The sequence below is a fragment of the Talaromyces amestolkiae genome (assembly GCF_001896365.1).
Source record: "Talaromyces amestolkiae strain CIB chromosome Unknown scaffold7.1, whole genome shotgun sequence".
Classification (NCBI taxonomy): domain Eukaryota; kingdom Fungi; phylum Ascomycota; class Eurotiomycetes; order Eurotiales; family Trichocomaceae; genus Talaromyces; species Talaromyces amestolkiae.
The window spans coordinates 242-61,680 of NW_024468043.1; the positions used below are offsets into that span (position 1 = coordinate 242).

At 39.5% G+C, this 61,439-nt stretch overlaps 9 protein-coding genes across 9 annotated transcripts; 4 read left to right on the forward strand and 5 right to left on the reverse strand.

The window, feature by feature from the left end:
* Positions 1-12,240: 12,240 nt before the first annotated feature.
* On the forward strand, positions 12,241-12,807 carry BHQ10_004087 (uncharacterized protein; the record flags this gene model as incomplete). Its single annotated transcript, XM_040876415.1, has 1 exon — positions 12,241-12,807. The coding sequence occupies one exon, from the start codon at positions 12,241-12,243 to the stop codon at positions 12,805-12,807; it is 567 nt and encodes a 188-aa protein (XP_040732591.1).
* Positions 12,808-21,019: 8,212 nt separating this feature from the next.
* Positions 21,020-22,420, reverse strand: BHQ10_004088 (uncharacterized protein; the record flags this gene model as incomplete). Its single annotated transcript, XM_040876416.1, has 2 exons — positions 21,020-22,089; positions 22,234-22,420. The coding sequence occupies 2 exons, from the start codon at positions 22,418-22,420 to the stop codon at positions 21,020-21,022; spliced, it is 1,257 nt and encodes a 418-aa protein (XP_040732592.1).
* A 2,812-nt stretch (positions 22,421-25,232) lies between these two features.
* BHQ10_004089 (uncharacterized protein) lies at positions 25,233-26,201 on the forward strand (the record flags this gene model as incomplete). The annotated part of the gene is made up of 1 exon (XM_040876417.1): positions 25,233-26,201. The coding sequence occupies one exon, from the start codon at positions 25,233-25,235 to the stop codon at positions 26,199-26,201; it is 969 nt and encodes a 322-aa protein (XP_040732593.1).
* Positions 26,202-26,616: 415 nt separating this feature from the next.
* Positions 26,617-27,390, reverse strand: BHQ10_004090 (uncharacterized protein; the record flags this gene model as incomplete). The annotated part of the gene is made up of 1 exon (XM_040876419.1): positions 26,617-27,390. One exon carries the CDS (start codon positions 27,388-27,390, stop codon positions 26,617-26,619), a length of 774 nt encoding a protein of 257 aa, XP_040732594.1.
* Positions 27,391-28,282: 892 nt separating this feature from the next.
* Positions 28,283-30,019, forward strand: BHQ10_004091 (uncharacterized protein; the record flags this gene model as incomplete). The annotated part of the gene is made up of 1 exon (XM_040876420.1): positions 28,283-30,019. One exon carries the CDS (start codon positions 28,283-28,285, stop codon positions 30,017-30,019), a length of 1,737 nt encoding a protein of 578 aa, XP_040732595.1.
* Positions 30,020-38,600: 8,581 nt separating this feature from the next.
* On the reverse strand, positions 38,601-39,841 carry BHQ10_004092 (uncharacterized protein; the record flags this gene model as incomplete). The annotated part of the gene is made up of 4 exons (XM_040876421.1): positions 38,601-39,164; positions 39,237-39,271; positions 39,318-39,599; positions 39,658-39,841. The coding sequence occupies 4 exons, from the start codon at positions 39,839-39,841 to the stop codon at positions 38,601-38,603; spliced, it is 1,065 nt and encodes a 354-aa protein (XP_040732596.1).
* Positions 39,842-43,285: 3,444 nt separating this feature from the next.
* BHQ10_004093 (uncharacterized protein) lies at positions 43,286-45,166 on the forward strand (the record flags this gene model as incomplete). Its single annotated transcript, XM_040876422.1, has 4 exons — positions 43,286-43,338; positions 43,579-44,436; positions 44,505-44,582; positions 44,668-45,166. 4 exons carry the CDS (start codon positions 43,286-43,288, stop codon positions 45,164-45,166), a joined length of 1,488 nt encoding a protein of 495 aa, XP_040732597.1.
* Positions 45,167-45,967: 801 nt separating this feature from the next.
* Positions 45,968-47,196, reverse strand: BHQ10_004094 (uncharacterized protein; the record flags this gene model as incomplete). Its single annotated transcript, XM_040876423.1, has 5 exons — positions 45,968-46,012; positions 46,067-46,294; positions 46,356-46,511; positions 46,574-46,963; positions 47,113-47,196. The coding sequence occupies 5 exons, from the start codon at positions 47,194-47,196 to the stop codon at positions 45,968-45,970; spliced, it is 903 nt and encodes a 300-aa protein (XP_040732598.1).
* A 2,873-nt stretch (positions 47,197-50,069) lies between these two features.
* On the reverse strand, positions 50,070-53,226 carry BHQ10_004095 (uncharacterized protein; the record flags this gene model as incomplete). Its single annotated transcript, XM_040876424.1, has 11 exons — positions 50,070-50,293; positions 50,397-50,535; positions 50,600-50,951; positions 51,018-51,374; positions 51,491-51,599; positions 51,654-51,911; positions 51,996-52,156; positions 52,216-52,574; positions 52,628-52,779; positions 52,839-52,963; positions 53,090-53,226. 11 exons carry the CDS (start codon positions 53,224-53,226, stop codon positions 50,070-50,072), a joined length of 2,373 nt encoding a protein of 790 aa, XP_040732599.1.
* Positions 53,227-61,439: the final 8,213 nt, after the last annotated feature.

Consider the following 61,439-nt stretch of genomic DNA (forward strand, 5'->3'; position numbering starts at 1 on the left):
GACCCTTCCCTTTACACGCAAGTTGGGTTGGACCCTTCCCTTTACGTGCAAGTGGGGTTGGGGTTGCCCTTTATATGCAAGTTGGGTTGGGGGGTACTTTTTACTAATTTGATCCCTAGTCATGATCGGAATCCAATCCCTAACCATAATCGGAATCCAATCCCTAACCATAATCGGAATCCAATCCCTAACCACAATCGGAATCCGATCCCTAACCCTGCTGATCCCTATTATATTGCTTTCCCATTCCGCCTTAAAGAACTGCTCAGTGGGCTGAAGATCACCCCTTGATATGGAATCCTAACCCTGCTGATCCCTATTATATTGCTTTCCCATTCCGCCTTAAAGAACTGCTCAGTGGGCTGAAGATCACCCCTTGATATGGAATCGGAATCTCTATGCTGTCGTTGCATCCCATATAAATCCCCTAGCTGTGTGTTGAAAGTTATACTGGCTTCTTCTGTTGGATCCTGCTGGGCCAGTGGGTGCATATAATATATACCTGCGGAATGGGAGTTGCTGGTAATGGGGAATATATATCTCGCTGAATTGGGAAATGGAATATCACTGTTGATTCTGCATGACACATGCCCCTGGCGCCTGGATATATATCTTTCCCAATCTGATCGGTGATCGTGGCTGCATCCCACTGGAATCTCTAGCTATATAAATCAAGTTGGATCTAGATATGGGATTTGGGGATGATATATTATAAGTTGTAATATAAAATACAACTGTTGTGGATAATCAACCCCAAAATAAGCTATATAACTAACACCAGCATGATACTATATAACCTTATCCTCCTAGTTCCTGCTCAACAAACTGACATATCTAATTTATTTCTATTACTAATTCACTGTACTCTTCACCACGTTGTTTAAATTGCTGCTGGAAATGCTAGATCAACTGCGCCTCATTATGGATGTCTATCCTGGGGGACTGCTCCTGCATTCTTTGCTGCCATGCTATATGGATATTACTGTGCTGGTGTCTATATAATAACTGCTTAATGATCTGAATGGCAATATGGGGATATTGATATATCTGTCCTGTCTTCTGGTAACTACTGTATCTATTACTCTCCTACCTATGGCATATCTACTGTGGGGAATGGTATCTAAAACATGCTGCATATAGCTCATACCTGCTCCATTCACCATCTTAAGACTAGTTTACGATCTGCTGGATGATCTGATCGATCTATATCTAGGTTATAGGGGCCTGGGGATGGAGATAATCCTGTATCTTATAGTTGGTTGATTGCTGTATCATCTTATATAATCAACATTGCCTGGCCCACCGGTCGAACTGTTCCTAGATTGACTCGATTTCCTGGCTATCCGCCTCCGCGTGCTACGTCTGTCGTTAGCTGGGAGCCTGGTAATATACTGTGGGTGGAAACTAGGAATAGGCTGGGCGTTTGGTTACTGGGGCATTGGAATGCTTAGAAATGGCTTGTTTATGTGGAGTGAAATGGCGCTCATACTGGTTGGTGTTTTGACTGGCGTTTGGCCTGGCTTTCTGGCTATTATCCTGGCTGTTGGTTTTACTACCTAGATTACCATTCAGCCTATTATTTGGGCTGGCTATGGGACTGGTATTGGCATTGGGATATATAATACTCTGACACCAATCATATATCGTTTTACCCGCCTTACACTGCTGTCAGATATATCCATCCACTATTCTATCTAGATATATATCTAATGCCTGCTATCGACAACTACCCCCAACATACTCCTGCACCCGGGAATCAATTGTAGGCAGATCGCCCTAACCCTATCCATGGCCATCAATCAACATGATTGTCTGGCTGGCATCCCTATTATGTCCAGCTCGTCCATTTTCCTGTCCATAATCTAACAATGACTGTGTCTAGCCCACATAGATCACCAGCTAGATATTAGGGATATCAATTCCTATGCCTAATGCACTCATAGCCACTATCACCCCAGCGCTCTGCTTCTAGAATAATGCTAATATCTCTGGTTTATCCACTGCCTTGCTATAATATATGGGATATTATAATTCATATGCAATCTGCTATATAATAGTAATTATATTAGTATATATCACTGTTTTCTCCTTATAGATCTGGCGAACTTGCTGCTAAATCCATTAAATTATTTGCTCTCTTAGATTATGGAATAGCCTACTAACGCTAATCTCAATAACTTAATATGCCACATTGGTCTAGCTGGTCCAGCTATAGAACCACTAGATAGTGTGAGAATCTAAATACATTCACTAGCATAATAATGATTCATTTTCCTAGGGCAATGTGGCGGTTAATAATATGATTTATGTCTTAGCTTGGATTAATACATCTAGCTATGTCATCTACTTCTAGAACTTATATTTTTCTTACAATATGATGTGGTATTCATTAATCATGATTCAGTCTAGCTCCTTGGTTCACTACTTTTAATTAATAAAGGTCTAGAATGTCTCACTGACCGCAGACTTAGAGATCACCAATATAATAGCCACCCCACCCACAGAACATCACAAATCCTATTCCACACATAATATTCCCAATATCTAGTATTATTATTGAATATTAGCTTATAATACTACTAATAGAACTATTATAATAGTGGTGCCCCTATAGCTTATCCATGCGGATAATATAAATAATAAGCTCTTCCTAGCTCTAATAGATATAATAGCAATAATAGGACTTTAACACTGAATAATAGACTAGATAATGATCTTTTGACTATTATAGAATACCATAATTGGTCCTATCATCTATTATAATAACTAGTCTATATCTATAGCTTACATACAGCTCTATTGCTCGATCTAGCTAGCCTATGCGGTATCCTAGAATAAGATAATTATGCTAGTAGTAATAAAACTAATAATAGATATAAATCCTAAAAACTAATACTATTCCTAGCTACTTTGCTAGAATTATTATTATTGATCTGTCACTTCACTAGCTTATTTAGTAGTTTCCCGCGTATATATAGCTCCTACTATATAGAAGCTGTGTCCAGCCTGCTTATCTATAATTCTAGCTATAATCTAGATCTTATTCTTATAGATATCATCCTTAGTGGTGGAATAGGGACCATAGCGAATAAATACCTATCTAGCTTATATATATTAGTGGCTAATAATAATAGTAATATTATAGTACAACGCAATATTCAATATGACTCTAGATAATCTAATGGTGCTCTTCTATTATAAAATCTGCTAGAACTATTTAGACGTCTATACAGGCTCTTATGGTATAGATACCTAGATATAGAGATTAATGTCTTTCTACTAGTGTATTTATATATTAATACACTGTTGAAATAGTAGTATAAGCTATAAATACTATACTAGTAGTTTGCCCACTTCCTATAGTAAATATTAATAAATAATTTTAATATCTCTATTTATCTAATAATCCTTATAATACTAGGCTACTAATACTATTATGCTATCTTTAATAAACATATTCTAGATCTTACTAATATAGCTGTTCTTATATTAAATACTTAATAACTTAGAGATATAAGTGGGTTAGCCCTATATAAACTGTATTATAGCCAGCAGCTTTTCTAAAAATATAGAGATCTATTGATAGAATACTTACTATTATATCTATTAGATTCCTTATTTATTAGCTTATATAAATTAATTATGTAGCTATAAGTTATTCTAAATATACTACTATAACTAGCTAGTACTATTAACTGGCTATAGGGTTTGTAGATCTTATATAAAACTCTACTAGGGATCCTTATTAAATAGATTATTATATAGCTGATCCTATGGAATAGCTAGTATCTAATTAAGAGTGTATTATAGCAAATCCTCTATTAATATCTGCTATGTATCCCGCACTGTGTGATCAACTATACTATAGAACTGCTATATTATGAATTTGACATCTTTATATAATAGTTTATTATTATTCTACTATGTAATATATCCCTTAAATATAATATTATAATAGATCTTTAATCTATATATTTATAAATCTAATATCTATTATATTGAGCTCTGGGATCCTTATACTATAAATTAGTCTATTATCTACGTTATTTACTACAAATATTCTTTCTAGGATATAGTAGGATTAGAGGATGGGGATCCTTTATATATGCTATTCTAGTCATTTTTCTACATAGAACTGGTTGGTTCGGCTTCATTCTTAATATTAACTAGTTCTATGGCTTTCTGAACTACTATAAACCGCACAAGTTTAATAACCTTGAATAAAATAAGGGAATAATCCTCTGGGATATACTATCCGCCTTAATCTTAAATATCTAATATAGCTATAGCACATACTAATATATAGTCATATTCCTAATATATTACCTACTAGTTCAACAGCTTAATGTAAAAATCTAAACATACCCACTAGATAAAGATTAATAATAGAGTAAAGCTCTTTAGTATAAGATCTAGCTTAGGATCTAGATAGATATCCTTATCCATCTCATTATTATTAGTGAATAATTCATCTTCTAAGCTAGACAACTCGCTAGATATAGGCGATAGACTGAGTTCTTATAGATAGTGCTATCCAGGTTATAATATAATAGACTATCTAAGATTCTAAGACTAAATAACGGGACAAGCAATCTACACTAATTGATTCTATACCACTTGCTATTATAGAATAAATTAATATAAGGAATACCTCTTATTAGATATATTATTCTAGATCTACTAAAAAAATATCAATATCTGCTGCTATAGATGAATATATTTAATAATAGTCTCTAGATCCTAATATACCTTTAGTGGCTAATATTAGATTTAATATTATTTTATCTAGATAGCTTCTATATATATAAATATATTAATATAGATAATAAACTGCTAGCTAATCTATCTAATCTAGTCTATAGCTATTTATATAGCCTGAATAGCACGTTTATTAGATTTAATAATAAGAGATTGATCTATTAAGTTATTTATAATAGATATATTAATATATTTTAATAACTAGATATTAGAAAATAAATCTAAATATAACACTTAGCCTATTTAATAAAGCTATAGATTAGCCTTATCTATATAACCCTACTAGATCCTTTAGATGGTTTATTTCTTATACTCAATATATTGCTAGCTAGCTTATTTTTAAATTATAGATCTAAATATAGTGGGAATAAGATAAGAATCCTCCTTTTTATTAATAATAACAAAATATTAGGAATTTAACTATTTAGAAAATAGTTGCTAGTATAATATAGATTAATATACCTATTCCTTATGCTTCTGAATAGTAGGTTATTAAAATTAGATAGAATAATCTTTTTAGATTATCTAGCTCTATTAATGCTTTTTCTACTAATAGTAATATATAGTGTTTTTATGCCAATAAATATACTAATATAATTTAGGTATTAATATATACTGCTATCTAGATATAGGATTTATTAATTATAGGATAGCCTGGATTTAGATTAAGAGAATCTCTAGTTTAATAGGATTAATGATAATATTAGGCCAATTATAGATTTTATTATCTAGCTGGGTTTAGACTATAGATGATATATAACTATAAATATATTTTAAATAATCCTTAATCTAGCTTAGCTAAATACTATAATAGCATTTATAATATACTATAATAGGAAAACCAGTAAGTTGCTTAAAATATATATTCTATAATAGATTAATATTTATTATACTATTAATAGTAGTGAGTTATATATAGTAGATATCTAGCCTATTTTATAGAAATAAAATAATAAAAATAAATAGGAATAAATTCAAAAATCTATAGACTGGATAGATAAATACTACTTTTATTAATAATTAGTGAAATGACTGATTAAGTGGCTAGTGAAATAACTAACTAAATAACTAGCTAATTAGTAGTAGGCTTATATCTAATATATATACTATAATATAGCTCCAGCTATATTCTAATAAAAATATATTATTAAACTTATTTACTTTACAATACTAGTGCTAATTATTAGCTTAATATATTCTACTAAAATAGTAAGCGTATATAAATAAATAATAGAAAAATATATGGTGTAACTTTGAGCAAAATTACTTATAAAATACTAAATAGGCGATGCAGATTTCTGTAAATAGGCGACACAGTCTTTACTCTAGATTTTTATTAGTAAAATTTTAACCCTAACCCGAACCCGAAATGGGCGACGTCGACGCCCATATACATATTTTGGATAGAATTATAGATTTTTATAATTTTCTTTAAATAGTATTAGCTTATTAATTTTAAGTTAAGATTTTAAAGCTTAAGCAGCTTTTAATTTAGTAATTCTAGCTTTTATTACTATTATTTTTTAAGCTATTAGGGCTTTATTATTTATAATACTTTTAATTAATATTTCTTTTATTATATTAGATTATTTTTTTTTAGATAGTACTTATTTAACTTAGTAATATTTTCTTATTAAATAGTATTTTATTTCTAGTATATCTTAGAGTTAAGATAATAGCTCTTTTATTATAGATTTAGATCTATCTTAGTTAAATAGTATTATATTAAGGTATATTAGGTTTTGCTAAACTATATAAAGATTTAATATTATTATTAATAAAATAGGCTAAGTAAATAGAGTAATAATAGTTAATTAATAGTAGAAATCTTAATATAATTAAGATAGAAGAGATCTTCTATATAGCTTAGTGTTTATATAAGTATATATATCTTATTGACTCTTATTATTGTATTTAAGTGATTTATATTAAAAAGCTATAAAGAATAATTAAATATATAGTAAATAAATATATTTATATAGATTATATCTTTTATATTTTTTTCTATATTCTAGTATAGATATTAGTATATATTTAATAATTGCTTTTTCTACTTATATATAATTTTTCTATATTCTTATATTACTCTGAGTATATATTATTATATAATTCCTATTTATATTAACTATAAATCTATATTTTTAGTTAACTATTTATATACTTAGTTATAGAAATGACTAGTTGTGGTATTAGCTGCTTTAGTGAATACCTTCCTTTAATAGTACTAGATTCTGCCTAGTATAATGTAAGTTGGTTTTGTAATACCAACAGGTGTGGGTTCAGGTTGGGTCGGGTTTCCCAGGTCGGGTTAAGCCATGTCTAATTTCTATTCTAGAAATCTTTTATTAATTAATATATAGAAGTGGTGATAGCTAACTAGATCTATTCTTTATAACTATMTCTAATAAAACTTAAAAACTAGAAATATATTAATAAATAAATGATATATATTTTATATAGAATATATATATAATGTATATATACTTAAATAAGTATCTAACTTAATTTTAAGTAGTAAACTAATTACTTTATATAGATTTAGTAAGTAAATACAGAAATAAATTATATAATTTATAAGTAAGGATCTAAGTTAACTAACTAAAATAGATTTAATAAATAAATATAAAGATTATATATAATACATCTACAAAATAAGTGCTATATAAAATAATATTAAGAACTAACTTTATAGCGTATAAACAAGTTTCTTCCCATCTTCTCCTTGCTATTTTTGATACTAATGCAAGTGCTGGTCATGCAAGAATCACTAATATACCTTCTCAACATATAATCAAGTATATCATGAATGGATATGTTAGGGAATTTGAATGAAATTTCTATTTGCCCTTTAATTCTATAGATCCAGTCTCAACATTCGTTCGAAGGATAAGGGAAACCACCATGTGGGCAAAACCTTATCGAGACTCAGCCATGTCGTGGCCAACCTTCGTTCCGGCATAGGTGCCGTCGATCGTTCGATGGTGGTATATCGTCGCCTTGAGATTAGCAAACGGATAAAAGCGGCACTCATATACACACCTAAAGCCTATATGTATGACTTCTGCCGGACCTATGATTGCTAAATCGCCGCAGCTCTTTGTTAGCCTTCGAGCTCACCATTCGCTATTGAGAGATGATACTCACACACTGAATCCCATTGATAATTATCAATGACCAGGTTGCACTTATAAGTAGCTCGACAATCATGCTGTCTTGGCACGTACAAGCTAGAACCCGCAGCATCGATTCGTCAGATAAATCAATTGACAGAGTACAGCTAACACATACAATCTGGAATGATGAACAGGATTGTCAGCTTTATTATTATGTACAACATTCATACGTCAATGGATAAATGTCCAGACTTACGTTCTAGACCAGCGTGAGAGCTGAATTAGCAATCACATAAGCCATACAGCGGTGAGTTAGGCTAAATACACACCAACTAAACAGGTAGAGATTTGTTAGTTCCAATACTTCAGAAAAGAATGTTGAATGTTTACTGGGTGGAGGGGATACGTACACACTATGTCGCTGCGGTTATTCATCCGTGATACCATGTCAAATATCAGAATAGTCCGAGGCGCTGAGAACGTACATACTAAATACCGAGCATGAATCATTAGCCACAATCGATAAGAAAGTAAGACATTAAGATAGATTTCAGACATACACCCTATTTCATTGTCATTACTCATCAGCGGTCATATCATTTATATCGGCTCGACAGAGATTGTCACATACGCACTAAAGTTCAACAAATTTATGTCAGCTATCGCATGAGCAATTGTAGAACCATCCACAGCTAGAAGCCGATAATGCATAGATACATACGTCCTAAACCACAGCAGAGGTTTGTTAGCTCTATTGATAGCTACTTCCTCATCAGGCATAGCGAACGTACAACCTATGACCCAATTTTTCATCAGTATCAAACAGTTGTATCTCATTTGAGGGAGATACATACACACTATGTCAGTAGTCACTTGTCAACTACCTATATCCCACAATTCATCCGTCAATTACTCAATAGGGGGAAGGACATACGCCCTAAATCACCAAGGTTGTGTTTGTCAGTTATCATAGTCATTAGAGACCCGTTGATAATTCAGGATCGAAAAACATACTCCCTAAATTGTCAAAAATTAGTTTCATTAAAACCGGCTGATCCCAGTAGCATTGATACATACAGCCTAAATTGCCACAAATTAGCAATCACCTCATAGTAATCAGATGCTCGCAAACAGTACGTACGGACTATATTATCGCAGAAATTCATCAGTCGTGGAAGTTCCACATATCAGCTGTTGGATTGAGCAGGATCGAGATAGGACATACGGTCTAGAATTTTCAAATTTCCATTAGTTGCGATTCCCATCAGCCACCCCCTGGTTCAGTAAATCAACACTTACAGCCTAGTAATATCAACATATACATGTTAGCCATCACATGTATTTCAAGGCGTATCGAGAAACTGGAATAGACCATACTTTCTAAATGATCGAATTATGTATTAGCCATGTTGCCTCTGATTAGCCTTTTGATGATTGAGCGAGATCAACACATACACACTGCATAGCCACACAGTACTTGTCAGTGATATCATAAAAGGTATCAGCCATTTTCTGGCCAATTGAAATCACCACATACAACCTGGATCGCGAGATCTAGTTGTCAGCTTTTACATATTATAGCCAATGGACAGTCAATAGCCAATGGACAGTCAATACATACTCCCTAGTTCACGCCAGCCTTCGTAAGTAATTTTATTTCAATGTCAGCCTTCCATCAGAATCAAAACCTACTCCCTAATCCGCCGCGATGATATATCAGCGATAACTCCCTTTAACCTGATGATATTCATCCAGAATATCAGGCAAACACTTACAGGCTAAAGATGATATTTGCTCATTAGCTGTCTTGTATCACATATAAGCGATCTAGAGTCGAGTGTTGCCAGGACATACCGCCTAGAATGCAAAGAGTGCTCAATTATATTATCCAAAAGAAACCATCTCCTGGTATATGAAGTTGTCACATACAATCTAGATCGCCGTAATTATTTTGTCAGTCACAGAAAACTCAACCAGCACGGTAGTAACATACATCCTATGTACCATCATGAATGGTTGTTCATTAGCAACATGTATATTGAGCCTTGTAGTAGGTAAAGTAGTCCCAAGACATACACACTGTAATATTTGATAGCATTGTTAGTGATTTTCACAGCTATGCGTGTATCAGATCAGGCCAACTCATACAAACTAAAAGCCCAGATACATTAGGTATCATGCCAATGTCAATCATCTTCGTGTGGTTTGACTCATAAAGCTTACAGCCTAAATCGCCATATCCGTATATTAGTAACATGCTCTCATGCAACCCATTAAACGAAAACTCGACGTACACACTAGATTGAGATTATCAGTTTTAGAGGATTCCTAAGAGGTCAGGTAAGTTTACTTACAGGCTTTCCAGCACAAGCATTTGTCAGCAATAACATTCACATATCAGCTATCCACTCATCAAATAAGTTCAATACATACGACCTAGTGATTGCAAGAGTATATTAGCGATAATATAATTGAATACATAGTACGTAAGGCAAGTACAAACCTCCTAAATCGTTGCACATATTAATTAGGCATCAAGTACCATATGCAGCATTCATGATCAGTTATAGAATCGTACATTCTATATCAACCACATATTGTCAGCCATTGCATTTCATACATGCAATTACCATGAACTGATCTATCAAGGTGAAGACATACCGGCTATATTACCAAATAACTCATCAGTTACCACGCATGACAAATCAGCCATCAATAGAGGTCTAACTGAGTTCTTACAGCCTAAATCGCCATATTTTAGCTCTTCAGCAATTTCATAATTGATTGAATTCGATACATACACACTAAATCACAAGATAAATTTATCAGTTCGCTGCACGGCAGATTACCTGTTGTTGTAATGCGCGGCTTTGGCACATACACCCTAGATAATGAGTTGTAATTAGCCGCGATATCCCATGTCTTAGCCCGGTATTGGTTTGCTGGATGAAGTCTCACATTCTAAATCGTTTCAAAACACTCGTAAGTGACTTTATAAATCATCTCTTGATCAAGTTGTCTGAGACTAAGACCGTACTTCCTATTTCATCAGACATATGTGTTAGCTATCAGACTTGCCCCCAACTACGCACAAGCTTTGCAGAGTCGACACTTACACCCTAACCAACCCCGATCATCCGTCAATCACTGGTCTTCAGAGTAGACAAGCGCTTCTGCGAGATATTACGTACTTGCTAAATAATCGTATATGTTAGTTCCAACATTAAAGCATGGACTTACAAGGGAATCCTAAATGCGGATCTTGGCATATCTTTGACTTTCACTTACTTGCTGAAAAACTAAGTTAGCATTGACATCTCCAATTAAAAACATCAAGACGTTTTCTAAGCTGACTTACTCGAGTTTCCAACAGAGCTGCTGCATTGGCTCCTGCTAGAAGCATGCCAAGAAATAATATCTTCATTTGCATTTTGAGGGAGTTGGATTCAAAACAATAGTGAAAAAAAATGTCGACAATGATACTTCAAAAGACAACGACAAGTAATGTTATTTAAAAAAACACAAAAAATCTCGATATGCAGTAGTATATACCCATGGATTTAAAGACAGTATCTGCCTTTAAAGTTTAACTAGTAGCCATACAGCGCTTTACGTACAAAGCTTGGTTAAAGATTATTCCCATCACTATACATCTACACTAAAATGGGTACGTGTTACATGTTAGGGTGGGCCTAATAGTAACACGGCGGGTAGATCCGATGTGGATGTCGGGGTGGGTCCGATCTTCTAGCGGGCGGGTCTCCGTTCAGCCTCACTATGAACAGCGATAAGATAAGGAATATAAACATTTTAATGTCTTTTGTCTCAAATTTCCTGGACACTTGACAAGAAGGTAGTATAATGAGGTAGGATTGATTGAAATTGAATATTGCACAGTTAGGAAATGCGGTTGGGCCTCGTGGTCGTGTAGATCTTTAATATCCCAGGGCGCCTATTCGAGGACATTTATGTTCGGTTAAGGGGCTTATATTGTAGTCTAGGTCTCTCAAAAATGAGTCAGCATATTGCAAGATCCTCTTTTGTACGTGAAAGCTGATTGCAATCTAACACGTGGTCTGATTGAAAAACGTCGTCGAATTTAACTGACAAAGGATTAGGATCATAATTTTCATTTATCATATGATCTTACGTAATACAACTTGATATCAGCAATAGCCTGGTGTACTAGCCTATAGATGACAAGACTCGGAGACGTACGTCGTATTTCACAACAATACGAAACGGTACTCCCCAGCATTAGCCTAGTCTAGACTAGAAAGAGAGTCAATTCCGCCGGCCTATATCAATCTGCTCTAGGCCCTCGCATGAATGAGCCATCATCTTCCACTTATCTCTTCACAACAGCAAAATGATTGTCTCTACTCTTATTACTCTTGCTGCTATTCTTCAGCTGGGCTCTTGCGTGAATCTTTGCTCTTTCCCAGTCGGAGTGTCGCCGGGATGCGATCTAAGCAAAACTTACATTTGTTGCAACAATATCAGCGAAGATTCATGCTGCGGTTTCGACAATTCGGACGGTCAAAACACAGGACTCGGCGGATCAGTGCTCACTGAGAGTTTGCCTACTAGCGGCTCCTCGGTACCAGCCGCTGAGGCAAATATTTACAGTGATACTTGCAATAATGCTATTGGCCGGATCACTTACAATGGTTGCATAACCTTCTCTGGTGGGAATCGAGCTGCCAGTGCAGGATGGTTCTATCTAAACAATCGTCGAAGGTCATTAAGCGACGCCCGCGACACCAACGATACGTTGCAGACCAATTGCCAGGCACCAAACATGGCATCCTATACGACCAAAGATGGAATCCAACGGAGGATTGCTATTCCCGACGGACATGATGACGATGTTTTGGAAGGTGTTTTGAGCAACAACTATACCATTTTAGACACCTACCCCAAATATGCCGACTAGCGCCTCTTATTAGGCGTTCAACCACAACTATAAACTCCAGCTTAGGGCTCAATGCAGAGTTTACTGGATTCAGCGCAGCTTCGGTATCTATATCAGGATACCGCGTGCCTGTCAACAAAGGATATAGTTTGTATGTTGTTTCATCTTGTACGGGGTCCTCAATTACTTTTATATGGTATCACGTGCGAAGGATTATAAAAGATTGAGAATCCCCCCAGCTAGTTGTCTCTTTCCTTATGCTTAGTTATCTCGTTATACGCTACCCAATTCAATATTATAATATTGGCCTGAGTCATTCACCTCCTCAGTTTCGATTAACTTGCGTACTTGGCTGCTGTTATGGAAGAAAGTCGCTTAGTCAGAGTTTGTGAGGATCAAGTCATGTAACGCTGTCCCAAAATAATCATGAGAAACAGGTAGACAGGTTCAGCACGCATACTGTATGTAGTCACTAGTTTCAGAGAAATAATGATCATGTTTGACAGTACGCACATTACGAGACCCAGGCTTGGAGATCGTAACGACTTTGTTAGCCTAGTTGCCAATACACATGACAGTTTCGAATAATGGCTTATGAATGAGACCATCGAAAGTCACAGATACATGGCAGCTATGGTACCAGCCTACTCTTCTTTAGGTATATTTTATACGTGCTATAAGGTATTTTTTCCTGTTGTTTTTTTTTTCTTGGTAAGAAAAATAATTTGTTGAGATGTTACAACCAATGGAGAAGTCGGCAATTAGCTTGAAAAGAATGAAGACAAGGCTTTGTAGCTATAGTCGTCTGAGGCTAGCAACCAGAAGAATGACTCAAAATACAGCAGTTGAAAAGCCATTTTGCCAAGAGCGTAAAACTAATATATTGATATTATTGCTATTTATATGGAATATAATCGGAGGCCCCCAACGTTTACCATCCGGTCTACCCGACATACAAGTCATTTCTGAGATCATTAGTACAGCTGTTTCTATATCCAGTGGGAAACACCATGTTATTAAAACTGTAAACCTGATATATTAATATTATTGCTATCATTTATCTACGTAATGGTAAAAATAAGTGGAGGCCTGCCAACATTTAAGAATTTAAGATTAGGCCCACCCCAACATACAAGCTAATTTATTAGTACAGTTGTTCTATATCTGTTGGGAAACATCATCAATGAGAAAGTGATAGACATCGTATCAAGGTTTATTAAGCAAGTATAGTTCCCCCCTCAAGCACTATTACTAAGATGAAAAGTCTATTTGAATATACTAATGCATGAATCATTGGCTTTTCAGCGTAGCATTGTCGGCCTCCATCCGACACGAGATCATTACCAGAGGATGTTGCTTTCATTCCACGAAAATTTCATTCTCGCTTGATGGTTGAGACGAGACTATCATTAGTGCTAGGAGATAGCGGACATACTGCTGATTACTCTGGACGGGACGACGAAAGCCATAACACCTACTCGTAGATGATTGCTATAAAGCATATTTGAAAGAGCCTTTGGTCAACTTTCGTAAACTGTCCGTCTAAGAATTTTGTTTTATTATCTCTCTACCTACCTAGTGCCTATAGAAATTATGATTCTCAAAAACTTCATCAATTTTCTTGCCTTCGTCGGGGTTTCTCACGCCTCTTCCTCTATATGCGGTTTCGCAAGCTCAAGTCCCTGTGATGTCTCTGCTGCGCATCTCTGCTGCAACAATTATGGATCCAATACATGTTGTACCTTTGATGCCGGTTTCGGAACATCCATTCTGTGTGAGGGTATCGCCGATAATGATGAATGTGCGGGTTACTCAGCATTCTACTGTGATGCCGCCGAACCAGCTTTCACCATAGTAGGACCGGGTTGCGTTCATGGGCAGTATGCTTGTCCATCCGCATCCTTTTTCCTTGAAGGAAGCCAGCGAGTGAAACGAGATGGGGATTGTAAGAGTCCCAATGTCGGGGTTTACTACAAGGGAGGTGTTGAACGAAAGATCGTAATTCCACCAGGGAATTCCTCACTCGTCGCCAAATATTTGCTGGCGGATAATTATTCTCAGTTGGATCTATTTGAAGAATACGGTAAGGGTTCTCTTATAGTCATGAAATTATTATCATTCGCAGCTAAATTGTTGAAATTAGTGGAAGAGTGAAGGAGACGCTTAACGATACGGAGCATTGGAACTGCCTCTGCAACATAATCGCCTTCCAGAAAAGTGGTGGATTGATCAGGAAGGGTTCCAATGAAGTATGACAGTGGAGGATTCAACTCGCCAACCGAAACTCTAGAGGGACATGTACAAAGATCAACTGTTGAGACTGGAATAATACAGAATGCTTGAAATTAATTGTGATTCAAATATATTTAGTCTCGTCAACTTTTAGAAGCCGTGACTGGCTTGTATAATTCTCGTCCCAATCAAACAGCGTGCATGCCTGTTTCTAGGGAACTACTATTAACTTCAGGGGGTTAGATTTGGGATCATATCTATAGTTCTGAATATTTTACGCACATTTGGCTCAGTTATGGAATTGAGAATCTGTTTTTTTGTGACGCCATACCAACATTTATCGTGAAAGAGTTCTCGTCTAAGATCTAGGGATATTAAATACGAAGGGCAGCGGTAGAGATATGGCTTAATAAAATGAATGCTAAACCACTTAATATCCTTATATAGCCACTATGGACAACTCTCAACCGTTTCACGACCTTACATTCGACAATTCACAGAATTCTGTCATCCGAGACGAAAACCAGATAATCACCTCAAATGTTGCCCTCCCTTATCTATCACCGTTCACCAAATAATTGTCGAACTTGTCCTCATTCCGTTGAAGAACTGATGATCCAGCGAACCCCAATCAAACACGGAGTTAAACGCGCAATTATTCTTCAAAGGTTAGAATTTCGGAACAAATGTACAACCGGATATAGTTTCTCACCAAAGTCTTCAAACCGAGATAGTGTTTCATAATCATTTTCCTTCAGCGCTTTTGCAATCATGGAGTAATTCCCTGTGGGTATAGCAATGTGCCTAGTCAAACCAGATTCGTTGACATAGGTTGCTTTGTCTGGGAAAACACACTCCATGGCCGCTATGTCGCTACGCTTGCGTGGGGAATAAAAATAATTAGCACTGCCAGCTCGATTGTTGCCAAATGTAAGACAGCCATCGTAACGTAGTGATCCTAAGAAAGCAGAACATGATCCCTGGCCTCCAGGAATAGCGGGACCATAGGCTTGAGCTTGATATTCATCTGGCAGGTTTTCAACCAAGACAGACCCTCCTAGATGGGTATTGGTTCCATCTTGGCCATCAAATGAGCAGCAGGTATCATCATCCAAGTTCGAACAGCAGACATTACTTTGCGAAACATCGCAACTGGATCCTCCGGCTGGGAAAGGGAAGGAGCACAAGTTGGCGCCGCAGCGAACATGAGCAACCAAAGAGGTAATAACAACCAAGGTAGAGATAAACATTTTGTTCACAGAATATACGCAAAGAGTATAGAATCCACGATATTTTGGGAGAAATTTCAAATGAAGAACGGGAGGTCTTGGAGTGCGGGCATGCCATATATCCCAGAAAACTGAGGTATTATGGTTTTTTTCTAATGTCAAGATGTACGATACGATTCACAGAGTACACCACAATCTAACAGACCCTAAAAATCTGAATACGCCTTTTGTATTACCTCGTATTGTTTCTAAAGACGGTGTAAAGTGATTGTATAAGAGGATACAACCTTAAACCGTATCTGACCTCCGGCCGGCCTCCTAAATGATACTATATCGTCTAATAGCCTTGACACATGTGTACAATTTACGTAAAACCACGCATTACTGTAGCTGGCCCCGAGACAGTTTACGTAAATGTCAACCGGAAAGTTGATTATCCTCCTTGCTGGCATTGCATTGATGTCGGGAATGTCCGATGCTTCTATCATACTTTTGTCGGCTAAACTTTACAGTGAGACTGTTTGTGTCTGATATTAATTAATACTTCTCAATTTATCTTGTTACAATACTAGATCTTATGCGTGAAGCTGAATACATGTAAAACATCGCCATTAAAAGGGTGCTATTTCTGCCACTGCGTATCAGCCTTTAGTCAGCGTAGCGCTTAACTAGGTTAACGTTAAGTTATAGTTAAAGTTAGTATAAACTATATTAAATGATAACTCTCTCGCCGGTAAAATCTGCTAGCTTTATCAATCCGGAGCCGGGGGGCAGGATCTTCAAAACATCGTCATGACTCATGTTTTATGATCGTATTGCACTTGTTTCTTACACCTTCGTAGTACAGTAATAATAGGAGGTAGGAACCTGCCAAAACCGGCGGACACTGCCCGACACCAAAATATTGTTCCTCTGAGAAGAATTACTTAATTTGAGTATTGAATTAACCTGCCATAGCTGGCCCGCGGTCTACATAGTACATATACAATATCGGAAAGTTGGTATATAAACTGCTGCAGTTCCCCTCCCATTCCATATAGCCGTAGCAGTACGAAATTTTCTAAGGTATACCGACTCAATCTCTTTCGATCGAACCACAATCAATCGAGATGCAAATCAAGATCTTTGTTCTGAGCTTCTTGTTAGGAGGAGTGGCAATGGCTTCATGTCCTGTGGTATGATGCTACCTTGTTGGCAGATGCCGAAATGTGTCATGCAGTCACTGATGATCCATTCGGAGAATTAGACGCAAGTTCCTTGTTCTGAATGCCAAGTCCCACCTGGTGCTACTTGTACCGCGGAAGTAAGGCCTGGATTTATGTGATCAAACTGTTCCATATATCAGTTTGAAAATATGTGATGCCACTGCTAACAAGTCTGCGCCGTTATCTAGTGTGTTGACTGCGGTGTATGCTTGAACTGGCAATGTGAAGGACCCGGGAAACGGTCGGTATTCAACCCTACCGACTAGGAGGGTATATTGCAGACACGATGCCTCTGTCTTTGCCGAAAATGTAAGTCCTTTGAGAAATCATACCATTTTTGGGTAACTAAACTGGAGGTGACAGTTCAATCCTGAGATTGACGGTAATCGGTATGGCAGACTGTTGCTATATGTGACTCGAGCTTAATGTATGGTTATTTATTCAATCCTCGAACAAATGTTAGGTCTAAACAAATTGTTGGTTTATCCTGTTCCAACCACCAAAGTTTGCATTAGGCAAAAGCTAGGACAACGAGCCTGTAGGGTGAGCTGACCAATATAACAACTTAATTCCTAAGTCAATTGATAACCGTAAGAAAGATTCACAAGACCGTAGGTGTATGATAGAGGAGCCAGGGAGGTCTAAAAGTAGGTGTGTGTATCCCTCGCAGCTATTCGCCCAACGTTACGGTGAAATCTTTAATGGAGAATAGGAAATCAAAGTGCCTCGGAGCCCCTCAAACCAACAAATACATCAAAGTTCCACGGTTCTCACCGTGCCAATGGGTGATCCAACCATACGATTCGACCACATACATTTACCTACGGTGTTTATGAGGACTTGGCGGAGGATTATGGTACTATTGTCAGGTAAATCATGATGCTCACTCCAACAGAAAATTACAGCAGTAGTGCATATTCGGGGGCTGCATCTCCATCTGCCGACCTGAAAATCAACTGTACTGCTTTGCCTCTAAGAATACAATAATAAGCTAGTAAGTCGTCAATTTGGCTATCCTTTGTTTCATACCTTGAGAAGTTTAGTTAGCAAATGAAATCCAATTTACACTTGATGCAGGACAAGAACACTGCGGCAGATACAATAGAATAAAATATGAAACTCCTCACGAAACAAGTAGAATCTTGCCTTGAAAAGATGGCGATACTGGCAGATGCATGATGATCCGGTTTTTTGTATAACCTGATATACGATGGAAGGTCTCATGTCAGCCTTGACAGAAAGGCTCTTGGTCTGAGTCGGTGAATATCATTCTCAACTCATTGACGAATTGGATGCATTGTTCTAGTGTGAGTGATTTTCGACACATAGTAGAGTTTGATTGACGAATACCCCGCTCGAGAAATTTATTCACTCAAATATAGCCCGATATAATGATGCACCTTCCGAGATTTTTCTTTGTAAAGACAGAGCCTATCACCTGTTTTTGTTTTTCTTTCTTTCTTAAACGCTCTCTCGGACTCAGATGCAAACAAAGAAGCTCTTCTCAATCTTGATTCTCGTCCTTACTCAATTTGAGACAAAAACGGAGCCACATTGGACTTTACTTTAAATCGGATTTCTCAATTCAGTATGAAACTACCGGGTTCATCAGGGCGCTCAAGGGTTGCATCTACGAGAAGGTTTAAGGCACTCAAGGCTCACGTATATGATGAACAACGATTGGATATTGGAGGTATATAAAATATGAGAGCATTCCATCTGTATATAAGGAGCCAGAAAACGGCATCTTCGCCGTACTTCCTTGATCACGGATCCCTTATGCTGAGTTAATAAGATTGGATCAACTATAGGGCCTTTATGCCTTTTATTAGCATTACCTAATTGGTATAAGCTTTACAGCCTATACTACTTCTATGGTACTAAATATCTCTTTTTTATTGACTGTAACTGTTTATCTATCTTTCTAGATAGTTGTACTATGCGGTATTATGCGTATTTAGAATAACATCTTTAACTAGGACTTTGATCAATAGGTAAAAAGTATATGATTCTACTCTTTTACGTAATATATAGTTTCTATCATATAGGTAATTCTTTTTAGCTTATTCCTGATAGGCCTTCTAAATATTTTATATATTCTATTTCCTAGCGTATTTCGCAATTATAGAGGCCTGACTATCCTGATCTTCTATATCTATCTTCTAGCTAAAATTATTACACATATCCTATAGGGTTATTCCCGTTTTTAGGTTTTCTCTATCCCTCTTCGTATGTGTTATAATATTTAGCGCAGATCCTCTGTTACAAGTAAGCCAGCCCTGAGACGACAGTTCTCCTTTGTCGCCGTCGCTCCTATCTGTTTTGTGCTGACATTTTGCTTGCACACTCTGGACCATCATCCTCGAGCTTGCAAAGGTTGACTTAAAGCAGTCAGCGAGCTGTGCATGGTGGTTCGGTCCTGGGGGGTGGTTTGTTGGTGGTTGCCTTGTCTGGGGTCTTTTAAGAAATATGGATATTATAGAATAGGATGGCCAGTGTTTCAGGCCACCTCGTCCTTTTATACCGAGAGATGTTTCTTATGAATCGAGACATATATAGAGCAGGTGAGTCGCTTCCTTAATTGCTTTTAACGTCGTCTTGCCATAAATCTTATCTTACAATTTGTTTCTAGGCAGGAGCCATTTCATATACTTATTTATTATAATCCTTTTTTTTCCCTTCCTTTTTTTATCTATAGGGCCTTTCATCCCTCTATTATTGCCTACTACTACTACTACTACTACTACTACTACTAGAGAGATATATAAAGAATAAGAAAATAAATATATTGTCGGTTTACTCCGGTCCAGGATCAGCTCAACTGGATTGGGAGAAGGGTAGTCTGACGGCCCTATGAATCGAAGCAAAGAGGAATATACGTGCAAGGCAGTAGGCCCAGCAATATGACTGGCAATATGCCGGTCGAAGTGCCGCTCAAATATGCCAGAACGAAACGGGTGCGAATTGATGTTCCGACTTATATAATATATTATTATGATTGATTGTCGTATATATAGATATAGCTAATTAACATAGTTAGGGTCCAATAATGGTGTAATGGCTGGTTCTACTACTATAGTTAGATATAAGGAAGTATATATATATACCGTAGTAGTTTTGGAAAAGATAGATCCGTATACAGTGAAGGCGTGCTGAGACTATCTTATGCACTTTTTAAGGTTCTAATTTCAATATCATCTTCTTTCAGAGGTAACTATCTTGATCTATCTCTAATTGTCTTTCGGAATGGACATGCGGGGAAAACTGTAGAAGTTTTCGGTGGGATTTTTGTAGCTATGCCGCAAATAAATAACAAAATAGGGGAACCTAGAAAATTTAACGAGGAGAAAGAGATTGTTTTGGATATGATTAATCCTTGAGATGCAAGTGATATAGGGAACGATTGGGAAATTGATCTAGTAAGCATAAGTTGAGACAAAAAAAGCACTGCAAGGAAAGACAAGAAATGTGGGCAGAACAATGAGTAGCTTTATATGAAAAGGGATATCTCGTCCGAAAATGATGTCCGCGTGTTTTATTGTCCAGTTGCTTCCATGACTGCGTCAATCACTCTTTATTCTTAGCCCCTCTAGACCATTTTGCAGCAGCAAACGATGCTGCCGCTGCCAGTATCAGGGAGCCAGAAAATACAAAACCGCCGGTGAACCTGTTCTCAGGCACGTTGATGATGGTCCCAGCAATCGGATTCCCAATCAGGATGCCAGTAGCTGCAAAGCAGAAGCTCATTCCCATCCATGTTCCCATCAACGCCATATTGGGTGTCAGCGAGGCGACAACGACATTGGGAAGCGATACCAGTGCCCCGGAAACGAAACCGTATAATATAGCAAATATAACCACACCGCTCAAGTTATCGATGATAATGGCGACAAAGGCAAGGATTCCAGCGATGGTACAGGTTACGATCATGAGTTCCATTCCACCAAATCTATCGGCCAAGATACCTGGAATAATTCGGCCAAAAACAGAAGCGCCGTTAAGCGTGGCGAGCATGTAGAAAGACTGGGTAGCTTCAATTTGTGCGTGCTCTTGGGCCCAGCTGACAATGTAGAAAATTGGAACATAAAGCCCAGCGAATGATAAGAAGAGTCCTATGCTAAATAGGGTAAAGGGTGGACTCTTGAATGCCGGAAGATCCAGCAAGGTACGTGCCTTTTTCGGAGGGGGTAGACGTGCTCTTAACGTTGCAATGCTGATGGTGAGAGTTGCCAAGGAGATGAAGCCAATAACTCTCGTCGCCCATGGAAATCCTACTCGAGGTTGTAATCGCTCAAAGACAATTGGATATATCACGCTTCCGATACTACCACCTGAAGCCACCACACCAATGGCGAGAGCACGTTTTTTTGTAAAATATGTGGCGACGATGGCTACGCTCGGGAGGAAAAGAAAGCTCGTGCCCAATCCTGTGCACAATGCTTGTGCTAGGAAAACTTCCCAATATTGTTCCGCGAGACTAAGCATCATCATTCCTAACACGGTCAAGAATGAGCCAAGCACGATCATTTGTCGGAAATAGCCTTGGTCGAAAAGCGGTCCGACAATGAGACAAAGAGAAACCAGAAGAAAGCCTTGCACGGTGCCGATCCATGAGATGGCGGACACGCCTTTGGAAGCTAAAAGTGAACTTTCATAGTATGTCTGAAAGACGCCGAATGAATTTACGAGGCCCCTTGAACATCCATTGTTAGAACATGGTAATTCTGGTGAATGCTGTAGGGTTTTTATTCACCAGGAGTTGAAAAATAGAAAGTGTGCACCTAGCACTTGAATCCACGCCTTTAGACCGCCATCAGGTGGTGGTGCTACTACTGGAACCGCCGCTGCCGATCGTGTCTCAGAGGTTTTCATGCTGCTTGATATACAAGCATCATGGTCACTCGGACGTGCTGATTCTGAATCATCTAGCACCATATTTGTCTCCAAGACTCCACTGCCGTCTGCCATATTGAAATTTGTAGGGCCTTTTTTTTATGGCGTATACATGGACATGGTGTCTATGGGATATAAATAATAGATCTGTTCAGCAACATTGATAGACCTATTTGTCAAAAAAAGAAGTTTGTCATTATGGCTGTACTTTGACTGCGGATAAAATAACTGGGTACTGTTGCCAGAACGGAAACATGATTACTTACCACGCGTATCCTAATATGAACTTTATGTTTCGAATCAAACTACGGTTTTCGGCTAGTCTAACCCTCGATCCGTTATCAGTGCCTTTATCAATGGCACCTCCTAGAAATACTTCGTAATAGAATCCCAAGATGACAAACCATGTCTGAGAATTATAGTTGAATTACAAATATGGAGATTCCTAATCCGACGTATTCCAAGTAAAAAGGCCCACCATAGCATTCAACATGATTTCCATTTCAATGTCCAAAAAAAAAAAAAAAAAAAAAAAACCTTGCTTCTAAACATATGGCATACAGCGATAATTATAAGACTATTTATTATGCATACGCTTGGTTGCTATATCTGAAGAAATTGATTGACTGCCGTTTCCGTAAAAAGATTGAAAAACACAATTCACAATTTTATTATATAAAAACATGATATAACAGCAGCCCAGCATTAAAATAAATTAACCAAGGCCTACTACTGTGAAGTTTAGATAAGGACTTTAAACAAATGATAGCTTTTAGCCTCTTTTATATCTAATGCTAGTATTATTAGTTGTTGAACATTATTATCATCCTCTTCTTGCTTGATTATACGGCGTAGGTAACGACTTCCAAGTAATTAAGTCCGCGGCAAAATACTAGATTCCAAAATAGTAGATATTATCATATATCTATTTAGAAATTATCTCGATGCTTAGCCTAGAGTGGTAAACATATTAGCATTGAGCGCTGACCCCGCTAATACTAACGGGAGTTAAAATCTCGTACGGGTGATTACGCGTTTTATGCCTCTAGATGATGGATTGTTCTTTTGTGGATGCGGAAGACTATCTAGGCCTCCATGCGGGTATGTGGAGAAAAAGGATTTCAGATTAAATCCCTTGAGATGCGGCTACTTCAAGTATTCATAATTCAAGACTAGGCACACTCAACGAGACCCTCGTTCATAAGTGAAATATCTGTGAACGTCTTCTCGCCGCCATTAGTTTCTATTTATTCAGCGTTCCTGTCCTTGAAAAGTAAGCGTGTGGCCTCCAGATCCGTCTTGATATCCAGGTTTTCTAACTTATTAAAAAGGAATGCTTCAGATGGACTGGATCGGAGAGAGCCGTTCGCTGTGGACATGGAGTGCATAATGCCTTAGCCGCGAGTGTTCCCCGAAATGAGTTCTTTGTTCTGCAAGAAACTGGCTGCTTCAGGTGCCAGAAGCAGCTTGATATCCCTGGCTGTGGGATAGGCAATGTATCTCAAAGTAAAGGGTGCCTTTGCCTTTTTCTAAATATCGACCACGAATTTCATCAGAGGAGCATCAGTCATAGCGTGCAAAGGTTGCCAGGCAAGCTCCTTGATGGTATGGTTTTCATACTTCACCAAACTATCAATCAGTCGCTGAGAGTGTTCACAACGTGAGGAACTATTCCCACAGTCTCTGGTCTACCATTCGGCAATATAATCTTTGGTTGGCAGTTTCCAGCACAGATACTTAAGGTTCGAACTTCATCCCAAGCTTGTACCCCGGCTGACATCTATCGAGCAGCCATCAAGTTCTGACTCATGAGTCGATAAATAAGCCCAGATGAGATCGGGCTAAGACGTATCTGAGAACCAACGGTGGGCGAGGTATAGTGCTTCCTTGAATGGCTGGTGGCCTGTAGCGTCAACGAGTAGCACGTATAGCTTCGAGCCTTTTTCAACCAGGCGGGAAGCTAGACAACCCGACGTACCAGCTATGAATCAAACGAGTCACAAGGGTGGCACATACTGCCGATAACAATGTAGTCGAATATTACAATCCCGTTTTTCATATTGTATACAACACATTCAAACCTATCACTGTAAACGGGTCTGGATATGAGTCTGTTATCTCTGTGATAAGTCTGAAGGCCGTGCTTCATACTCCAAAATCGGAGCCTTTTAAGTGTTTACAGTCAACGGCACCGCATGTAATACAACCTCAAATTCCTATTTGCACACTCCGGCGATCCCTATTGCCTCATGAGCGTAATTTGAGGAGCGGGATATAATATTATGCATAATAAAAGATTATTATAATAGACACAGACATTATTATTGGAATTAATTCATTAGATTCAGTATCTTGTACATAGGTACCCGAAACACTACTCAAGCTGGGACAAATCTTGCTTTTGTTGAAAAGGGAAACATATACTGTCATACTATTGCCAAATCTGGTTAGATCAAATCACTTCAAGTGTAGTATCATATGTTGCCCAATAGTTGAACTGAGGAGAGGTCTACTAGAAGAACAAAGAAATACGATGTGAAGGTATATACCGATATAGCGGTAATGGACACTGCTGGGTGTACCAATCGACGCTATATTCAGCTCGAATAATTTCCGGCTGTGTTAGCCTAGTAAATAGTTCTTTAAGGGTTTAAACAGTTATTGTAAACTTTATGAGCAATGAATCTAAAAGGAAGCAATTACAAATCAGCAGCATGCTTTAATTATCATGCACGGGTTTGCTTTCAGTTTGCTCCACTACAAGGTATAAAGGGAGCGAGATGTAGGAACAAATGGTTAAGTCTTCAACGATAGCATTAACAAGATTATTTCCACTTCGAAAAATCCAACCTAGACAAGTTTTATATCAAATTACTACGCTGTCAATATGTCTCAAAAGATTGTAACTGTCGTCGGCTCTACTGGCCAACAGGGCAAGGCCGTCATCGCAGCATTCGCTGGCAACCCCCAGTATCGCATCCGCGGAGTCTCCCGCAATCCTGACAGTGCTGCTGCCAAAGCCCTGATATCCGCGGGGATTGAAGTCGTCCAAGCCGACCTCAACGACCTCAACTCTCTCACTGCGGCCTTTCAGGGCTCCCACATCGTCTTCGGAGTCACTGACTTCTGGAACTTGTTCCGGATCCATGGTCCGATAAAGTCAAAGGAAATTGAACGCGAGCAGGCTAGTAATCTTGTGAGAGCAGCTTCGGCGACGCCAACGCTTGAACATTACATCTGGAGTACCCTGCCCAAGGGTAGCAAGGACTACCCTGTTTACCACTTTGAAGGGAAATCGGAAGCCGACGACCTTATCCGCAGGGATCCATTCCTACTACCCAGAACTACGTTGTTCATGGTATGCTATTACGCCAATAATTTGCAGATTGCCTCGTTCCGTCCTTACTGGATCGAGACCGCGAACAAGTATGTGCAATTCACTACCTACGATTCCGAGACCATTATTCCATTCATCGGTGCTGTAGACAACGTTACACCGTTTATCAAGGCCATTATTGCCAACCCAGAGAAAACGAAGAACGGTACAATGGTCATCGGCAGCATTGGGCAGTGGACGGCCAAGAAGTGGGTTGAGGAATGGGCTGCAGCGAGGGGCGCACAGGCACATTTGGTGCAAATTTCTCGGAAGGACTACCGCGCATTGTGGCCCTGGCCTCGTTGGTCGGAGGAGTTTGCTCTCATGATGGACTATTTCAAGTTCGTCCCTCTCCAGGACTGGACCGAATCTGGACTTAACATTTTGACTGCTGAAAACTTGAATGTCACTCCAGTGGAGACTCTTGAGGAGTGGGCGAAGACTTATGATCTTCCTGATTCTAGCGATGTTAGCTACTAGTTCTTAAACTTGATTGTAATAGCTTGATTCCAAAAGGAATGTTCCTCCATTACTATCGCCACACATTTCTTGATAACATCCTTGCCTTGGAGAATAATCTCTTTGGAGCTATAACAGTGCCAGGATACCAACAGCAGTCATCAGAGAATTCTTCAAAAGTCTCAGCTGTAAAATGCAGTCTAGAAACTAGAAGAGAGAAGTTGTGACCCAGATCGTGACTGGAGAAGTTATCTGAACCTCTGAGGCTTATTGACGCATGACGAAGATCTTCTAATCAAGCAAAGCCACAAGGCATTCCTGGAACAATATTCCATAGATTATTTATTGATCTGAAACTTAAGCATTGGAAATGTAAAAATCGGGCGTTATACTTTCAATTTATACGGTAAAACAGACAAGAATGTGGACTGAAATATCAAACATCAAGAATAGATTGAGCGACCTCCTTGAGCGTTTCAAGACCGGCAAGTTGAAGCATAGGACCAACGCTTATTCGGGAGACTCCGATTGTCGCCAGCTCTTTGGTAGACAAACCATTCTTGGAAGTAATCAACACGTTTAACCGTCCGTCGAAAGCCTTCACTAGTTTAATAACTTCGTCACGAGTTATMCCCCCTCGAATCGATCCTCCCCAAACAAAAACCGTGGTAGCCCCCGCCTGTAGGTATGCCTTACCGCGTTCAATAACCTCATCTAGGTTCCCATTGTTAACGAGTGTGTCACATCTGGCGTTGATAACGAAGTCGGGTACTCCAGCAGCTTTTGCCAATTCGAGAACCGTTTTTATCCGACCCACTGCCTCTGACTCGTTGTACATTTCTTTTGCATCATTGTCAAAATCCTCTAGATTGACACCGACAACTCCAGCTTCGATCAATTCTTTCACCGTGGTTTCAAGCATCCTTCCGTATCCATCTCTGACATCGACAGTCAAAGGCTTGTCAAAGTTTCGGATTGAGGCGGCAATAGCTTTGGCGGACCGCAAAAGTTCTTCTCGAGTCAAGGTTTCGTCTTTCAGGCCGGCGGCCTCCGCGACGGCGTAACTTGCCGTTGCGATGACTTTCGCGGCGGGKAAAGACGCAACTACTCTGGCAGAAGCTCCGTCATAGATATTTGCAAGAACAATGGGATTACCAGGTTGATGGAGACTTTTGAGATGTTTTGCAAGAGTATTTCGTTTGCTAGCCATGGTTATGTTTTGTTTGGAAAGATAATGAAGTGGACGTTTTTTAGGTGACTCCAAATTTATCCGAAGGTCAATCGACGTCTTTATCGGACCCTACAAACCTCGGAGGCCTAGAAATGTGAAGCGTAGCGTGTTGTGTAGTCAATGACATCAGTAGTTTGATTTCTAAGAAGAATTTTTTCAAAGCAAGCTTTTGATTAAAATATAAGATCCGTCGTCAAAGTACATGTTCTAATGCCATATCCACTAGTATAGAAGTGGAAATTTGATACCACATCTAATTGCCACTTCCGCGATAGCGTCCCAGGCCGCAAGGCATTGACCACGACTTGTCGAAATATTATGAGCGTCATTTGAAATTTGTCATCAGCTAGTTTGTTTAGGCCGTTGACTAAGACTAACATGTTGGTGACCATTTACTCTAATAGGCAACCGATTAATGGAAAGGTCGTATGCAAAAAGTTGACAAGGGTTTCACCAAGCACATATTATGCATGTGTATCGCCAAGTCGGATCCTTTGTTCTTGGAACCATGATCTTAACATTATTTGATTTGTTTTAGGTTATTTTTCTTGTCACCTATTTACCAGAATGGGTTCAGCCCGCGATAGGACGTATGCCTACTTGGGAATCAGGATGTGTGAACCACTGTATCCTGGCTTCTCTGTCTTATTAATCCTGCTTAGAAATACTTCCCCTGATGCCAGATTACAGATACTATCTGTAAAGTCCATTCGCTCTTCATGCCGGCGAGATGAGTGGATATTTAAAACTATATATACCAGAATATTTCATTGAGTGTCATCGTTATGTTTCTCTTCAACAATCATCTCCGAATCTATGAAAGGCGTCAGAGTTACTTGAGTCTTCGCAACTAGACACACCACTATATAATATGTCCGATCTACTTAGGGAAACTCCTGCTGGCCAGGCAATTCGTATACTCTCCCGAAACAGACTCCTTCGATATCCAGAAGAGAGACCCGACTTCGAAATACCTCCTCAATATCTCGTTGAACTCAACAGATCAGAAAAGCCAGGCGAGGTGACTGAATCAGATACAGTGAAAGATGGTATATCCAATGCCAATACTCTGTTGTCGTCCTCTTCCCTTCACGAGGTTGACGACGTGGAGAGTTTGAGGCAAGTCCAGATGGCGTCAGATCACAGCCTCGGAGTGAGGCGAACAAAGTCTATTCCTATTGCTCCGCAGAAGACCTCCGATGGAATCATTCTCGTCGACTGGTACACTAATGATGATCCAGCCAATCCAAAGAACTGGTCATCATTGAAAAAGTCATTCGTTATGTTCGTCCTATGTGTGTATACATTCACAGTTTACTGTGCCGGTCCTACGTATTCTATCGCGGCAGAGCAAATCCAAGAATACTTTAGTGTTTCTGCCGTTGCAGCATCCCTCGGCCTAGGATTGTACGTTCTCGCATACGGCATTGGAGATCTGCTCTTTGCACCTCTCAGCGAGATCCCTGCTATTGGACGCAATCCTGTTTATTGGGTTCCCTTCATCGTCTTCTGGGTTCTATCCTTCCCAGAGACCGTTATCGAAGACTTTGGGTCCCTACTTGCCTTACGATTTTGGCTAGGATTCTTCGGTAGCCCCGCTCTCGCAAACGGAGGAGCAACAGCGGGAGATTTGTTTGATATATTCGATATCCCTTTCGGACTCTCTTGGTGGGTGCTTTCTGCATGGGCAGGCCCTGCTTTTGGACCAGTAATTGGAGGCTTTGCGGCACAGGCCAATGGTTGGAGATGGCCAATGTGGGAGATAGTTTGGATGGCTTCCATTAGTCTCATCGCATTATTACTCTTCATGCCAGAGACATCATCCCAGAATATTCTGTTGAGGCGAGCAAGACGCCTGCGCAAGCTTACAGGTGATCAAAGACTGCAATCCCAAAGCGAAATTGACCAGCACAATATGAAGGTCTCTGATATCGTTTCGACCGCTCTCATCCGACCCATGGAAATTATGTTGAAAGATCCGGCAATATTCTTCGTCAATCTTTACACAGGATTTTTCTACGGCGTGTTCTATACTTTCTTCGAGGTCTTCCCGTTGGTCTTCCCAGTTATGTATGGTTTCAGTCTCAGTCAAACCAGTCTCACCTTCTTATCGTGTTTGGTTGGCGTTGCAATTGCACTTCTCCTTTATTTTGCGTACCTCTACTTTTACATGGTTCCGGATAACAAGAAGAATGGCCTCCGCGAGCAAGAACACCGCCTCGTCCCCGCTATAGTCGGAGCGTTCTTTATTACCTCAGGTCTCTTCGTCTTCGCCTGGACCTCCAGACCCGATGTCCACTGGATTGCTCCCCTTACTGGCGCAGCATTATTTTGTATTGGTCATTTTTGGACGATGCAGTCACTGTTCATCTACCTTCCTTTATCATATCCAAAGTATACCGCTTCTCTGTTTGCAGGAAACAGCATCTGGAGATCTGGGATCGCAGTTGGAAGCGTGGCCTTTGCAAGGCCGCTTTTCGTCAAACTCGGCGTCGCTCGTGGTGTGACACTTCTAGGTGGCTTCAGTGTCGCTGGCATTTTCGGAACTACTGCGATTTACGTATTCGGAAAGAAGCTGAGGGCTAGATCCAAGTTTGCTGAAAGCTAATCAGCCGAGTTATATGCCGACACGATTCTAAGCTCAATCATGGTAAAACTTTGTTGAGTAATGTCAGCCTTATAATACTTCAAAGAGTTCGATCGTTTTTACCATCTCACATCTCAAAGAAATCAAAAGGTGCGGAGAAGCTCGATGGAACGATAGATAAATTAGATTGTTTTTATTCCTTCTGATTCTGCGCAAGGCAATGAGTGATAATAATAAATTGGGTTATTCTAAAATAGTTTTATGCTGAGCTAACACTATCCAAATTTAGTCCTTGGCTTTATAATCTATAGTGTTGATGATGCCATTCCCTTTTGAGGTCTAGTTTGATTAAGGTGCAACTTCTGCGCGGGAGTATGATTTTAAGAACGATCAAGATTCAGATCTCGATCGGATATTGAATTCAACGCATAAGGAAATAGCTGCGGATTTGATACACACGAGATGCATCACGATTCACCAAGTTTCTTTGTTCAAATAAGACCCAATTGCTGAAGCGCGGACAGCGCAGATTCCTCTCCGATCTCTTCCACGATTTTGCCGTCTCGAAGCGTGAAGACTGTAGTACCGGAGAATCGCATTTCTTTCCCGGAATTAGGCTGAGGTAAGCTGCCTATTGGGAAATCAAAACAAGCTTTTCCAGTATGTTTCCCCCCTCCAAACCAGCGAGCGACGACATAGTCATTCTCCGCAATCAGTGGGAATGGCGAAAGTAATCTGAATGACACGTCTGGAAATGACTTTGCGAAATTAGTAACATGCTGGGCCATTTGGTACCAACTCACACAAACCTTTTTAAAATCCTCCAGCATTCTTTTCACTGCTGCTTTACCCACAAATTGACCATGGAGCGGGTAAAAGACGGTAACGTCTTCGGCACAAAGTTCGTCAACAACGCTGGTATTGCCATTAGTCCAGAACTCTTGCCAGTAGCGAGCGACAATTTGGCGATTTTCTTCATGCTGGGAAATTGTGTCCATCGCCGTGCTCCTTTTTGCGATTTTCCTTCGCTTACAGGCAGCCGCAAGCCAAGAATGCTTATGTGCTGAGAAGTCTGGAGAGATGACTGACCTTATTGGCTTGGTGGAATGTTTGCTAAGGATTTCCAGATGAAATTAGTGTTTCAGGCTTAATTTAGGTTTACCCCTCACTTAGTAAGAAATCCTAAGCGGATATGTTAACTATGTTCTTATTCTACGTAGAAATAGGTTTCTAAGTGATGAGTAAACTTAAATTAAGCCTGAAGCACTAACTTAGATGTCGAGATACAGTCAACCCTGGATATAAGATCCCCGGATAGTAGCGCAACCCGACTTATAGCGCCAAAAATTTGAAAATTTTTCGTTCCCTATACAAATGCGCTTTATACCTGGGTATAAGGATAAGTATTAATTATTTTGAACCCTCTATACAAAGGTGCTTATATATAAGGTAGATTACTTAGTAATTTTAATGTTAATAGTTATTAGCTAAATTATGTAGTAATGAGACTCTTCAAGATGTTGGAAAGCTATTTCTAATAAGTGGAAAGTAGCGCTATACGCTCAAAAATGAATAAATCTCTATCTTATGCATTATGACTTAAAAAAGTGGTTTGAAGCTATATATAAGTAATTAATCGACTGGCTCTCTGTTTTATAAATCCTATTATTGAAATATGTGTTTATTGATAAATTTAAGGATTATTAGTTAAAAAATAAATGGCGCTGTACTGAATAATAGCCAGAGTTAGAAAAGATTATTATAAATTAGATAAAACTTACTAAAGCTAAAGTTTTTATTTTATAGAAGACTATATGTTATAAAGCGTAGTAATATTAGGGATATCTTTATCTGAATGACCCTATGCTATTATTTAGTAATAGCTAGCTATTTAGATTCTAAATATGGAATAATATAAAGAGTAGGAAATAACATGGAGAAGCTATAAGCTTAGCTATAGATGTAATAGATGAAATAATTAAGATTTATTAATTTCTTGTTTTATATCTTCTATAAGATATTTTTAATTATGATGAATCTAGTCTATATTGGAAGCTATTCTTTAATTAGGGTCTTTAAACGCGTTCTTTGCCTAGTTGGAAGAAAGATAAGATATGAATTAGTATTCTTTTTATATACAATTTAGATAGCTTAGAGTGACTCTCTCTTTAGGTTATTGACAAGTTAAAGAAGTTTTGAGTGTTTACTTAGGCTTATATTAAGTTTTATAATCTTGGTATATAATGGTAGGCTAATTTAAAGATATGGATGACTGGAGATATCTTTAAGTAATGACTTTATGCTTTTAATAAATAAATAAGTGGCTGGAATATGATTCTATTAATGGATAACTTTTCGGTATATGAATCTGCTATTAATAAGATTAAAAAGAACTTGAAGTATATAATTATTATATAGCTTTTGTTTAATTTAATAATAAAATATTAGTCTTTTAATTAAGAGATTATTTAAGCTTAGAAAGCTCTATGAAAGTAATAATAGATTCAGTATATTATTGACGAATTTAATTATAGAGTTGATCTCTTATTGATAATAATATTTTTTTATGGTATATAGTGGGCAGTTAATATATAGGAGGATTAACTTATATTAATAGTAATTACTAATTGCTTTAAAAAAGCTCTTTATATTGAGATTAAGGAGGAGTTTAAGACTATACTTTTAGTATAAGATTTATAGAATAGCTTATAGGATCTTAAGCTTATAAACTGGGTTTAAGATATTATAGATATTAATTAATTTTTAAATCCTGTGGATAAGTAAGTTAATAATTTAATAATAGATATTAATAATATTATTTTAAGCTAATTTAACCTATCTGAGATTAAGGAGCTGGATAAAGATATTATTAATAAGTTTATTTTATTAATAATATCTAAAGAAGTTGTATAAAGTCTTTATATTCTTTATCTTTTTGAGGAGTAATATGACCAAGCTGATAATTTCTTTATCTAGGTTTTTACTTAATATAAAAATTAGCTTACTAAGAAGAAAGTTATTATATAGTGTTAAATTAATATCTATTGTTTTTTTTAATAAATGATTGTATAATTATGATATAATAATGATGATGCTATCTATTATAATTTCCTGATTTGGTTTATGAAGCCATTATGACTGTTGATATAGATCGAGTTCAATTCTTACAATTGCTGTTGTTGAATCTTTTTGGTGTTGAGTTTTATATCTTGTATAGAGACCCTGGGGGGATAATATAAGGCCTAGAATCGATATTTATATATAAAAAAATGGGCCCTATATCTAATTTATACTCTAATATTAGATTTATATAGATTTCTACATGGAAATGCGTTGTTGTGCGCTTTGGATAGGTTTAGACTGTGAATCATCACGTATTGGTGTATAGGGCGCGACGCTGAGCGTATTAAATAGCTGACTGTGTTGTGGGGCCTCGTTAATTCTAGAGAATTTGACGCTGAGATATAAGGCCTACTAGATTAGAGCAAATTGTCGTCGTCAAAATCGTTAAATTGGGGTTGGGGGGTGCAAAATATATGGTTGATATACGTGAACATGGAGATATATATATTCTTTGTATGGCACTCGATATATAGCATCACCTGGGTTATAGCGCATTTTTTGGCGGTCTGAATTAGGTGCTTATATCCAAGGTTGACTGTACTGATTAGACTACAAATCATATATATAGACCGCATTTTCACAGTGAGAAACGGACTACAGCCTAACTAAAACGGCTAACCTTGGTTAGGAAGACATTTATCATCTCAGGGCTAGTGTTGACTCAATAGTCATCAATTCACCTGTTCCAGACTTTCACATTAGCTGATGTGGTTCTCCAGTAGATCTAATTTTGAAATCCCTGTTGCGTATGCGATGGCTGCACTCATGGCTGCAAATGAGAATGTCCTACAGGAAATTGGCGTAAAAGCAGTACCTCGCTTTCGCAGGGTGGGATAAAGTGACAACAATCACCCGTCTCACAACCACGGAAGCGATGCCGGTAAATGCTTGAAACAAGTCGTTTGTGGCACACCGTGGTCGCACAGGCAAGTCAAATGCGACGACGGTGTGCCACATTCAGCTCACACTCGCTACCTCCGTTAATGCCTAATTCAATCGGGTAGGTCTTGGCGATAGATCCCTATATATACGCCTTTCACTGCTTGGCTAGTCTCCTGAGAACTTGAGTGGGAACGCGTATTGTATTGTATTCACGTGTGTCTAAAAGAGTGAATATAACTGGCATACGTGTGCCATAGAGAACACAGCGTAGAACTATGCGCGCCAATTTAATAAGGAGGTTTTCTTGGTGAATCCGTATATTAAGCAAGGACAGCTATCTAATAAGAGCAGCTGAGTGGATTTATGCGCTGCAATCACCATATCCGGGATAGCTGTAACATAAACCTATCATCTGCTCTCTTCAACGGCAGCTTTTTCTCCCTCCTGACCTCAACATATCGAATGGATTACGTGGTTTATTACATCAGTTTGACTAAGTGGATTGACTTGTTGTTCAAGAATTGGACGATATAAGGATTGTGTATAGCCTCGATTCGCGCAATCATATCGTTGACGTTTAGGAGATTCTCCGCAATATCCAACGTTCCACGTCTAGACATTGATAACTATATTCTAAGTAAATAAACCCGAAACCCTCCGGCTCCGATGAGGACTTCTAGCTCAAGGCCAGGGACTTTGCTAAGCAGACGCTTCCTGAGCTTGAAAAGGGAAATTTCAAGATTCATATACACGCGACCTAGCCCCGAATAACGGCCTCGATGCCCACAATCTTTTGGAGAGCAATACCATTATAGTCTAGATCTTATTGATCGTACAATCCACTGTTGCATATGAAACTTGAGACTATCTCTATATTATAGCTTTCGTCGGATAATAGATATGAGATACATGTTTGCCCGACTCCGTTGTGTGGATAATGTACATAAAACTCCTGAAAGACTTTGAATAAATTCTTTGTATCTAGCCTCCCAGCTTCAAATCTAAGTGTTTCACACACATATCCAGCAAAGGCGAGTTCTTTGCAATGAGCGATATCAATCTTAATCGAGTATGTGGTTACCTCAAATTTTCGACCGTCGATCTGGCTTTAGATAGTGTTTCACAACTATGGTGTTGCTACTGATTGTGAGAATGTTGAAAATTACGACCAGGCAACAACGAAGTTGCTCGAGCCAGAGCCTTGTTTACATAGTGAGTGTAAAAAAATGCAAGTTTTGCACAACGGGCACATCGTTACAAAAATAGGTTGAACCAGTAATGTAGCGCCGAGTTGTCGCAGGAAACTCTCGTAATACTAAATCATGGACAAAAAAAAAGTCTTTAAACCTTGTTATTGTACTTCAAGCAAATATCCTCGCTTATAGCCAAAACAGCTCACATTTGAAGAAATTGACTTTCAGAGCCAGGTAAGCTTTGGGATCTTGCGAGGGCTAATTTCTGTGGTATATCAGGGTATCCAGCGCGACATAGCAATTCTGCTAGTCGCAACGTAAAAAATGCGTCCTGATCCGCTCTTGAGCTTCGTGAGACAGCAGTCGCGCATACCCATATTAACTGATTCTCCCCTGGTGCGAACCGGGGAATATTCGTAAGTGTCGATTGAAGGCGTCCTAGTGAAGCCTCAAGATCAGCTGAGGACTCCGAACTCTCAGTAGATGAGCTTTTCGCCGGAAACATATTATGAATATCGCAGGCCTGAGTCACAGCACTTTGTATATCTGAGAATATGGTGCGAAAATTAGGCGCTTTAAGCTGTACCATGTTAGGCTGATCTGACATGTTTTGCATCTTCTGGGCTGAGTTTTGCAATTCATTAAACTCATAAAGTGGATGCACAAGTGTTTTAATCCTGTTAGTTGGGTCAGCCTCGTCAGCATTTTCATGGTCAAACAGGAGGGAGGCGTACATCTGTATTTGATCCAACAGAAATGTAATCAAGTTTTCCTCTTGTTTTTGACTACTGCATCTATACATTCTCATCCAAGAGTCCACCAATTTTATGAGTATTGGATACTCCTTTGAGCTATTGATCATGTCATCGATCAACAGCCCAAGAATCGTGGCTAATGTAAAAACAGCAGTTCCAGTTCCGCAAAGATTTTCTGCAATTTCTGCAGATTTTTTGCGCAGGCCTTTAATGGCAGCTGATCTATAGTTTAGAATATCGGTGGTTCTATATGTGGCCCGCGTAGTCCGTGCGTGGCTCGCAGACGCAGCAAGGAAAGAGTTTTGGACAGCTTCATCACTTAGCGCTAGAGGAATGATGCGATTAGCATAGTCACTACCTGACGCTTCGGTCAGACTCAGACTGGGGGCAATATTATCGCAAACTTTAAAGAGTGAGTTAGTTTTGTCTGTGCAATTGTTAAATGCAAAGACTACCACTCACAGTTCCGGAGCAAGCCACACACTGGCTCGGCACAGATATCAAGGCAAGGCAGTACAGTCGGATTTGATAGAGCCATCAGCTGCTGCATCAACCAAACGTTCAACGGCGTCTGGCCTGATGGATCCATTACACTGTTTGCGGGAGTATCACGAACTACCCACAGGAATACTCCTGGGCCAAACGGGCTTTGGGCATTGAAAGGCTGTGACGACTGCATTAATGTCAAAGAGCACTGCATCCAGTCGTTAACTGCTTGCTGCAAGCGCATTTTGTCGGATCGCAGACGCATCACTTCCCCTTCCAACGCGCTAATATAATCATGAGTGCGTTTCCGGTGGTCCCTAGACGCTTGTTCAGCTGCTCCGCTTGTGAGACTTGGATGCTATTCTTACCGCTGTGCCCGTAGGGTTTGTTCCTGCCTTTTATTTGGTGTTAAGTTTCGCTGGGATTTGCTAGTCGTCTCTTTACTTTGAGGTGTGACAGGTGTCTGAAAATGGAAATTACCAAGCAGTTTACGTTGTCGATTCCTGATTGAAGGGCGATTTTGCGTCTGGTTGATGCACACTTCACGATGCACACTCTCCTGGTCAGTCAGCGAGTGACTGCTTTCAGCGCCCAACTGCGTATTGTTGGTAGCCATTTTATATTATCTTTGTTGCTCCCATATGTTGAAATACAAGGGCTGGTATACCCAGCGGAGCTCGGAAGCTAGATATGGTCAATGCACACTGCCGTCTTTCACCGCCTGATACATGGACTTAACCTATACCAGAATTGAGCTCAACTCGCGAAAAATCATGAAAATTTTACAACGCATCAAATAAATCAATATAGATCAATAGGAGCTCACAGTTGGTATTTTACGCTCCTTGAAGCTGAAAAAAGTGGCAGGKTTGCTTTACAGCTATCCTGACTATGGCGAGCGCAGCGCATGTATCCACTCTCCTGCTCTTATTAGATGGCAGACTTTCTTAATATAAGGATTTGCCAAGAAAACACCTTACGATATTCGTTTATTTAGCTATCACTATATAAACTAAAAATTTACTTCACTAGAGTTATGCCAAATTGATTTCTATATCTGAAGAATATAAAATTATAATCTAAACCTTAATATTAAGCGTACTAGGGCTAGAATAAACTACACTCTATATTTTATTTGTACGGAGAATATTGTTTTTTAATTGGCTAGTGATTATATGAATAGACTACGAATATTCTTTTTATTTATCTTGCTTACAAATGCTCTTCGCTACGCTCGAGCAAATCCGGAACTACGGAACGGGTAACTTGGGAAATCGAGCTTACATAATATGCGAAAAGCGGCTGAGCTTGCTGAGATAACTGTGAACGCTATATACACCTAAGTTTCTTACCCTATCTAGGACCCGTACTACTACGCCCTTGTAAACCCCTCTTACACAATTACATATATAGCATAGACTTTTCAGACCTTAAGATTATAATAAAAAGTCTTTTTAATAATGAAAAATATGTAGATATGATAATAATTTGTTAGGGACAACATTCAATGTGTACTGAGCTATTATATATACTCTTAGTCACACTTCTTTGATATCATTTCGTGTGTTTTGTCATTCTGCTACTTTCACTACCCTGCGCGAGCTGCCCGCAGTCTTTATGCCGTGTTTGCCCTGCTTATCGTAACCGTTGCTTTGCCACCGCTAGTTACTAGCCAACAGATATGGTCTCTATTTAGTACATATCCTTGCTCTACAACTTCCTTTGCTAATTTATCCACTGCCTCATTACTCTCAACAGCTTCATGGCCTGGGATCCAGTGGAAATTGATCGTGATATCGTTGGTTGAGAACTTACAATGCTGTCTGAAGATGGGATTGTCTTGACACTATTCTTAGTCAGATGCGTGCCCGGAGTGCCGCTTGATTGTCAGTGTAGATCTTGGATTTTAAATTTAAGAACCAAAAACTGCACGGTTCGTCAAATAAAGGTCTATATGACCGCACCAAACTGCACCTTATACATGTCTATATGTTGTTCTGTCCTCAAAATGGTTGTGTTTGTATGACCGCCCCCGGCTCAAATATAGAGAAAAGGATATTTAAGAAAATGATGTTCTCAGTTGATAGTATGTAATCTTGTCTAGAAAAATTTATTCGTTGACTTGTTATAAGGATTTTGTTCTCCCAACCCATCGGCGTAAGATTAGGGTGCGCTCCCCAGAACTGATAGGACAGGACTTACACCTTGTGGGGTTCCTAAGGTGGTCTCAAATTGGAATCGCCAACGTTCCAATGTGGTTCTATCGTCCATGAAAACAGCGAATTGAGATACGCCGGTATATGGATCATTCCAAACGGGCCCAGCAGTTGAGTTGAGACTGAGGCTCTTAAGGGGCACATACGATCCCTGAGATACGCGAGTCTGCTGACGCTCCTCACTCACTAGCCAGCTCAGAAACAGCTTGGCACTCTCTGGCTTTGTTGTGCTAGCAAAAATTGCTGCACTCTGTGGCCAAAGCAAACGTGGCTCATTTAATACTTTGGTGGCGAGATTTTGAGCGCCGGTCGGATTGGAAGTGAATGTTAGGACATGACTGCTATTAGCTTCAGATGCAACATCCGAAGGTTGACCCGTGCCGCGAATCCACTGGACATCTTGCTGTGCAAGTGCTTCAAACCATTCCCACCCGTACTTGTCGATAATTGTTGAGAAGAGATATGCAACCGCGTCATCGTCATTTGGATAAGTTAGAACCAGTTGCCCTTTCTAGGCTGGATTAAGAAATGTAGCGTACGAGTTTGGAATGTCGGACGCATTCAGTAGTTGACTGTTATAAACTATGGCGCCAAATTGATCTGTACGGGTGAGAATACCTGTATAAGTCATTCTAACCCTGCTTCCTAGAAAGGTAAAACTTACTAATAGATATTGCGGTAAACGCACCACCAGGATCCTTCAGGGATGAATATATATCCTCCCAATTGGCAGGTTTATACGGCAACAATCTGCCCGCCGCCTTCCAACGCTTGAAGTCATGCAAGGTTTGCAGGATAGCGACATCGGCGCCATCACTACCAGTCTTCTCAAATTGACGGTCGATACGACTGTCATGATACTTGGAAACATCAACAGTCAAGTTCAGCTTGATGCCTGGGAATCTAGCTTCCCACGCAGTGATGGTTGAATTCCCTTGCTTGATCTCTGTCGTAAATCAGATCAACGGAACTGCACAAGGAGAGTAGCCTAAGCTAATACGTACCATCCCCCCCCGACAGGACATTCAGCACTCCACCTTCCTTCTGTGCCGATGCATATATCTCGTCCAACGTACGGTTGTCTATTGCTGGCCCATGACCAGGAAACGAATTCCAAGAAGGCAACACTGCTGCAAGACCTGGGGAAATCAGGGCAAGAGAAAACAAAGAGTATTCTATAAACCGCATGGTTTTGAGCGCCAAAAATAAACGGCTGGTTGCTTGTTGAAAAGATTTTTAACAGCTGTCGACTCCCGTTCTTAGAGCTCCAGGTATAATTTGAATCAGCTGTATGACTTGTTGGAAATCGTAAAACTAGATCACGTGGCGAAGATTCTGGCTTTATCTATAGGGAATCTTGTGCACGCAAAGACTGCTGCCCCTTACTAACTGGCCGGATTGCTTCCGCTCTTGCTTAGAAATGTAGGAATATCTTTTCTTTCTTAAGGGAAAGTCTATTAATTGAATCTTGTGCAAGAAAAGACGGCTGCCCCTTACTGTACGGAGTAAATTGAAGTGAGAACTGCAAATAAACAAAGCCGGATTGCTTCCGCTCTTGCTTGGAAATGTTAGAAAATCTTTTCTTTCTTAGGGAAAGTCTATTAATTGTTAGATTAATATAGCGGTATATGGGACCACATATGTCTTGGTATTGTATCTCCCGCCACGGAAGTAGTCATCCACTGTCCCGCCCTAAAAATCCTTTCACTAGCTGCTGTTACGAAACCAACTTGCATGATAATAGGCAGAATCTAGTACTGTTGATGAAAGGCATTTGATTATAGCAGCTAACACCATAGCTAATTATTTCTACAACTTGGTACATAGGCAGTCAGCGAAAGATATAGGTTTAAGAATAACTAATAGGAAAGCATATAATATAAGGTCTATATTAAAAAAGATCTACATAAATGTATTTAGTTATTCTTTATAACTCCTTAATAGAAGTTATTTGAATATAATAATAAGAGTTAGTAAGGTATTTATACTTATATAGATACTAAACTATACAAAAGATCTTTTCTATTTTAGCTATATTAAGACTTCTCTATACTAGATTCATTATTATTATTCTATTTACTTAGCTTACTCTATTGATAATATCCTCGAAATCTTCGTATGGTTTAACCAAGTCTAGTATACCTTAACACAACGCTGTTTTAATTAAGGTGGATCTAGGTCCGTAATAATGGGCGGGTGGTTTGCAAATTACGAGTCAATTTACATGTAGCTTACTCATCACTCTGGGAGCATACATTGGCTGATTAAGGTCAGATGTCATCCTGCAAGTAGAAGACACTGAGAGAAAGCATAGAGTGAGTATCTTCGTGGTTGTTTGACTTCACTGCCAAACAACATCCTCCTTGAAAATCTCCGACGCAATCTGATTGAAGCGGTACCATTTCTGCCGTCCAACCGGGTTTCTCTTGCCATTGATGTGGAGGGGTCCGTTGAAACACAAGGCTCGAATCCGGCAAGAAAAACGCGAACAGCGCGAGCAAGAGGCTGCGGCAAAGCAACGCCTCAAGGACGAGCAAGAACTAGCTAAGGTAGCTGATCTACAGCTTCAGAAAAGACTTTATATCAACTCTCAAGGCCTCAAAAGGGCTGAAAAAGCAAGTCTGCAGGCAAGCGCATCCTTAGGCTCATTCAGAGGATAATGGGGTGGTTATTAATACGAATCGTAGAGGCCGCACGGTACGGGCCCCCCTGCGCGTTTTCGCGATTGGTTTTTTGGCTCATTCAATTGCTTGTATCTCATTTAGTGCTGTACCTTAAATTTATTGCATTCCATTATTGTGCGGTGTTTATTATGTGGTGTTGTAAAGCTTCCAAATATTTTGTATAGTAGGTCGTTGAAATCAGGCATCAGATAGGGTTACCTAGGTATCAGGCGGTGAGGGACGGTAGTGTTTGAATAGCACCTTTAGATAAATAAAATTAATCTAATTCGACCATAAAGAGTAACAGATATGAGGCTTAGACAGTATTCATATAAACTTGGACTGAAGGACCGTATGCGCACTCGCTAGGATTAGGACGCTGTATAACACAATCTCGCCCCATAATGCTCTCGGCCACAGTGCCTTTTCTACGGGTTTTCTAATTTCTATAATCGCATATAGAAACCAATAAACCAGCAGGGCACCAAGAATGGCGACATTGGAACGATCCAAAAATGGGCCTTGTTTCAGAAACCTTTCTGGAGGTTAGCGAACCAATCTTTTTCGATGAGGATGTCCTTTCACGAACCGAGGAGGTAAAGAGAGAAGTATTAGACCGACTGCCCCAGCAACTATCCCAAAGTAGTCCGTGTTTTTGGGGTTTGAAATACCTTTGTGGTCATCCGGGACATATTGTTTGACGATATACAGAGCAGCAATACTCATCATCAGGCTACGCATAAGTTTTGTTAGAAGTCTACTTCCTTTTTCTCACTCGATAACTGAATGTACCTCCAAAATAATACCCCTGTGTCAAATTGCGATATTTGAAATGCAAATATCCCTCCACTACGGGCGCCCACCATACTGGTGCCACCGGCCAAGAGAGCGCTGGCTGCCGAAGGAAGATAAACATTCAACAGACTTAAGCCATTAGATATCGCAATACTGCCTCCAATGGACGCAAGACTGAGGTAGACATGAGCCGGAGCGACTTCCTTGAGACTCCCACTTTCAAAGAAGAGGATGCAAGATATCGACCACCATAAACCTATCTGGTATGTCTTTTTGACTCCGTACAGATCACCTAGTCGATCGCCCGCGAGGAATGACAGCATGGTTGTCAACATATATACACGAAGCACATATTAGCTAGGGTTATCGCAGTATATCCGACTTCCATCGCCTTTAGAAGCAGTGACGGGTAGGTGGACAGATTTTGCCATTGTATCAAAAAAATAAGGTACTAACGAGTAAAGTAGAGTCGATGCATAGGAGACAGGACAAAGCCCTGTGTCACAATCCTTATCCACGTAGAAGCTGGAGATAAATGCAGAACCAAGATAGAAGCCCTGCTTCGGCGTATTAGTTACGTCAGTGCAATGCAATGAGTGATAGATGATTTTAGAGTGAAAATTGTAAACAAAGACTAGTCCATTTTTTACTCACCTCCAAATAGGCCTGGAATAGCAACGCCACGACGGCAACCGCATCTAAATGATTGACTTTAGCCATGAAGCACCTTGTGAAGCCAATTTTCTCAGTCTATCGTGTGATTCGGTGTTTGTCGGGTAAACCAGGACGGCTGATGGGTAGGCGTGACTCGTGAGGGTCGTCAAGCACCTAGGTCTTCGAGGTTAAGGTATTTATATATGTCAGCTTCGCACCTCAATTCTAGCCACAGCATCTGTTCTTTGTAACCTAAAAGAATAGATAAATTTTTTTGTGCTCTTCGGTGCGTAAGACATTTGATATAGCAGGACGTCAAAGCCTCTCATATTGACCGGTGGCAATACTAGAAAGGGCGGCCCGCATCGGAATAACCCATCATGATCTAACTAGCGGCGGGATGTCCCTTTCTGTGTCACTGTCGAGGCGGGCCGCCCTTGCACCTGCAACTTTCCTTTCAGTTACCACAGGTCACCACACCGTACAGTCCTCATCGAGTTGACTCGCATGAGCACAGGCGATGGATTGCCCCAGTAAACGTTCGACTATCGCCTGCGACTACTGTCGTTCCAGGTAAGTCTGCTGATAGGCTTGACTTGACATTGTATGATTGTGTTCCACTGACCCACAGCCCTGCCTGCAGAAAGCGTAAATGCGACGGCCAAACCCCATGTAGGGGATGTGCTCGCAGGCGCATGACGTGTTCTTATTCTGCAATCGGACAAATGTTGGTAGCACAGAGATACTAACAATTAGGAAGCCAGGTGACTTTTGAGTGACTACACGAGCCTATTGCTGACATCAGATTCGTAGCTCGCGAGCGAGGTTGGTAACAGTCGGGCAAAGCAAAGCTGCCAATGGGGCCAATCCCACTATTCAAACGCCCTTCCAAAATCCCGCAAAGGACAATCAGGCGGAGGATGCCGCGCGCTCGTCTGGTGCGACGCACGATGGTCTGGATGTCGGGTCGCAGCCAGCCGATTCTCAATTTCCTATGCCCTCGACGTTCCCGTCTTCGACTATTCCGCCGCAAGGAGGCGGAGTTCAAACGAGCGTCGATGATGACAGTGCTCTTCCACCACTAACCATTCCCCTTGGACACCGATGCAGCAATGACAGCCTGTTGATGCTTCCACAGATTCAGGCGTTAATTGGCCAGTACCCTGAAGATTTCTTTTTTCGAGTCGAATCCCGTCGTCGACTTCCTCGCACACAAACATTTAACCCTATAGAGGACAATTTGGAGGTACCTCAAGTGGATGCAGAAACCTCATCGCTGCTAATCAATAGGTTTTTCCAATCAGTTTATCTAGTCAACCCTTTCCTTGATGAGGCCGCCTATGTCCAACGCTACACGTCTAATGTAAATTCTAATGTCGAAACTCTACCCAATGAACGCGCGGTTAAGCTTCTGGTCTTTGCTCTTGGGACAATCGGCGGGAAGTCCATAAAGAGGGACGATGACTCTGAAGAGAATGTACCTGGCATGCAATTCTTTGAACCAGCAGTGCATATTCTTACAATATCATGGACATCATGCTTTTGCGGGGATGTTACATTGGCCCAAGGCTTGGTACTGTGCGCTCTGTACTTGTGCTACATATCACAGCCTCTAAGAGCCTGGAAGATTATACACATGGCATCAACAACCGTGCAGCAGCTATTGATCAGGTACGTTGTATTACGATTCATAACAGGCATCATAACATGGCACTGTCTGATTATTTCTTTTTGGTAAGCTTTCGCAACATCTTGCCTCATCAGCCTGAAGCCGATGAGCTTGCCCGGGCTGCATGGTCCTGTTTTCTGATAGAGAGGTAAGATTTTGATGGACTCATTTCAGGTTGCAACGTGCTAAACTCCCTAAATTGATTTGCTCTCTGAATTCCATCTACCTCGCAGCGGTATCGAGCAGGTGGTCGATAAAATGCCGTTTCCAGGCTTTGGGCGCGCCCCAAATCCAGTGAACCTTGCTTTTATGACCGATATCTCAATGCGCCTGCTACTCAACCGGGTGTATTATTCTATATATTCCTCAAACTTCAGCATTGATGAACTGGACAGCTCTCTCATCACAGTATGCACCGAACTGAATCGACAGCTGCAAATCTGGCATGAGTCAATACCAGCTATCATTAGATCTGGCTTACGATCCAACAATGAGGATGCAAACCCGCAAGCCTATGTTCTCCGACTACGCTATTGGTCGACTAAGGATATCATTTTCCGCCCCTTTGTGGCATATGTGACATCGCTGTCTCCGGATCAGCTTGTGAATGTTTCTCAGACTGTCTTGGATAATTGCCAGTTATGTCTTTCCAGCTGTCGGTCCTTCCTTCTCGCGTCGGGGAAATTGTTGTCAGAATACACACCGTACACGTACAGCGCATTGCATACGTAGGTTGCAAAATATGATTACCCCTGTACCTAGCGACCACTTACTGACCTTGTTGTTGTTCAGTTGCTTTGGGGCAATCTTATTACTTTCCCTCGCAGCAGTGTCCCCCATGCTCCGACACCTTGTTACGGATATTTCAGAGCTACAAGCAATTGCTCTTGAACGATTGAAACCATGGGCAAATCCAGGCACAAGCATTGAATGTGCGCTGGAAATTTTGAATGCTCTCAAAACTAAGCTACGATATATGTGACGGTTGCGCATGCGGCATGCCTCATTGCTCTACTACACGTGACGGTGCCGTCGTGGGCAGTGCGCTGGAAGCCCTAGGACCTAGCAACGGGAATTTATTTAGATCCTTTGCCTTCTATATTAGGCACTGCCATGGGGCTCTATACACGATATAGGGCTGTAGTGACTAGTGAGCAAGCTAGATAGATTTTCTTTTTCGCCTTCCTCTATATACTTAGTTCCTATACTGACAATTGAGACATCAAAGTCAAGAAATAATACAAGAATTTATTACAGTAGGTATTAAATAAATGCAGAACTAGTATGAGATTATTTTAATTTATTTTTTTATAAGATTTACATTCTTAGTAGCTTACGTATATAGCATACACTTATTATAATAGTATTATAACTTTCATAATGCCTGTAAGCTTAGGTAGTAAGCAGATATTAATACTACTATTATGTACTCAATCTTTATTAAATTGAAGGCTGAAAATCGTCCCTACTAACTAAACATAGCTCGTGCCATTCAGCCAGTGTTCATGGATATCAAGGGGAATATGACGTCCCTTAGTTGACCTTGATGGACAACTTTCCAAAATGCTTTTGTGCCCACTAAACGACTTGATTAATATACGACCAGGATGCAAGGGTATCTAGTTCACTTACCATGTACTCATATGCCGCCCGGGCCTGTTCAAGAGCAAAGACTTTCTCATCCACAACCGGGTGGATGTCGTTGGCCTCGATAGCGCGGATCATGTCCCGCATCAGTGCTTTGGAACCTACATAGACACCACGGACGGTACAAATGTTGCTCAATGTTTCTAAAATCGCCGGCTGATCTTGATGCTTCACGCCACCCAGGAAACCGATCACGCTGATGATACCCTCGAACTTGATGCAGTTGAAGCTCTCTCATTGTTCCGGGCCCGCCAACTTCAATAACATGGTCCACACCTGCGCCATCTGGAGTCAGCTTGCGAGCCGTTTCACCCCACTTTGGATCGGTCTTGTAGTTGATAACATGGTCGGCCCCGAGCTTTTTCAGTTTATCGCCCTTCTGGTCGGCGGATGTGGTTGCAATCACAGTAGCACCGGCAGCTTTCGCAAACTATCGCACAAGAAGGCATTAGCGATCAACATGACCATAACTTTTAAAGTATCAAGACGTACCTGCAAGGCGAAGATGCTGACCCCTCCAGTTCCTTGGACCAGAACCGTCTGACCAGGCTTCAATGGCTTTAGACCATAAAGTGCGTTCCAACTCGTCAGAGCTGCACACGATAGGGTGCTATTCTCGATGGGACTGAGGTTCCTAGCAGCCTTTACTAGTCCCTTCTCGTCAAATATACCATATTCACGGAGAACACCATCAATTACGCCACCCAAACCGGTTAGTGTCGCCGGAATATCGATATCGCCATACTGGTGCCCTTGGTTGAAAAGAGTCGCCACCTTATCACCCTTCTTAAATTCAGTCACCTTAGAACCGACCTCAACAACCTCGCCGGCCCCGTCGGAAGCGGGAACAACGGGGAATTTAGTCGGGAACGGGTATTGGCCCTACAACACGATGATTAGATATTGCTGATGGGTGTTTGAAGGGATTTGCGTTTGTCGTAATTGAGCAGATGACATGCCTTAGGAATGATCAAGTCACGATAGTTAAGCGAAGCAGCTTGAATCTTGACCAGAACCTCGCTCTCACCAACTTTCGGCACCGGCGCATCTTGATAGACCAAGCCGTCAAAATCCTTGTCCTTACTTTCCACCACCCATTGTTTCATAGTCGACATTGTAATATTTTGATTTGGGCTATTTTCAACAAATTTTTCCTTAGTCTCAGGAATTATCGCAAGAAAAAGTAGTGATGTGATTTCATATGCTCGTCGGCGTTGATGTAGTAGCAGTTTGCGGACTCCACAGTTCACAACGTCACGATGAATAAAGACATGGAAGTCCCCGTATTGGCCGATTTCTTCCTGGTATGGCTATAAGCATCACTGATTGACTTCTTTATGGCATCTCCTCGTAAACATGACGTAGTCCCTGCTTATGCGGAACACCCCTACCATTAGAAAATTTTGCAATCGACGATCCCCTCTAACAAAACGAATTAATTAAGCTACACTACATACGTCGATTTTGACATGCTGTAAATTGAACCCTAAACCAACCCTAACCCAATATGTTTGTTGGCCATATTTTTTACCACAACGCTCAAGATAAATACAGCGAGTGAATCTATTTGACACAAAATCGGGGTCATTTACAACACTATTTGATGTACAATTTGACGCACCATTTTGCGGCATTTATTGATACAGAGAATGAAAGAATCAAAGTCAGGGGCTTGTATAGCGTTCTTGTATTCTTTTTCTAAGGGACAGGAATCGACCACAGAGATGTTAGATAGATAGACCAAACAAGTAATTTTTATCCTACATTTTCTCTCTGCTTCTTCAGTACTGGTATAAAAATGCTTCAATAATTATAAAATTAGGGTCTCTATGTAATTTCAAAGGCTATAGCTCAAGACATGGTGGCGACGGACATCTCAGAATTGCCTTTATAAAATCCTGCGCGACGAGGCTGCTCGATTGCCTAGATACGCCAACTATGCGGCTTATCAAGGATAGAGTGGTGACTTCCCTGATAAAAAGCAAACTCGTTTCTGAATTATTTGCGACTCAAGTTAGCTGCGAGATTAAGCGACTGAAAGCATTGAAAATCGCTGATATGGGAGGGGTACAACACTACATATGGGACCATCGATACTATAACCGCCTGTTCTTGAAAAAGCAATATTAAATAGATCATCGGGAAATTGCTGAGCGCTTTCCTCTTCACAAGACAATCGAGGGTACGATTGATATTTTCTCTAATTTTTTGGGGCTTATCTTCTTCGAAGTAGGTATCAGCAATCAGAGACCTACCGTGGCATCCGAGCGTACGCATCATCCACGTTTTGGATGATGATGATGATGATGAGGGTGGTGAATTTGTAGGATATCTCTATCTTGACCTCTACGCTTGTGACGGAAAKCATAGCCATCCATGCAACATTAATCTTCAACCAGTAAGTTCTGATAGCTATCAACGAAATTACTTTTGTTCAACTAACCAAAAGACTATTAGGGATTCGAATTTCAAAACGGCGACCAGAGTTATTCATCGACTGTTCCTTTATGTAGCTTTACTACATCCGCTGGAACTAAGCCATATCTTCTTCAACATTCTGACGTGGTGACACTGTTCCATGAGCTGGGCTATGGTATCCATGATCTAGTTAGCAGAACCGGCTACCCCCGCTCACATGGAACAATGACAAGTTTTGATTTCTGCGAAACACCTAGTAAGGTGCTAGAGAACTAGTGCTGGCTTGCTGGCTTGCTGGGCCACTCCAGTCACTCAGCCACCACTATGAAACAGGAAAGTCCATTTCTCCCTCAATGGTGGACAATCCTTTTGAGATTCAAGAGGGTAAATAGTGGGCTCTTCTACCTTCGACAGCTTCATGTCTCTATCTTTGATTAAAATATTCATCGGCCACTGTCGCATACCAGTATTCTCGCTACGAACATTACATGCGTGTACAGTTCTCTCTGGAAGAGTATCACGTAGATGGCAGGACCAGGTTCGAGTAGTGGTACGGGAACAAATATGGCTACGCCACGTCCTTCCACCTACTTAGTGACTAAGGGGCAGGATGCTGCAGCTACAATTTGGCTGAGGTCTATGCATTAGACATTTTCTATTTTACTTTCAAACCAGATCTGCTAAACCCGGAACAAGGCCGACAATACGTTACATAGTCCTGGAGAAAGGAGGCAGCCAACTGGATATGAAAATGTTAGGCGATTTTAGGGGCAGAGAAGCCAGCATTTTACGAAAAGCTCGCAAGAAGTTGAAGGAAGTAGTCTTTGTTGATTTACCAACAACTCCACTCAAATCCTTGCAACATATCGTAGAATGTACCTAGGCACCAATAGCGGCAAACAGTAGGTTGGTGTGAGAGATGGGTGACGAATTCTTACTCGAGCAAGCCCTTTTGATTCGAAAATGGGGGTTGTGATAGCACTCATATATTACGAAAGTGCTAACACGTTATAGCGGTACCCAGAATCAGTTTACAGGTCCTTGAGATTACTGACCGTTAAGGTTGAAGCGAGATTCTCACCGCGCATACAGGTGTATATGAAAGGGGAAGGTCCACGTTTATTCCTGACTAGACCCGAAATGTAAATGCAAATTATTGCGTATTAAAGTTGCATAGAGCTTGAATCTAGTATAGGAGAATGGTGTTATATTAAAGCGGTAGCTAATACCACGTTTAGTCATTATACGCGTATACATGACTATGTACGAAAGATATAAGGTCAGGGCTCAACAGATGCATGATACTAAAGTCGATGGGAGCACATATATACGCCTTGCGGGATAAAGCTGTATACATATGCATATCGCTGATGCTCTATGTACTAGATTAGTAGAATAAGTTTACGAGATGACAGCTTATCATATCGAATTCTGCTAGAATGAAAGCCGGTGAAAGGGGTTGGAGAACTCTAGAAATAGACCTAAGATTAAAGATTGCCTATTTACCAACGTAATTTGCATACGTCTTGCATAACATTCTTAAGAACCTAATTTCAGCACTTCCAGTATTTCAGCCTCGTTTGAAGCTTCTTTCGAATGCTTCAAGAGCGATATTCTGAGTTGCTTCATCCCGTTCTTGTCCTCCATCTTGCGCGGCGTACTCTCGCTGCCGAGCCATGTASGAGCCATAGACTTGCCGTGCGAGCAAGATCTTCCTTTGTGATGGGGACAGTGAGGAAGTGCTGATTGACTTGTACATTCCAAGGAAGGGGTAAGCAAACAAGCCAAACATACCTATAGAAGGGAAGTTAGTCTCAATTTTATCAATCGAGTCTTCCCAATAGCTTGTATTAAGGATTTCTCGTATATGGGACGTATTCCGAGGGCAAGAACAAACCTGCACCCGGTCCTGTGACAAGTCCCATGGCTCCCTTTCCAAGTCCCTTTCCAAAACCTGCCCAGCCGCCCTCTCTTGCTCCTTCATAAGGCTTGGTGACAGTCCCAAGGAGTCCGTCCACGAAGCCGTACCCTAATGTCTAGATTTCAGAAATCATCAGTGCGAGCCTGATTTAGCCGACAAGAAATGTGCTCATAATGTACCTTTCCAGCGACACCACAGCCACTTTTCCAGTCCTTGACTTGACCGTGATTTCGCACTTCATCGCCGTACAGTCGTGGCAAATGATGCAGGCCTTCAGTTATCGCCAAAGGAAAATCAACAAGAGTAGCCTTGGGAAGGACACCTGCCATCTTGCCAAATCCTTTTCCAAAGGTGACTGCTGCTTCTTTCTTCCCTCCCCCTTCATCTTTGCTTTGGAAGACCTTAGCGGGGCCTATAAATACTTGACTGAAGCCGACTGTAAAGTCAAACAAAATTCCTAAAAGAACGGAACTGCCGGCGCTCACAGGGTCCCAGCGTTGGTTCTCTATTATTATGGGTTTGGGTTGATAGCTAATGTTGAACACGTGAGCGGGTCACACTCTGACGGTCAAAGGTGCTTTTTTTAGGACAACCCACAGCTTAAAATGTTGAGCTTCAATCTTGTTCTTCTCGGTCAAGATAAAGGCAGCCTTGTCAGACAGTTTGAGGGGTTCTTTTTTCTTAGTCTTGGTATACAGCCAAACAGCCGGTTCATCTGGGAGTAGATCGCATCGCAAGGCTTCCACAGGTAAATTGCAATGGAATGAACGCGACGCAGCCCGAACTCCATTTTCTGCCTTCATTTTCCGAGAGATTGCTGCAGCTGCATTTTTGGCTTTTGGCGTTAGGCAATACCGAATAGCTTCTGCTAGATTGTTTTCGTTCAAGGATTTATGGTGAATAGGAGATGGACCGGCCTGGTTAGCAGCAATCATCTGGCCCCAGAACGCTTGGCTATGAAATATTGAAAGTTAGCTAGCTCATGGCTCAAGCGAAACTGGTTCTTGATCTTTGGTGATACGCTTCGTAAAAAGGGTGTCTTGTCATTAAAGTAAGAGCTGAGTACTTACTCGCCAAAGAAAGGAACTATAATGGTCGGCCGTCCATTGAGGAGTCCACACGCAGTGGTACCAGCTCCACCGTGATGCACAACACATGATACGTGCTTGAAGAGCCATTCTTAATTTAAATCAGCTCTGGTCCTCTTATAGTTATGAAAGCAGAACTTTATACCATGTGGGCAGTCGCCCAAAAACATCACATTTGGATCTTGCTGGCCGGAACCAAGCTTACTCCACCCACGGGATATTATGGCCCGTACACCACACGCTCTAATTGCGCCTAGCAGTATAGCAGTCATTTCTTCTGCATCATCCATGACAATACTACCGAATCCAATGTATACTGGTGGCGGGCCACTGCTGAGGAAATCACGCAGCTCATCGACAGGCGTATAGGCTGGCTCTTCCCTAAAGAAGAAACCACACACATCTTTTGCAAGTCAGTATGTTGTCCATAATATTTTCCTCAGAGAGGCTAAGGAAGGGGGAAAAAAGAAGTAACAATACAACTCACCAATATAGTTACCCCAATCTTGAGGCTTTGCCACAAAGGCTGGGGACCAACAGTAGGTGAAAGGTATCTGTAAGGCCTCAGCGATCGAGGGCCCCGTCAATGTTGGCACCGGATCTAGGCCTAGCGACTTTCGGCGCCATCCATTAATAACGCTGGAAAGACTGGCGCGTCGTCAGCGAAAATACCGAAAGCCACATCTTAATATGAAAAAGATCTTTACCCTTGCCACGTCAGTAGTTCAACTAAACCATAGGACAAATAGTTCGTTGTCATTAGATCTGCATCTGTCCGCTCAATGTTTGCCAGGGGATGAGGAAATGCTTTTGTAGGGCTCCAAGGCATGGTGAACATGAGGTGAACGGGAATTCCCATGGCTTGTGCGCAATGCACATGGGCAAAACTTGGCGGATTCGCGATAATGGCCTCCGCGACAAATGGGATATTGTTCTCGGGGTCCGGCTCAATACACGACCTCCAGCAGCCCTCTAGCATTCTGTACACCATCCTTCGCTTTTCTGAAATTTCGCCACTCATGATAGTTTGGAATTTTGGAACGATGCCGGGATTCTTGACCATGTACTAACGAAAGCAATTAGTAAATGAAGAATCACAATCAAGGACCATCTACGCACAGCCATAAGGGATGATGGATCTCCACCGATGGGAAAGAACTCAAAGCCGGCTTCGGTAACAAAGTCTCGAAAAACATCGTGGGTAGCGATCCTTACTCGATGTCCTTCAATTTGTAGCTCTCGTCCAAGGGCCAAAAACGGTTGCACATCTCCTTAAAAAGACCCGTGAGCTTTCCAGTACGGATCCAGAAAACATATACGACCTACATACCTCTACTACCGACAATTTGAATCACGATATTCAAACGTGGAGATTTGGAGTTGATAATATTTGGTATCGTGTAAGGCTTCGGTTGAGAGGGCGTCGAAATCGATAATCTTTTTGCACTGAGGAGACTAATCGCGGCTCGTCCATCATCTGGAGGCAGGTTGAAGTTAGTAAAATCAATTTCTTCCTAGATCTGCCTTGACTCGCCTTGAGCAAAAACTGTCGTTGACGCTCTGTTCCCCGATCCGACTAACTCGTAGACGGGTGGCTCGTCCCAGTCAATGTCAGGTGGAGGATCCAAATCATCATCCCAGGCACCCGGTTTAGAAGGATTCCCTTGGAATGGTAGTTCTGCGCTATTTTGATCCTCCTTTTCTTTCCCTCTCACCATGCTGTCTGAGTAGTAGCAATGGATTGTGATAAATCTCCAGCTCAGAAAGGCAGCCTTCTAGGTAGCCGTTGATATTTCAATGATGTTGGACTGAGTCATCTTGGGTCAGGAGTAGCTAAATAATATACTGAACCAGACTGCCTCTTCCCGACGACAAGCATAAACTTTGAATGAGTTGCGTCGTGGAGACTAAAAGTTGACATAGTACAATGCTTTTTTTTGGTTGGACTCCTGATTTGCCGAGGACATAGTGTAGTGGAGCGGAGTGGATAGAAATTGTGGATTCGGTTTCGATCTGTACGAATACGAGGTAACCAAGCTCTGTATTGTAGATACGTAGATCTTCTTGAACATGCATCAACTCGAGCACCGTATAAAATAGTATACGAGTTACTGTAGGTGCTGAATAAATCGTTTCTATAATTAACTTAGGTTAACTGACTAGTTAGTGTTCTCAATAAACTCTTATGTAATCTGGATAACGTGTTTCCCTGCAGTTTCAAATCTCTGTTTTTCCATTAACCCTGCGCTGTTGGGTTAATGCTAATTTATTGCTGAATGACAGTTCACAATGTCGAATTTGAAGCCGATATTACTCCAAATCATAAGTTTATCACTGTCCAGCGCTTGGTGGTATCCTCGGCTCTAAGGTGAAATCTGTGTTGGGATTAGCGCTCCAGCCGTTCAACAGGTCTGTGTCGACTTGGCAGTAGCAACGGCTGTCCATCTGTGCAATAGAGTAGATCCTTAGCGAACAAGCAGTGGCCACGGCCTCGACCATTTCGCAAAAAATGAGCTCGGGGTCATGTTTGCGCTACGTTCTCGTCATTCTAGTATAACCTTCCTCTCGAGTGTCCAAATTGCGATCTATACCCATCCCAGCTTGCCGTGTGGTCCATATCCGTGTCCAAGTCTGGAAAAAAGCTCAAGCCTTGAAAGTTCGCCGCAGAGACTTTAGTTGCGAACGGGACGGGTTGATCGACAAGAATATTTTTACCTTGTACATTGAACGACCCCACATTTCTTGATGCTCTCAGCAACTGATAGACTTATAGACATCCTATTGACCTCATACTGATCAAAACTCGCCTAACTAGTTATACTCCTCGTGCACTGGTCCTTGCGACCCACGTGGTAAATCTGATGCCCCTGAACAAGGTTGTAAAATGTTCCGAAAGTGAATTAGTGAATTGGGTGGTGGTGCGCATCGCAGTAGACGCTCAGCCCGTGATAGGATCCCATCGACCTCCCACAGGCCCACAACCACTTCATCTGTCGGATACACGTCAAAGAACTTCGAAAGGAGAAAGGTGGCAAGAGCGGCTTTGCTGCCGCGGGAAGAGGATTCGTGTGGGAGATGGCTGAGGCAGTTAGTTACATAGTCGTCAGGCCATACCGAGGGATGCAGCAGGATGCAGCCAAGGGTGTGACTAAAGGAATCGTCAAGGGTATGTCGAATTAGGTGTCTAAAGCTGATCGCGCCACATTTGGCGTTTTGAGATACACTGGCGCGGATATTGCGAAGAGGTTGCACGCATCAAATTCATTCGATGACGAGGATGTTAACTGTCAAGGATGGCTGTAGTGAAGGTGTACGGATGTTAGAGAGCAATCAATATACGAACACGTACAGGAACCAAATTGTTACTGGATTTCGAGGACTATCGAAGGGTAAGAGAAGGTTGAATGGTCTACAGCGGAGTCATGATTTTCGGTAACCTTGTACAGTGATCAAGCACAAACAAGCACAATTAATATCAACCTTCTTTTCCACCCGAGCTATCCACTGCTAACCTCCTTTGCTTCCTGCTCTCTTCAACGGAGGTTTATACCTAACGTTATCATTACTAGGTAGGTCTTCGACATCGTTCCGCTACAGTAGTAATGATGACATGAAGACACAGCGAATGGAAGAATTAAACTACATACAGCAATAGCCCAGGATCAGGCGTAACATACGGCAAGTTTAGACGCCATTCTCCCCTTTCTCTGCAAAAGAACTATCGGTCGTTTTCGTCTCGGTTGATCTCGCAAGCCTCCTCGTCTCGCGGAAGACCAGATACCCCGCAATTCCAGCCACAACGCAGGCCAAGGCAACGAATACGCCTGTCGTCCAACTAGGCCGGTTGAATCTATTCATCCCCCACATGCAGCCAGCCAGGCATCCCTGGAATATAGTATTCCACATGTTGCACCAGACCACACAATCCATTTTCCAAGGCGCCGTCGCCGGTGTGAGGGCCTCAGTTATCGAGGGGTCAAGGGCCTTTGTAGCATGTATGTTTCGCTCGCAGCGACAGTCCCCAACACAGTCAACACATGACACAACAATTGATAAGCGATAACACGCTTGGTGAATACTAGCCAAGCGCGCGATGCCCGCGAGGCTCTTCTCTCGGTTTTTCCACGCGAGCCGCCAGCAGCACCACCAGTACAGATCCCGGAAGCGCCACGGCGTGAGTCCGAATCCTGTCAAGCAGAATAGCCCGTTCAGAATTTGGGAGGTGATCTCGATCCAGATCTTACGGGAGGAGTATAGATCGTTGCAGGACGGGTGGCACATAGCTGGGGCGGCATTGCAGATCAGCAGGAATAGCATTCCCCCCCAGGCGACTATGTTCAATCCATAGATGGCGATGAAGAATCCTTTCGGGGTTGTTATCCAACACCATACCTGAGTAAGCCAATCTCTCTGATGGGTTGCTGTTGGGACATGTTCAGGGGAAGCACTGCTTGTACGGAGCTATCCCATCAATGAATGTGAGCTCGCTTCATACGGAATTTCAGTAGATGCAGATATCAAGGATGCTGCTTACCTCGACATGTGATCTGATTATCTTGTTCTCTAGGTCTAGAGATATGTTTTGATTTTCACAGTCAGCTCTGCTAGGCAGGTCGAATTGCGCCATGATCTGCTTGCAAATGTTCGAAGAGGCACGGGAAAGATTGTCGCAAGATAAGAAGTGGGACTTGGATCAAGTGTATAATAATGTCGTCGAAGGGACGCAAGAGTGAATGAAGCTTGACGGGCCATTCTATACCCTGCTGAATGCTGTTTCTGGTTCTAGTGAGAACTCTGCAGAGTCCATCAACGCCACTATTTGATACGAATGCGAAAATCGCCTTATCTGCAGTCCTGAAGAGGCAAGCCCATGCATTGGGGGGAGATGTTCTACCAATCAAAACATAGAGAATGATCATAGCTTTCTGATTCAAATGGTGCGATTTTTTTTAGAAGGTAACGAATGGATACATGATGCTTGGCCAGGTTGTCTTTGCAGATCCGGGCTTTGCTTGCGCTTTTACCTGATCCACATCATGTGGGGCTCCAAAGGCTGTTCAAACTTTCTAAGCTCAGCCCTGCAGGTCTCCACCCTATTTGCAAAATACGAATACGGTGTTACGAAACCAACTTGCATGATACTAGGCAGAATCTAGTACTATTAAGGGAAGGTGTTTGTTATAGCAGCTAACACCATATCTAGTCATTTCTATGACTAGGTACACGGGCGGTTAGCTAAAGATATGAACTTAAAGATGACTAATCAGGAATATATAATATGAAGTATATACTAAGATGTACACAAAAAAACATCAGAAAATATATACAAAGTATACACTTCTAGAGACATGTATACTAAAGTATATACTAAAGAGATCTATATAAATATACTTATTTATTATATATTTAATTATTCTTTATAGCTTTTTAACATAAGTCACTTAAATATAATAATAAGAGTTAGTAAAGCATTTATATTTATATAAGTACTAAGCTATATAAAGGATCTCTTCTATCTTAATTATATTAAGATTTCTACTTTTAATTAACTATTATTATTCTATTCACTTAGCTTATTATATTAATATTTAATCTTAAATCTTTATATAATTTAATAAAGCCTAGTATACTTTAATATAATATTATTTAACTAAGATAGATCTAGATCTATAATAAAAGAGCTATTATCTTAACTCTAAGATATACTAGAAATAAAATACTATTAAATAAAAGAATATTATTATATTAGAAAAATATTACTTAAGGAAGTAAATTATCTAATATAGTAGAAGAAATACTAACTAAAAATATTATAAATAATAAAGCCTTAATAACTTAAAAAATAATAGTAATAAAAACTAGAATTATTAAATTAGAAGCTACTTAAGCTTCAAGACTTTAACTTAAAATTAATAAGCTAATACCATTTAAAGAAGATCATAAGAGTCTATAATCCTTCTTAATACAAATGTAGCTTTACTTTATAGCTAATATTCATCTACTTATAGGAGAAGTAGATAAAGTTCTAGCTATCTCCATCTTCTTAGAAGAGAATGTGATAGATTAGTTTAAACTATATATAAGAGCATAGTTTAATAAAATAGAAGATAAACAAGACAATAAAGTTAATAAAATATTTATTAACTATAGAATATTTATTAGAAAGATCAAATCAATATTTAAAGAAATAGATAAGCAGAACTTAATAGCTTAAAAAATATAATAATTATAATAAGTTATATTAGTATTAGACTATGCCTCACAATTTCACCAGATCAGTTCTCATCTAGGATGGGATAATGAAGCTAAAGCAGATCAATTCTACCAAGGCCTAAAGAATAAAATCAAAGATAAGATCATAAGAATTCTAAAACGACCTAACACACTAATTAATATAATTGACATAGCAGTCAAACTCAATAACCACTTATATAAGAAACGGATAGAAAAGTGACAGAAAAGAGGATGGGGAAATTATAGAGGAAAAACCTACCACTAAGCTAACCAAGATCATAAATAATATAACCTATATAAACCAATATTAATAGAATTAAATATAATGGCTAAGCCTAAAGAATTTAATAAGAAGCCTAGAGATAAAAATAATATAGAGTGTTATAATTACTATAAAAAAGAATATTATATAAAGGAATATAGGAGTCTAAAGAAAGAAAAATAACTTAAAACAACTTAATACAATAAAGAAAACCAAGAAACCTATACTAAATAAAAAAACAACTATAATATTAATAACTATTAAAATAATAAGTATCACAGCTTTAGTAGAACAAAAAACAAAGTAAACTTATATATAAAAACAATACACACATTTAAACTTCATAGTCACAAAGACTAAGGGGTTACCAGTAAACCAAAAACCAAAAAGGAAATTAGCAATGTAATTTACAAAAGACTTAAAAGCCAGTATTACAATGCTTAAGAAAGCCAAATTAAAGAAATCCTTATTAATAACAAATAGAAAGATATTAAATCAATACTAGGATTCAAGTATAGACCAGAATATTAAGAATTACATAATAATCCTGAACATCTAGATCATAGATCCATCATATGGGCTTTCTATACTAAAGACTAGTGTAGTATATATCTAAATATAAAATAAGAAAACGATTACTTCCCAAAAGTTAAGAAAGGAAAGAAGCCAGAAAACTATAAATAGCTAGAAAAAGAACAAAAGAAACTTATTATAGAATTTACTACTATACCCAGAAAAGCAAAGCAGCAGATAGAAACTAGAAGTACACAAAGCACTCAAACAACTAATAGACTAGAATAAAGAACCAAAAATAAGATAACATTCAAGAATAAAAAAAAAACTTTAAAAAAAATAAATCTTAAAGAATTATTAAAAAACCTTATTAGTACATAGCACATACCCAACAAAGACACTATATAGAAAGAAAACATCAGAAAAGTTCTCACAGAAATCAACAAAGCACTAAAACAATAAAACCAAGAACTTAAAACCACCACAGAAGAAAAACACTTCAAAATCCAAGCCAACATACTAGGATCAAAAATACAAGTCATAATAGACTTAGAAACCACTAGAAACTATATAAACCCAAGAATCCAAGAAAAATTAAAGATACTAGGACAAAGAAAATACAAACCAATACCCTTACTAGAGCTCAACAAAGAAAAATTAACAGAAAAAAATATCACAGACAAAACAGAATACTTAACCATAACTATCAACAAACATATTAAAACAATCAACTTCAACATCACAAAATTAGAACAAGACAACATCATACTAAGAAGTCCATAGCTATAAAAACACAACCTAGAGATCCACTAGAAGAAAAAACAGTTATAACTAATAAGATACAACTACAGAAAAACCTAGACTATTAAGACTTCTAAAACAAAAGAAGACCTAAAAGTCACTATTAAGAAAGTAATAAATACTCCCTTATAGAACAGAATCAAGAGCATAACCATCACTAATATCATAGAAGAGGTCACACTATAACAAGATTTCAATATACTAGAAAAGCAACTAGATATCAAGACAGCAAAACACCAACTAAAAAATAATATAAATATAATATTACCTACAGAATATAAAGAATTTAGAGAACTATTCAATAGAACATACAAAACCTTGCTAGAACATAGCAAGTAGAATCATACTATTCCTCTTAAAGAAGACAAAGAACTAGCACCTTAAAAGATTTACCCAATCTCAAAAAACAAGAAAGAATCTCTAAAAAAATATCTTAAAGAAAATTTAAAAAAAGAATATATAAGACTATTAATATCACCAGCAGAATACCTAATACTATTCATTAAGAAAAAAAGAACAACAGAATTAAGACTATATATTAACTTTTAATAACTCAACAATATCACAATAAGGAACAGCTACTCCTTACCCCTAATTATAGAGATACAGGATAAAGTCAGAAATAAGAAATAATTTACCAAACTTAACATCACTAATACATATAATCACCTCAAGATCAAAAAAGATAAAGAATAGAAAACAGCATTCAAAACAAAATATAACCATTTTAAATACTTAGTTATACTATTTAGACTTACCAATGCACCAGCAGCATTTCAATAATACATCAATAATGTGATGTTATCTTACCTACACGATTTTACTATTATATATTTAGATGATATCTTGATATTCTTAGATATGCTAGAAGAACATATATAACATATAAAAAAGATACTAAACAACCTATAAGAAACCAAACTACAAGTCAAATTAAAGAAATATAAATTTTATATATAAGAAATAGATTTCTTAAGACACAGAATTACATAAACAAGAATCAAGACAGAAAAAAAGAAAGTTAAGACAATCTAGGACTAGTCTAAACCAAAAAACCTCAAAAAATTACAATCATTCATTAGACTAATTAATTACTACTAACAATATATCCAGAACTATATAAAAATTATAGAACCTATATTCAGACTATTAAAAAAGGATTAACCATACAAATAAAAAGCAGAATAAGGAAATATATTCAAAGAAACTAAATATAAGATTATAATAGCACCAATATTAACACAACATAATCCAGAAAAGCTAATAATAATAGAAATAGATATATTAGACTTCATAATTAGAGTAGCTATAATATAACCAGATAAAAATAGAAAACCAAAACCAGTTATCTATTACTTAAGAAAACTAATTAACATAAAACTAAACTATAAAATATATAATAAAAAACTATTAGCAATAGTAGCAGTATTAAAATATTAAAAAATATACTTAGAAAGAACAAAGTATCCAATACAAATCATCACAAACCATAAAAACCTTACTTACTTTACAATAACTAAAGTATTAATAAGAAGACAAGCAAAATAGTCAGAACTACTTAAAAACTATTATTTTATAATCAAACACTACAAAGAAATAGAAAACAAAAAAATAAATATTCTTAATAGAAGACCAGACCATAAAAAAGGAATCAAAAAACTTAAATCAGCATTACTATAACTTAATAAAGAAAGACACTTAGAGTATAATCTATAAATAGCTATACTCACAGCAACAGCAAAAATAACAACAGACTCCAAACTATAAGATAAAATTATCAAAGAAACAGCCAAAAATAATATAATTTAAACTTTAATTAAAAAGAAAAACAATAAGATTATAATAATAAAAATCAAACTAGTATTTTAATATAGTTTAATCTATATCCCAAAATCACTATAAAACAAAATTATTCAACTCAATCATAACACTTTAATTAATAATCATCTAGGACAGATAAACACTATAAAAAAAATCACCAGAAACTATTACTAGCCAAGAATAATAAAAGATATTAAAATATACATCAAGAAATATAATTCATATCAGAAAAATAAGATCAAGAGACACAGACCCTATAAATTACTACAAGAAATCAAAGTACCAGAATATCCATAGCAA